Source organism: Bufo gargarizans, chromosome 9 (genome assembly GCF_014858855.1).
Source record: "Bufo gargarizans isolate SCDJY-AF-19 chromosome 9, ASM1485885v1, whole genome shotgun sequence".
Classification (NCBI taxonomy): Eukaryota; Metazoa; Chordata; class Amphibia; order Anura; family Bufonidae; genus Bufo; species Bufo gargarizans.
Window position 1 is genome coordinate 80,904,247 of NC_058088.1, and position 72,089 is coordinate 80,976,335.

Below are 72,089 nucleotides of genomic sequence, written 5' to 3' on the forward strand. Positions count from 1 at the left end.
ACACATTGCTGCCACCTGCTAGTGTAAATGGAGATCACAGCAATTATATGAAACAGGCATAGAAAATGCACATAAAGGAGAATGCAGTGTTAGATTACACAAGATGATAATACATACACACCTAACATATGGTAGCAGGGAGACAGAGTTCAGTGACATACTCTGGGTCGTTACAGAATGTTTCCTAACAATTTGTCCTCTAAAATCTATTTTATCATCGGTTTTGTGCGGATTTTTGTCAGTCTGTAAAAGTGGCGTACTACTCGGACAAGATCGTTCCCAGCAGTGACCTGGGAGTCCAAGATACATCCAGACATCCTCCCCATGCTGTTCCCGAACCAGTTCAGTGGTGTTTCCATCAATTTCTGACCTTTTCCTGTGAAACAGACACCCTTCCTCTCTTCAGAGCTGGGGGGTTTCTGGTTTAATGCTCGGGTTTTCCCATTGACTTCCATTGTGCATCCCGGGGTGTTCTACTCGAGCACCCGAGCACTCTGGTGCTCGATCAACACTATTTATATCCCTTTGAACTTCCACCAATAAGGTTTCCACATCCTCACCCACAATTGCCTCTTTCACACTTGTCTTCAGATCACTTCTCACATACAGGCACACATCACAGCCTTTTCTATTGACTAGCTACACTTCGGGCATTTGTGAAAATACATTTTAAATTTCTATTACCTGTAAAGTGAATATCTGGGATTTTTGGGTTACCTTGGTTTATGTTTGTATGTAACAGGTTCTTCTTACCAGCAGTTCTATTTTTTTATCGGTGTATAGTTCTGCCCAGTCTTCTCCCTACTTTCCTCACTAACCCCAGCCCCCACTAAATCCCCACTGTCCACTCCTATATCCCACTCTTTATCTACATTATCCACCCCCTTATTAGTATGACTCCCCCCCCCCCACCCTCCGCCCAGATCCTAGTTTAAAAGCTCCTCGAGCCATCTAACCATTTTTTCCCCCAGGGCAGTTGAACCTGTAACGCCCCCGAGTGGCATTACCATTCTTACGCCCTGCTTCTATCTGCGTATGCTTGTACAATGTCATCCTGTGTATTTATTGCCATGTCCTGCATAATGTGAATCTATATTTCTGATTTTGCAATTGTTAAAGTGTAAGGTGCCTGGTTCACCAGCAGATGGCGGCAATCTTGGCAGAGCTAGTTTGCCTAGGATGGAACCTTCTGTCGATTCTAGCCCCCTCACTAGAGAGGGAGGAGTTCAGCTAGTTAGAGTTTAGTTTAGAGTACCTCCTGCAAAGGGAAGAGTGTGTGCAAGCCAAGAGAGCACACTTTCAGCTCTGCTGGGCATAGAGGCCCAAGCTGCAAGCTTCAGAAGCCAGGAGGAGAAGTTCCCTGGATATTGATAAAGATACAGATCAAGATAAAGACAGAGTCAGACTATCAAGCTAAATACACAGAAAGGAACAGTTTCTATTTAATCTGACAGCACAGCAGAGCTAAAGAGGTTCCGATGTAGCAGAGACATATGTGTTTGCCTGCAAAAACTTATGCCAAAGCTTGCTGGTGACCAAGATAAAGTTGGAAAATTGTTCTCTGATGCAAGTTTATTCAAGTAAAGCTGTTTTCAACGTTAATACAAAATCTGGACTCAATAATTTCTTCAAATCCCTCAACTATTCCCCCTGTTTGCACTGCTTCGGAACGACAATGCCTGGGATTCCAGGATATCCAGGTAGGAGCACTGTGACACGTGAACAGCCACAACACCTAAAGGGACATTATAGGCTACCCTTGCCCCACTCTGGCATTCCTACGCCTGGGTACCACCTATCACCAACAACATCTACTTAGGGGGACTCCGTTCCCCGTTGCTGAAATGCAACTGCATCACGACAAAACTCTTTCACTTTAAGGGACCCCTGGTAGCACCCCGTCTGTTGCACACCCTCCTCATTAGGGTGCAGCCCATCCCTACTGTAGAGCCTGTAACCGACCGAGAAGTCGGCCCAGTTCTCCATGAACCCAAACGCTTCCTTCCTGCACCAGCTTTTGAGCCACTTATTTAACTCTCTAAGTTCCCGTTGTCTCTTTGGTGACGCTTGTGGCACCGGTAGCATTTCTGAAAACACTATCTTGGAGGTCCTGGACTTGAGCTTCTCTCCTAGTTCCCTAAAATTATTTTTAAGGACCTTCCATCTCCCATTGGCTTTGTCATTGGTGCCAATGTGTACCATGACCGCCGGTCTTCCCCAGCCCCACCCAGCAATTTGTCAATCCGATCCGCAATATGCCGAACCCGAGCATCCGGCAGACAACACACCGTTCGGCATTCACGGTCTCGGCGACAGGTGACCCTGTCTGTCCTCCTAATAGAGTCCCCTAGCACCAGCATCTGTCTAACCTTTGCTGCACTCCTTTTCCCATCCTTCCTGCAGCGGTCATCCTCCTGGTTGCTAGGAAAAACACCCTGCTGCAGTGTTGCTGGCCCTGGGATTTCATCCCTAATATCAGTCAAACAGGCATATTTACTAGGGCATTACTAGTATGGGTGTTTTCGTATTCAGCTATGTCCATTATGTCATTTATTTTTATTGTTTATTTTTTATTTTGGGGAAAGAGGGGTATACAGTACAGACCAAAAGTTTGGACACACCTTCTCATTCAAAGAGTTTTCTTTATTTTTATGACTATGAAAATTGTAGATTCACACTGAAGGCATCAAAACTACGAATTAACACATGTGGAATTATATACATAGCAAAAAAGTGTGAAACAACTGAAATATGTCATATTCTAGGTTCTTCAAAGTAGCCAAAGTTCTTCAAAGTAGCTTTGATTACTGCTTTGCACACTCTTGGCATTCTCTTGAGTGTGCAAATATTTAAATTTTTTTACTTTTTGTTAGGTCCCCAAATGGACCACCACTTGCAATCATGAGATTGCGCCATGTACAGAATATTGCAAAATGGTCCATTATTCTATAATGAAATCACTATATCACAGTTCAGTGCTGGCACTTGGGAGCCTCAACTGGGATTAACTAAATGCTCATGCACACGACTGTATGTATTTTGCAGTCCAAAAAAAACACGGATCCGCATAAATATAACGCATGACATCAATGTCATGTCCGTGTTGCATCTATTTGTGTATTTCAAAATCTGCATTATGTCAATTATGTTTGCGGTTTTAGCTGTGGATTTCACCCTTTTCAATGGTAGGCGAGATCTGCGGCAAAACCGCATCAAATTTGCACCAAAAAACGCTGTTAGACATTGCGGATATGCTGGAGAAACACAAATAAATCCACACAATTTCATGAGCATCTTATGTGCATTCACCCGCAGTCATGTGCAGGTGGCTTAAAGGTACCTGCATAAGGTGCAGGTGTGTGCACAGAAAATCTGCCCCAAATCCGCACTATTTATCATGTTTTTGGTGTGGATTTTCCACAGATCTCCCCCTTCCATTGAAAACAGTAAAATCCACACAAGAAACCCACAATTAACATGCTGCAGTATTCTGAAATGACTGTAGTTCTGATCCGCATCAGAGCCACAGTTTTGGCGGCTCGGATGCGGACCCATTCACTTCAATGGGGCCGCAAAAGATCTGGTCCGCAAATTGCAGAACACACACGCGCGGCTTCTGTTTTTTTGCAGATCCGCGGACCGCAAAAAAAACGGAATGGTCGTGTGCATGAGGCCTAAGAAAAAAAAAAAGCTAAGCATCCACAAGATTTGTCTAATCTCATACACTTTGCTGGTGGCGTATTAGGCCTCACGCACACGTACTGCTGGCCATGTGTATCACGCAGCCGTTTTTAGATTTTGCACCCTTGTTCCATTCCAGTGAGTGAACAAGGGTGCAACACCCAGACCGTAGACCTTTTCTTACATTCATTCTCGGCAATTACCGCCATTGCTTGGAAATGAGTAAATCGTGACAATAATTGTCCAAAATGTATGAACCTTCTCGTCAGCACACAAATGGACCGATCCCACATTCATTTGTAGCAAACCTTAAAAGAGTTAACCTACAACCAGCATTTATAACACATCCACCAGATATGTGATTAATGTCGAAGTGCTGCGGGTCCAGACTGTTGGAACTGTTTGAATGGAGCGGTCGTGAATGTCGGGTCAGTGCTCCATTCACTTCTATGGGACTGATGCAGACAACACTCCACCTGTACCATAGAACTGAATGGAGCACTGGACCAGCATGAACACTACAGCTCTATTCAAACGGGGGGAAACCAAGGAGGTCACAGCGGTCGGACCCCCAACGATCCAACATGTATTGCTTATCCTGTGGATAGATGATAAATGCCATTTGAGGGATAACTTGCATCATGCAGATAAGGAAAAAACACAGATTCAATGAATGATTTTTGAAAAACAGTATTTATTAAGCTGCAATTTTATTCTTCTACTGAAAGATCGCCGTAAACTAAATGATCAGAAACCATAACCTACTGAAACAATATCAATGGAAGTGCATTCAGATTGTGTACACAGAAAAATTCCAGAAAGATACAGAATTGCGGCTACAACATATATTGTATTTTCATGACCACAGACAAAATGGATGCACAATTGTTTCCAAGCAAAAAATAAAATAAAATCTATATCTGTCTGAGCGATACCCACAGTCTGAACAGGATATCCAGCGTCTGTACATATAAACATCCTTTATCTATCATTTTAAATTAATTTATTATAAGAATTGCAAAGTGAATGATTATCAATTACAGCAGCCACGAGCCCCAGGAATATTTACAGGCAGCCATTTTTCTTCCCCATATCAACTGGAGTCATATTTAGCCGACAGGTCATTAGCACTGCCAGAACGTAAAGCCGTATAAATACACAGACATGTATCCTGTCCACTAGGAACGGGGGCCATAGATCTAGAGCCGGAGAAGTGTGTCTTAGGCCTTATTCACACAGTGTTTGATCGGTGATTGCGAGCCAGAACCAGGTGTGGGTCTAAACACAGAACAGGTGCAGATCTTTACCTTAGGCCTCATGCACACGACCGTATGTGTCCGCTAAAAAATAAATAAAAATGATGACGTTCCGTATGGCATCCGTTTTTTTTTGTGGATCCATTGTAATAATGCCTATCCTTGTCCACAATCTAGAAAAAAAATAAAAATAGGACATGCACTATTTTTTGGGCGGAGCAACGGAATGGACATACTGATGCGGACAGCACACGGTGTGCTGTCCTTCGTTTTTTTGCAGACCCATTGAAATGAGTCCACATCCTATCTGGAAACAAAAATTGAATGGACACTGAAAAAAATGCGGTCGTGTGCCTGAGGCCTTATAACTTATGTCTGTGGAGGCCCCAATCCTGGTTTTGGCTAACATCACTGATTGAAATCACTGACCGAACACTGATGTGTGAACTAGGCCTCAGGATTTTTGGTGTGGATTTCACACAAAAGACCCACACAGAAGTTCCCCAGTGATTTCAATAGCAGGGAATCCGCATGTTAAAAAAATAAATAAAATTGTGTTTTCTACTTGCGGTTTTTAAGTGTTCTGTCCATTTTTGACACACATTCCGCCTCCCGAATTTCCATTAAAAAAAAATAGGCAAGAATGATGATAAAAAAAAATAAAAAATCTGATGCAGATTCCGTACCCTTAGGGTACATGCACACGGTGCAGATTTGTATGCAGAAAATCCAGACCAAAACCACATATAAATACACAATATTTATTGAAATTTTGGAGCATTTTTTAAATCTTTATGTATTTTTGGTTGCTGATCTTGGTGGAGATTTTCTGTTTATGTTGACAACCCAATTGAAGAAGTTTTTGGGGAAAACCACTATACCTAAAAGGTGCGGAATCACACAAACAATTGGTATGCTGCGGATTTCAAAATTCACATGGCAGGTCAATTTACAATTAAAAAGCAAAGTGTACATGAGATTTATCAAATCTCATCCACTTTGCTGGTCCTGTATTACGATGCGTTTTTTCCGCCACATGTGCAGGTAGCCTAAGTTAGGCTAGTTTCACATTTGCGGCACAGTTCTGCAGCAGAGAACAGCCTACTAGAGTTCTCTGGACCGGCATTGCCGGAATGCCCGCCAGCCCCATTGACTAATGGGTTCCGGAGAAGATCCGGTTGCTACCCGGAAACTATGCCAGGATTCAGCCAGACAACAACTGCTGCTGCATGCAACGGTTTGTCCGGCTGATTGCCGGCATTCTATGCCGATACAGTCTGACGGAGAGTTGTGCCGCAAATGTGAAAGTAGCCTTATCCTTGTCAGAACTGTCTTTGTGAAAAAAAAGGTCATTGATGCCGTTAAAGTACATTGTCGACATTTCATTTTTCCAATTAAATTAAATTAATGGTTGCCCCGGGCAATATGGATCTCAGACTATTTGGATATGATACCGTAGTTGCCCATAGTAAGCTAAAAAATAACGGTTTTCATTTTCTAGCCAGGACTCTCTCATCATAAAGTTTTCCCCATAAAGGCAGAGTCACTTTCTAATGCTGTAAAACCTGTCACTTAATGAAAAGAGAAAAAAAAATAAAAAATGCTGGTGCCATTTGTCATACATGTATGTTTTATATATGTGCACAGTAGCTCATGCCAAGGTACGGTTTACGATGACAGTCTCATTTTTAAGCAAGAGAAAAAAAATATATACTTATTTTTGATGGACACAATTTAGTAGAAAACCCACCAAAACGACTTCTGACAATCTATGCAATTTTAAGCAAAGCCAAGTTCTGACAACCTAGCACTGTAGCAAGAAAAAGTGCTTAAATGGGGGTTTCAGGATTTTAATATTGATGACCTATCCTCAGGATAGGTTATGAATATGACATTAGCGGGGGGTCCGAAACTCGGCACCCCTGCCAATCAGCTGTTTGAAGAGAAGGCTGCACTAGTTGCACTCGTGCCAGTGCTGCTTTACCTGCTCGCCATCGACATCACAGCAGGGAGCAGTGTAATTACAAGACATCCCATTCACTTCTGTGGGACAGCTCGCTCCTATACACTTGAGTGGGACGGCTAGATGGGCCAAATGGTTCTTATCCGTCGACACATTCTATGTTTTCTATGGCTTGTAATAACACCTGTGCACCGCTGCGACGGCGAACAGGTAAACAATGAAGGGAAAGCAGCGCCAGCACAAAGTGCAGCCATCTCACCAGACCGCCACTGATCTGATATTACCTATGCTCAGGATAGGTTATCAATATTAAAATCCTGGAAAACCCTTTAATGCTTATGATAACAGCGAATTCCACATATTTCTTAAGTAGCAGAATATACACAGTAATGATACAGTAACAGTGCCACAGGCCCTTTTAATCACCAGCAGGTTGTACAAAGATGGAGTGCAGAAATATTGGCATATACACATGTACAAGTACAAGCAGGTTGGTAGAAGCTTTCATCTCATCACCGGGTGCGGTTAGCCGCGGAGAGAGTTACAGTGTTCTTCTCAGGTCTGAAGTAGACACGTAGCCATCAGAGTGGTTGAAGGGGGAAAAATAAATAAATAAAAATCACAAAGAATTGAGAAGTTAGGAAAAAAATGGTTAGGGTGGCAATTCTAGTGGAGACTACAAAGTTGTAGTCTGAATAACAGAGAACATGGGAGTAGATTTCAATGTTGGTTGTCCTCTGTCTAGGTGAACCCCATAGTGTTTACCATGATGTACTGAAAATAAACATAATATGGTCACTAACTTTTTACACGACTTTGCATATATCAATAGTACAAGCAACCATAAGAAACTTTGTAATATATCTCATCAGAGAGAAAGGTCTAGTTCTCCTGTTATCAGCTGTTTACCTCACTTCCCCCCTGCTGAATGCTTTTCTCATTGAAATTGACATCAGTCCATACAAGTCTATGGTGAAGTGAGGGGAAAGGAGTGAGCAGGAGCTCAGAGAGACGGAACCAAATCAACATTTCTGTCTTAGCCCAAGTGCTTCATTCGCATACATACAGCTCAGTACTTCTCTGTAATGTCCTTCACAGTCTTGGGGTTGCTTTTGAACCAGAGAAAGTTAGGAAGCAGATTCCACTGCATTTTCTGTGTGCAGTGGGTGGAAGCTAGTCTCTGCTACCATATCTGGGAGAACCGCAAACTAATAATCTAACATACAGGGGAGAAATCTGCTAAAAATGCCAGATACAAGCCATATAATGACCATATTACTCCTTATGTACAGATGCTGTACTACTGATTAATGCAAAATGCGTTGAAAGGTTAGGTACGTGTCCATATTATGGTCCTCAAACAACAAATCCGCAAAATACGGATAGTTTGTGTGCATTTCATATTTTTCTCACTCCAATCAACAGACGGACAAAAATAGGACATTTTCTATCATTTGTGGAATGGAAAAATGGATCTGCAAAAACAAAAACCACTGATGTGTGCATGGCCCCGCTGAGCCTATCCGCAAAAATGCAGATGAAAGATACAGTTGTGTGCATGAAGACTTGCACAGCAATTCCCCCAAAGCCATCAGGGGCTCCCAGCAGTGGGATCTATAGATATACAAGATTGCCATTTTCACTTGCCAGTTTCTGCATAAATACTATGTAGTATAAGGTTATAGTATTGAGTCATATTCCAGATTTTTCTATACAATTGCTAGGGTATCATGCAGGTTCACCATAATAAATTGACAGGCAAAATTGTAATGGCACTTTCAGCTATAATACAATTTTCAGAATATATATATATTTATATAAAAATTGTTTTTTTTTTGTTTTGTTTTTTAACCATGGCCTACTTTCTAGCAATAGATTCAAGTAAGGCCTTTGGCACACGACCATATGTATTTTGCGGTCCGTTTTTCACAGATCAGTTTTTTTCCCGTTCCGTATTTCTGCAAAAACATGCGTATGGCTTCCGTACGCGATACTTTTTTGCGGATCGCAAACGGAAACATATGTTTGTAATTATTACTGTAATGTATGTAAACACATGGGCAAAGTGGGCATGGATCTGCAAAATACGAATGACATACATATGTGTTCCGTATGCATTCCGTATTTTTTTTGCGGACCCATTAACTTGAATAGAGCGATGGAACGTTATTTGCGGACAATAATAGGACAAGTTCTATCATTTAGCGGAACGGATATACGGAATGAATGTGGTCCGTATGCGGAACCAAACGGAAACCGCAAAAACGGAACGAAAAAAATATATATATACGCTCGTGTGCAAGAGACCTAAGAAACAGGAGACAATGCTGCACGGTCGCCTGCAAAAATACATACTGAAGACCCATAACTAGCACTTTGTAATCAAGTATTCAGGACTACAGTCAGGAATAGGATGCACGTTTGGAAATGTGAATGACATATGCATAACTAGTGTTCTAACAAATACACAGAACCACAGGCTCTGCTACTGACAGGTTAGAGAAACCTTGTTGGCTTCTCCGTGTAGAACTGGTTTCAAACCAAAATTTGTCTTTATGTACTTGAAGAATTTACTTTAACTTCAATGTGGCGGTATCACCAAATAAGGGACCAGTGATTGCTGAAATATGATATTTTGTCCACCAAAGACACAAAAATGTCAAATTTTCATAAGGATAACCTCCTAGTGGTTAGTGGTGCTACAAGAGGGCGGGAGATCTACGTTCTGAGATGGTCTCCGATAACGTAGCCTTGTTAAGGCTTATGAAGAACACTGCAAGTTTCACCCTCGTCATATCAATACATCCACGTCGGCTTCGTGCTCTTCTTCGTTCACTTTTAAAGATAGGACTTCTTCGTTTAGAAATAAGCCACTGAGTCTTTCCTTCCGCGCTTGCCTCTGTTCCTTCAGCTGTCTCTTCCGCAAGGCTTTCTGCTGCAGTTTCCTTTGCTTTGACCTTTTCTAAATTGAATAAACCACATTACATTTAGGTAAGGAAAACCACACGTTCTACAAGCTACAAGCACAACGCTTTTTATTCTTCTATCGTCTTAAACATGTACTAAAGGGAAATTCAACCCCAAAAATGTTTAGAAGCACATGTATTGCCTAGTGGTTACACTAAAAGGGGTTGTCCACTTTCCCAACAAATTTCAGAAAGCCCATACACTATTGCCGGGATGGCTAACCTGTGGCCCTCCAGCTGTTGCAAAACTACAACTCCCAGCATGCCTAGACTGCCTACAGTTATCATCCTACAGCAGGGCATGGTCAGAATTGTAGTTTTACAACAGCTGGAGAGCCGCAGGTTGGCCATCCCTGCACTATTATATAATGGCATGGCAAATGATTCATGACTTAGTATTGCCTGTGAAGGTCCCCAGTGTCCATAGGCATCACCTCTAAACAAGACATGGGTGGGATTTATCATAAGGAGAATATTTGACGTCAGTATGCTTGGGTCTGTGTTGGCATACTTTATGCAACATCAATCAAATATCTCATGTTGTTTGATAAATGTGTCCTTTCCTTAAAGGGGTTTCCTGAGATTTTTATACCAATGACCTATGCTCTGGAAAGGTCATCAGTATCTGATCGGTGAGGGTCCAACACCCGCCAATCAGCTGTTCGAGAAGGCAGCAGTTGCGCCACGGCCTTCTCTCTGCTTTTCCTAGGCCGAGTGACAACACGTTCATTGTTCACGCCGCCTAGGAGCAGCTCAGCCCCATTGAAGTGAATGGGGCTGCGCTGCGATACCATGCACAGCCGCTATAAAATGTACGGTGCTGTGCTTGGTGAGCAAGGAGAAGGCCTTCTTAAAACAGCTGATCAGAGGGCGTCCCGCATCTCGTACCCCCACAGGTCATCAGTAGTAAACTCCTGGATAACCCTTTTAAACTTAACACTATTGTCTAGAACAGCTCCTCCAGTTTTCCTACTCCACCCTCCTACTGGAGCGAGATTGAGACTTTAAAAAAAAAAAAATAAGTCTCAATGATAAATCTGGAGTGAAACTCATTAACATAGCAAACCACGACCACTTTCCCACCAACATTTGAAAACTGTAGCCTGTGGTGTAAAAATGCAAAGAGACACAAAATTCTTCCACATGTAAGTGCAAAAAGTCATAAAAGCCCTATTTTCCAACTTTTTGAAGCCAGAATTCTGGAGTGAGGGCATAATAAATCTGCCCCGTGGTGACCAAAGGTTCCCAAGGTGGCAGCTGCATCCTCTACGGCATAGGAGCAGATACAGATAACAGAATCTCCTGGATCTGCGCCTGCACTGAATACTTTCAGCGCCTGCAATAGTAGAGGTGGAGACTCTGCCATGTTGAGAACCGATGGACACCACAGAGGACTTGCCTGGGAAAAGGCGAAAAATACTGAAAATCGAGTAAGAGCGTACTTCTAGCAGTGGAGGTGGTTAGGCTCACTGTAAGCTAAAAGGGGACCACCTGCCTCATTTGCTTCCCATAGTTCATTTTTTGCATCCGACTCACTGCTTGGATATAACGTATTACTAAGGCCTCATGAACACAGCGAATCGCGGATCCCAGCTGTGAGAAAGCTGCCAAAAACACCCCATCTACAGAAAAGTCCTATTCTTGCAAAACGGATAATAGGAAATGTTCTAATTTTTGCGGGGGCAGCGGAATGAACTTACATATGTGGACAGCACACAGGTGTGCTGTCCGCATCTTTTGAGATGAACGGCCTTGTGCATGCGGCTACACATTTATTACTTGATGGGTCTGTTATCTCAACGTATAGGCAGGCTTGAGGAGTAAGAAGACTGTCTCAAGACGTCTTACAGAGGTCCCATCACTTCTCTGTCTCTCCATTTATCTGATTCCGAGGCAGACACCGGCAGGGAGGAAGCCAAGGGCTGCAGCAGAATTTGGTTCCTCTGCTTTCCCCAAACTCAAAGAATGGAAAGTGTAGCCTAGTGTATGAAGCCATCAAACTGCATACAGCACTTATGTTTAATGAGATTAGATACTAGATTACCAGAGGCGTTTTAAAAAATTACCATAAGAGTAATGTCTATAACTTACTGTATACCTTTCAAGAGAACATACACTTTACACGTGTACATTTAATGTACAGCCACACATTTACCTTTGAATCCCTAATCCTTTCTGCTGCGCTTGCAGACAGATTGCTGTCACTGTGAGTTCGACTCATGTTTGCACTCGAGTTGGAGGCAGAGTTGCCCCCACTAGAGCCGCTGCTGCTGGCTGTGCTGACCATACTGGCGCTGCTGCTGCTCACGCTGGCTCCGCTCACTCCACTTGTACTAGCCGTGCTGTAACTGGTCCTTTTCCAGTTCTCGCGTGTGGATCGCTGACGTGGACTATGCTCCTTGATATAGCTTCTGACCTGAGAGTTAGAGAAAAAGGAGGCAGGCGTTATTGAAAAGAGAAAATGGACTCCTTGCACACAGAGGAGCATTGTAAGTTGTATGGAAAACGTACAGTCTGGTAACTGGAATGTAATACTGGCATGTAGTGTCTATTCCGCATAACACTGCATGTCCCTGCATAGTAGGCATGACCATTTCAGTGATTCTGGGCCTGCTTCTGTCAGTACTAGGCCCATGCTAAGTTTAGCAGCAACTCCTCCTCCGCCTCTTCAATCCCGCCTAGGTGATCTGCACCCAGACAAACCTGTTTGAGCTTTTCATCAGTTAGGCAGTTCAGTTCAATGATAAACTCGCTGTCCGTAGGGGAAATCTGCGCCGTCGGATCAATGATTTTTATGATGTCAAGCTGTTCCCGAAGTCCCATTTCTGTGCTGACCTTTCGACTTAGGTACTCTATGTATTCCACCTAAAAGGTAAAAGAAAATCATGTAAAATGATTTGTCCAAGTATAAAGCACAACATACAATACCTATCAAGGTATAAAGACTGGTGAACACGTCCACTAAATGGGGTGGCCACTTTGGTCAAGTACAATCAGTTGAGGTGGCATCCTTGTTCCTTGCCAGTTGCTGCTGGATTCCCTAGCATTCAACTGTTGTGGGAGGCAGTCAACATTACTGTCAATGAGGGACATACATACAGGAGGCGCCCCCGCCCGATCCACAACAGGGGTCTGGCAGTCACTGATAGCCAGACCCCTGCTGCATGTGCCGCGGTCAGCGCTGACCGTAGCATGTGCGGGGGATCAAAGCTTCCATCAGATCCCCCTTGCTGCTGTGACGGGGACCCGATGGCAGGGAAGGCAGCCCGATGCCTTCCTTAGGCATCGTGTCTGCCTTCTGGGAGAGCCTGCGAGATCCAGCCCCCTGGATCTCACAGGCAAGCAGGCTGTAAGCGTATTACACTTACAGCCAATGTATCACAATACAGAAGTATTGTGATGCATTGTAAAGGGGATCACACCCCCAAAAGTTGAAGTGTAAAAAAAGTTAAAAATATTGACCAGCTCTATAAAAAAAATATCACATGATCTAACCCCTCAGGTGAACAGTCAAATTTTTTATAAAAACTGTGCTAAACAAAAACTTTTTGTCACCTTACATCAAAGTGCAACACCAAGTGATCAAAAAGGTGTATACTGTATATTGCTTCTAAACTTCTAGTGTGCCCAAAAAATAAAGTGACATTCACAAAATGATCCAAACATGAAGTAGACATATAGGGAATGTAAAGCAATAACTATAATTAGAGGTATTACTATTATACAAGAGAAATTGAAATGTGCTAATTTTTCACAATTTTTGGCAAATTTGGTCTTTTTATAAATAAAAATAAAATATTTTGACTCAAATTTACCACTGTCATGAAGTACAATATGTGACGAGAAAAGAATCTCAGAATAGCTTGGAAAAGTAAAAGTTTGAAAGTTATCAACACAAAGTGACATGTCAGATTTGCAAAAAATGGCCTGGGCAGGAAGGTGAAAAATGGCAGGGTCCTGAAGGGGTTAATACAACCATCTGTTTAGTTCTATGCAACACCAGATAACTGAGTGTCCTCCAATTTACTCGCACTTTTTAATTATTCACACAATCGACATCAGGTGTGCCGAGGAGAGTGCACATATACCATAGATCTAGGCTAGTTCAGCCACCAGTATCCTAAAAGTGTGGATCTAGCCCAAATCAACTGTGATGAAGTCTACTAACATATGCTCTGCGTTCCAGAATGGCACAGATTTACCATTAAAAAGGTCTGGATGGACCGAAATGTTTGTCATCTGTGAAACAAGTTACGTAACATATTTTTGGGACTATAAGATGAGGTTTGGACAGGAGAAAAACCATTTCTTCTTATTAAACCTTCCCTGGTGGTTTACTGAACTGGAGGGGTCAAGATCACTAACTTTGGGGTCTTGCATAGAGGGGGTTAATAGCTTTGGTTAGTTCCCAGTAAGCTTAGTGTATCATCTGCTGACCATTGGAATAAACTGCAGTGGTGCATGTGGCCACCTCATTACATGCACCTATCCAGGTAAATGTGTCTCCTGTCACTGTCCCACCATTATTAGAAATAGATGAATAGTCCAGAGTATGGCCACCTTCACAGACTACTCATCCAGTCCATCAGCACAGCAACATTACCTGCTCATCGTTGGTCATGGCACTCCAAGGGAGCTCATCCAGATTCCTGTTTTTGTTCTTTTTCTTGGAGGGAAGGCAAGGAGAGCTAGGGATGCTGGGAATGACGTCTGATAGCACATCACTGCCGCTTGCAATATCACTTCCGGGCAACTAGAGAGGCATTAAACACATGAGGCAAGTCCATTACAAATGTGATATATCATTTATAACAGATGATGTACAGATATACACCCAAATGGTTCAAGGGGGTACAAGCAGGCAATAAATATCAGATCTCAGTGAGAGGGTCCCCTGACTGACTGGAGCATTGGTGCGCACGTCGTTCCATTGATCCATTCCATAGACTGCAGTGAATCGGATTGTGCACTGCTGCTGCACTCAGCGACCTTCAGGGTGGGTGAGAGTCCCAGCAGTCAGACACCAAGCAATCTGATATTTATCACCTATCCTCAGAATAGGCTGTCAATATCTGATCATAGGGGGTTCTGGCACCCCACATCCCTACCCATCAGCTGTCTCAGAACTACATAGCTCTGTTCATTGTGTAGTGGACGGCGCTGGTTTAACTGCATCGCTGCTCCCATTGAAGTGGATGGGAGGCGAACTGCAATTAGTAGCTCCATCACCTAAACAATGAACGGAGCTGTGTAGTTCCGGCAGAGTCCACAGCTGTTTAGCAGGTGGTGCGGGGTGTCAGTACCCCACCGATCAGATATTGATGACCTATCCTGAGGAAAGGCCATCAATATTAAATAGGTTTTTTAGAAATTTTTATCAGTATATGATTGATGGGGGTCCAACACCCAAGATCCCGGCGGCCTTCTCTCAGCTCACCAAGCGCCGTACATTGTACGATGGCCGTGCTTGGCAGCTCGGCCTCATTCACCTCCATGCGACCGATGAACTTGACATCATATGGCCTAGGCAAAGCTGCGAGAAAGCGGCAGTGTCAAGAGCGCCGGTGCCTTCTCAAAAAACAGATCGGCGGGGATCCCAGGTGTCAGACCCCACCAAAGAGATACTAATGACCTATGCAAAGGATAGATCATCAAATCTCATAAAACACCTTTAAATCTGTAAATTCTGTACTATATTTCTTTTCATAGTATAGTTACAAGTCACACATGAGAAGCACATGAAACCTATATAAAATATTCTATAGTGAATAGACACAAAATAACTTAAAATATATATATATATATATATATATATATATATATTTTTTTTTTTTTTTTTTTTAAAGGGATGGTTTAACAAAATGTCACACTAGCCAGAAAGATCTATTGTTATTATCAAGCTTATTAATTGTATAATGAAAAGTGATGAGTATTGTACAAGGATCCCTGTAAATCTGCTTGTACAAGATGCATTTGACATCACTATACAACCGGCATTAGAAGAAAATTTTAATCTGTCCAAACTCTAACCCTTACCTGCCACTCAAACTCGCTGTCAGACCAGTCCCAGTAAGTGCTGATAGATGAGGAAACATCACTGCAGACGCTTCCCTCCGGAAACAGGTCAAAGGAGGTGAAGTCCTGGTCGTCCAGGAGGGAATAGCAGTCGTCCTGGTCTCCGACAGAGACAGAAGAGAACAATTCCTCACTGCATTCAGAGCTTGCAACGCTGGTGCCACAGGACGTTAGATTCCACCTAGAATTACATTAGAACAAAGGGAATTACCCATTTTTATAGATGTTATTTGGCGTATATATTTCCCAGATTCTGATTAATCCCACTGAAGTCTTAGGAGGCTGAATATGGATCAGTCCCCCGGGCGGTAGGCTTGGAAAACTGTGATTTCTTCAGCTATGTGTGCGCACAAGAGCCGAGTACACCATGGCAAAGTGGGAATGAGTTCAAGAATCTGTACAACTATAAGAAAGATATTAGTAGAGGTCCAGACATGGGGTTAAAGGGCTTTTCACACTAACCAAACCTATCATTATCTACTAGGTGAATGTATGAACACTGGGGTCCAACTGCTGGGACACTGGAGCTCCCGTGTGACCACCACTCCATTCATTTCTATGGGACAGACCGAGACAGTCAAGCCCTGCACACAACAGTCCCACAGAGATGAACAGAGCAGTGATCATAATCACAAGGGTACTTAGGTACCCCCAGTCTGATGGTTGGTGGGGGACCCAGTGGTGGCACACATTTCTCACTTATCTTAATAGGTGATATATGTTAAAGGGGTTATCCAAGACTATAAAAATGTCTCCCATATGCCGGGCCCCTCACAGTGAATATACTTACCTGGCTCCCTGCTCCTGGTTCACCGCCACTGCTTCTCCCCGTGCGTTGAAGACATCCGGTGACAGGGGGATATTTGTGTCGGGGAGCAGCCAATGGCAGGCAGTGACGAGCCTCCGTAGTGTCACCTGCAATGCTAGGGAGGCTCGTCCCCATCCCTGCCTGCTCCCCCCAACACCGGATGTTTTTTCACCCGCTCACGGGGAGAAGCTTCAGCAGCGGTGCGGGGAGCCAGGAAAGTATATCATCGTGAGGGGCCCGGCATATGGGGAACATTTTTATAGTCTTGGATAACCCCTTTAATTGGGAAAACTTTTAAAGTGGACCTGTCACCTCTCCTCACATATGTCTATTAGTAACTACTTCCGTTCACCATGAAATAATTGTGGGTCATCACTTCTTATATATCCATTACGGATGAGCGAATCGACTTCGGATGAAACATCCGAAGTCGATTCACATAAACGCTCTGCATTGCACAAATCACTCCCTGATGAACCATCTAATCATGGTGAAACACATCAGATGGTGCTTGTGGGGAGGAGAGGGAATACTAGACCAGGCCCGAGGGTCCAGCGGCTGGGGTCACTCTTTTAAGGGCGAGTACTCCGACTACAGCCTGTCAGTTTATCCCCACTCTAGTCCAGATGGTGAGGGACAGAAAAACCTGACGAATTGAAGCCGAGATCAGAGAGCACTCCAAGCAAGTTACACCCTACCAAGCTACCCCCACCGCAACCTAACTACCAGATAAATAGGGTCACTTGTCAAGGATCCCCCCTCCCCTGATAAAAGAAATGCGTACAGAAGTTTATTATTATTTGTCTCACTTATTTTAACCAAAAAAAAAAAAAGTATTATTTTTCATTAAAGGGGTTGTCCGGGATCAAGCTTTTTATTTAAAACCAGTTAAATCACTATTAATAGCGGTTTGAAGGTCCCCCCAGATGTTTTTAGGTATTTTTACAGTCCCCCACTGATTGTTTACCTTTCTGTTTATGTGTGCGGTAACTTCCTGCCTCAATGCTTTCTGGGTCCCAGCGCAGCTAAACGCCTCCTTCCTTACTAAGAATGCGCCCAGCTAGACGATGGGAGTGGCTTCGCGCCATGAGGGGGCGTGGCTTAGCGCTTCTGTTGCCGCATAGTTACTGCCCCTCCATGCGCTTGGAATAATTAGAGGCTGATGGTGACGTCACCGGGCTCCTTGTGAAGCGGAAGGAGAGGCTTCGCTATGCAGAAAGGGACCCGATACGTCACTGACTGTGATAGAAACTGCACTTCCGGCTGAAAATTTGTGAAGTGAAAAAGGGCCATCAGAAAATGTCTGGTAAGGGAAGGACAGGCATGAATGTAATATTTAGGGGACCATTGTACATGTAGACCCATGTCCCCCAATCCCGGACAACCCTTTTAAGGCTCACTCAGTTTAGTATAGTTCGCATAAAACTTTGAATACTGTACGGAGCGGGGGGGGGGTCATCTCATTTACACTACATTTTTTGTGGTTTTTGTGTAGAGCGTTAGCCCCCTAGAATAAGGCTACTTTCACATCTACGTTGGCTCTCAAAACCCAGCGCACAACGCCTCCGTTTTGCCCCCATTTATTGTCAATGGGGACAAAACTGAACAGACCGGGACGGAGTGCGCCAGAATGCATTCCGTTCTGGTTTGTTGCGTTCCCATGCCGGACACAAAACCGATGTAAGCACCGTTTTCGTGTTTAACATGGGAAACTGAAGAATCCGGCACCAAAAACCACGCAAGTCATTGGTGCCGGGTCCGGTCTCTTCATTTTAGATATAATACAACAGGATCCGTTCTGAACGGATGCAGCCGATTGTATTATTATTATTATTATTATAAGTGTTTTGCTGCGGCGCTGAGACCCCATGCCGGATCTAAAAACCAGCGAGCAAAAGCGCAGATGTGAAAGCAGCCTAATGGATACAAGACGTCCCCTTCCGATTTCTGTCCGGTGAGAATTATCATTAAGAAATTTGGATACAAATCAGCAAATACAGCATCTACGTCCTGCCCGGTGTGGATACTGGCAGTTATGTATATGGTTATTAAAGAGGGTTTTCCGAGATTTTGATACTGATGACTTATCCTCCAGACAGATCATCAGTATCTGATCGGTGCAGGTCTGAGTGCGATACTCTGAGTGCGATACCAAGCACAGCCGCTATACAATGTACGGCTCTGTGCTTGGTGAGCTGCAGTGAAGGCCGCGGTGCTCATTGTCAAACAGCTGACCATCGGGGTCCTGGGTGTCGGACACCCACCGATCAGACACTGATGACCTATCCTGAGGAAACCAGCTTTAATCACCATATACATAAGTGTCACTATGTATGCCAGTAATCACAACCGCAAATACGCTTTTAGCCCATAATACGGCCAAGACAATAAAAAAAATAAAAAAGGATTGCCCTAAAGGGCTCCACAGCCTTTCCAGTTACCAGTGAGGCCAAGACAAGACATGGATCATATATCTGGAGTGTGGGACCCCACCGGCCTGTCCTTGCTGGATCTGGAGCCGTGACCCGCAGCCTCAGGGACCAGGCTGCAGGTGACCGCAGATTAGATGGACATTAACAACTGCCCACTATGAAGACACTTTCTAATGGCATCTGAGTATCAGATCGGTAACTCGGCAATCGCTTATGTGTCCTGGGGAAACAGCCCACCGCAGCCATGGACAGGTAAGTCCATCCACGTTAAGTGCTGTACTATGAGGGCGCGGCCACCTACCTGTTGGAGTGGAATCGGTGGAGGGGATCGGTGCGGTGGCAGGAGGAAAGCTGACAGCCGAAGTCACTGACGTCTAGGCAGCCCTCCTCACTGATGCTGCCCCGCTGGGAGAGGAGCGGGAAGGGCTCGTCCGGGGCCAGGAACTTCTCGTACAGGCCTTCGGACATGATGCAGGTCGCTAGGTTCAGGCGGCGGAGCCCTATGTGTCACCGCTCCCCCATACCACAAGCGCCACCGCGAACGACCGAGCAGAACCGAAGCCGCCAGCTGTCGCAGCCTGTTCCCGGAATTAGGCCCTTCTTCTTCTACTACTACAGGATGTGCTCTCCAAAAGTCCAGCGCCACCTACAGGGAAGGAGAGCAATAACAGCGATACTTCCCATTCGTACACGTGACGCGGTGTGCAGAGCGCCGCAGCGCCTCACCGTGCAGCCTGCTCAGCTGAGCGCCCTCTACAGCAGTGGAGGATAATGGCAGGGAGACTGCCAGCTGTATACGGACATCCGGAGAAATAATGGCGGTGATTGTACCTTGCTGATCACTGCAAATCATATTATGTTTGTATTCTATGAGAACTTATTAAAGGGGATGTTTGGTTTAAATAAGGCATATTTAAGTACTATACGGAGGGGGGTGGGGTTGGCAAGGGCATAGGCGCCAACAAGCCGCTAGCCTTTGCCAGGGTATTTAGATCTAGGGCTAGAGCAGTCAACTGAATCTGTCCGGGGTGAAGGAAAACTTGGCTACACCTCTGGGCCATTCTGCCCTTCCCAGCCGCCCTGCAAATTTTTCTGCATCTTAGACAACCCCTTTAATATTTCATTTACCATATGCCCTGGCATATCCATTAAACGGACCCACCTCCGTCCCCCCAAAAACATATTGTGCAGTATGCATTTTTTACACACTGCGGGTCAATTACTATGACTCCCCACACCAATTATTGGTGTAAAAAAGTCACCTGGCCCAATTTTGCAACTTTTTGAATGCTTGTGTGCCTAAACTTAAACCCATATGGCGTATTTACACTGCCCCCGACACTCGGCAGTGGTGGGGGCATTAGCCCCAGCAAATCAACTAACATCTATTCCAGATTCCTGACATAAATGACTAGTAGATGTGAGCAGAGGATGCGCCTAATTTATGACGAGAGCTGCATCTTCCAGTAGCACAGGGAATATCAGAGTAAACTAAAAACCAACCAAGTGGAATATTGTATCAAAAAATATCATTTATTATAAAATATAAAAAATGGAGAACAACGGGATGTTGTAATACAGTACACGGAGAAGCACAGGGTAAGTACATTCAAAAGGAGCACCATGGAACTGTACAGGATAATGTGCAGTAAGATACGGTCAAAAAGTAGGGCAAAAGCTAAGGCTCTGGGAACCCAAAGGGATATCACATATATAGTAGTCACCCCAATAGGGGTATGGTACACACGGCACCACAGACAATAGGTGAACCCAAATTCGTAGCTGACATACCCTGATAGTATAGGCGTCACTGTCAGTCTAATATAATAGTTGGATAATAACTAGGCTAGAGAAATACAATTAGTTGGCGCCTGAGTGTATGGGATCTGGTAAGAACACATACAGGGGAACCCCACATTAAGTCTAACACATGCTAATGCGGACCGTACCTGAAGACATGGTGGCAATTGGAATGACAGACCCTGGGCGCGGGACCTCGACGCGCGTTTCACCTCACGGCTTCGTCAGAGCCTGGTGTAAAATGCCGCCCTTTGATATATGTCCCCCATTGCCTCTACATGAAATAGAGCAGTCTGCAGCGCTACACCATACAGCTAACAGAACAGAAACCCTACTGGATGACTGCGAACAGAGGCCAAAAGGGTGCTCTTTGGGTGTCCATTGGTGAATGGTTTCTATAGGTCCAGTTATCAGATGTACCGAGACCTTTTCTGGTGTATACAATAAATGGACTATTAAAGGCTATGTACACCTTTGGTGACAATTTTTTTAATTACTGTATTGTACTCATTTTGAGCTAAAATCATGTTTTTCATTGGTCTTTATTAAAAATGATGAGCCATTTTCCCTGTATTGCTTTGAGTTTATCTACTAGCAGGATCTGTATTTTCTCTCTGTTCAGTCAGGCAGGGAGCTGACGGGCTCCTGATCTCTGATCTTATAAACACTCATTAAAGCTCAATCCTTATCTTACTGATGAGAATGTGGCTTAAATAAGTGTTTATGATCTCTTAGTAGTTTAGAGATAAGGTTTATTAGATCAGCGGTCCCCAACTGCCGGGCCGCGGCCCAGGACCGGGCCGTGAAAGATTGTTGGCCAAGCCACGGCGATCAGGGCCGTCTTTATCGCGGTACTAATGAAGCGCTTCCATTATGGAAGCACTTCATTAGTACAGGAGGACCAGGAAGCAGTGAAGGATCTGCACTCACCGCTTCCTTGTCCTCGGCTATCGACTGTGCAGGGCTGCGCACAGCGTGAGGTCACACTGTGCACCGCGATACACAGCAGGAAGAAGAGGATCGCAATGGTGACCAGGAACAGGAAAGGTAAGTGTTTTTTTTTTTTGTTTTTTGTTTTTGCGCTGACATGGGGGGCTGACACATATTGCTGACATGGGGGCTCATGGCTGACATAAGGGCTGGGGGCTGGCATGGGAGGCATAAGGGCTGGGGGCTAACATATGGCTGATGGCTGACATAAGGGGCTGATGGTTGACACAAGGGCTGGGGGCTGACATGGGGGCTTATGGCTGACATAAGGGCTGGGGGCTGACATGGTAGCTTATGGCTGACATGGGGGCTTGAGGCTTACATGGGGGGCTGGGGGCTAACATAAGGGGCTGACGACTGACATGGGGGCTTGAGGCTGACATAAGGGGCTGATGGCTGACACAAGGGCTCGGGGCTGACATGTGGGGGCTTATGGCTGACATAGGGGCTGACATAAGGGGCTGATGGCTGATATAAGGGCTGATGGCTGACATGGGGGGCTGATAAATGGCTAAAGGTTGGAGGTCTGATCTGAGGTCTGATTAACATTGGGGGTCTGATTGCTGGTCTGACCTGAGGTGTAATGAAAAATTTTTTTTTCTTATTGTTCTACTCTAAAACCTAGGTGCATCTTATAGGGCGAAAAATACGGTACAGTGCAGCAGAGACCATAGTCAGTTTATATAGTGTTATATATTTTAATATGCACCTTGTGCTTTGTTATGCGCGAGTCAGTCAGCGCCAACTAGCACCCCTAGCGCCCGTGTAGTAGAATAGTCACTGCACGGGCCCCGCTGTCATTATAAAAGCAGATGCCGGCCCCTAGCCCGTGTATTGAGGGTCATTCACTACTACAGGGACACTTATGGAGGGGATCTGTGGATGACACATTGCATAAGATGCTATATACAGTATGTGTCATCCACAGATCCCCCCCATAACTGTCATACACAGAGCCCCCATAAGAGCCACCCACAGATCCCCCATAAGTGTCACCCACAGATCCCCCATAAGTGTCACCCACAGATCCCCCATAAGTGTCACCCACAGATCCCCCATAACAGTGCGTCACTCACAGATCCCCCATAACAGTGCGTCACCCACAGATCCCCCATAACAGTGCCATCCACAGATCCCCCATAACAGTGCCATCCACAGACCACAATTAGTTCAAAACCCACCAAAAGCACACCTTTTGGTTAAAAATATTTTTTTTCTTATTTTCCTCCTCAAAAACCTAGGTGCGTCTTATGGGCCGGTGCGTCTTATAGGGCGAAAAATACGGTAACCCTTACAGTTCTGGAATGTGTTGGATAACACTGACAGCATTATGTCAGTGTTATCCAACACATTCCAGAACTGTAAGGCCTCTTTCACACGGGCGTCAGTTTTTTTGCCCGGATAAGAGCCGGGTGCAGTGCGGGAAAATGCGCGATTTTCCCGCGCGAGTGCAAAACATTGTCATGCGTTGCACTCGCGTGAGAAAAATCGCGCATGTTTGGTACCCAAACCCGAACTTCTTCATAGAAGTTCGGGCTTGGGATTGATGTTCTGAAGATTGTATTATTTTCCCTTATAACATGGTTATAAGGGAAAATAATAGCATTCTGACTACAGAATGCATAGTAAAACAGCGCTAGAGGGGTTAAAAAAATAAAAAAAATTAAAAAAATAATTAAACTCACCTGAGGCTACTTTCACACTAGCGTTCGTCGGTCCGCTCGTGAGCTCCGTTTGAAGGAGCTCACGAGCGGACCCAAACGCCTCCGTCCAGCCCTGACGCAGTCTGAATGGAGCGGATCCGCTCAGACTGCATCAGTCTGGCGGCGTTCAGCCTCCGCTCCGCTCGCCTCCGCACGGACAGGCGGACAGCTGAACGCTGCTTGCAGCGTTCGGGTGTCCGCCTGGCCGTGCGGAGGCGTGCGGATCCGTTCAGACTTACAATGTAAGTCAATGGGAACGGATCCGCTTGAAGATGTCACCATATGGCTCAATCTTCAAGCGGATCCGTCCCCCATTGACTTTACATTGAAAGTCTGAATGGATCCGCGCAGGCTACTTGCGCACTTGCGAAATTTTTTTAAGTTATTAATGCAGACGGATCCGTACTGAACGGAGCCTCCGTCTGCATTAATATGATCGGATCCGTTCAGAACGGATCCGATCAAGCGCAAGTGTGAAAGTAGCCTTAGTCCACTTGCTCGCGAAGCTGGCATCTCCTTGTGTCTCCGCTGCTGATGAACAGGACCTGGGGTGAGCTGCTCCATTAAATACAGGTTAAGGACCTTCGATGACGTCAATCCGGTCATCACATGGTACGTCACATGATCTTTTACCATGGTGATTCACCATGGTAAAAGACCATGTGATGACCGGAGTGACGTCATCGAAGGTCCTTAAGCTCTATTTAATGGAGCAGCTCACCCCAAGTCCTGTTCATCAGCAGCGGAGACACAAGGAGATGCCAGCTTCGCGAGCAAGTGGACTAAGGTGAGTTAAATTATTTTTTTATTTTTTTAACCCCTCTAGCGCTGTTTTACTATGCATTCTGTATTCAGAATGCTATTATTTTCCCTTATAACCATGTTATAAGGGAAAATAATAATGATCGGGTCTCCATCCCGATGGTCTCCTAGCAACCATGCGTGCAAATCGCACGGCATCCGTACTTGCTTGCGGATGCCATCCGATTTTCACACACCCCATTCACTTCTATGGGGCCTGCGTCACGTCAAAATCGGACAATATAGAGCATGCTGCGATTTCAACTGAACACACAAGTGATGCGTTAAAAACATCGCTCATGTGCACAGCCCCATAGAAATGAATGGGTCAGGATTTAGTGCGGGTGCCATACGTTCGCCGCACGGAAAACTCGCCCGTGTGAAAGGGGCCTAAGGGTTACATAGCATCATAAATCAGTATAATGCTATGTGACCCCAGTCAGCGCTTGCAGGTCAAGCTTTCAGAGCTAGTTATTACTTCCATTATTACAAAAAAACAGTAATAATTGAATGCAGTGACAATAATTTATGATAATAAAGAGTGGACACATAGTCCTACAGATACAACCGGCCCTTTGAGGGTAACCAAACTGCTGATGCGGCCCCCGATGAATTTGAGTTTGACACCCCTGTCTTAAAGTATTGACATGATTGGTTTACAAATATTTCAACAATAACTTCTGATTGGTCAGAACTGAGTCCATCTATTGATTGTATCTGTAAAGAATAAATCAAGGCAACTGGACGTACTGTAGATTTCTTGAAAACGTTTCACTCGTTCTTCCAACGAGCTTTCTCAATTCTGAAACGAGTGAAACGTTTTCAAGAAATCTACAGTAAGTCCAGTTGCCTTGATTTATTCTTTACAGATATATACCATGACCTGGATAAAGGAGAACCTTCACAGACATCTATTGATTGGTTACTATTTTATGAGCTTTCTATATTCTACTAACGGGTTAATTGCTAAGACTGTGGTTTTTTTTCTTACAAAATGCATACTTGGTTATTAGCACGTACACACGGCTGATCTTATCTTAACACACAGATGCCAACATTGCTACTATCCATCGCCGTTTTCTCGTTGCGCACACAGAAATTAAAACACTAAAAGTCTCTTTATGATATTAAAGTCCCAGGAAACGGATTACTTCTTTAACACATTTATTATGTAAAGAAAGTTAATACAAGGCACTTACTAATGTATTGTAATTGTCCATATTGTCTCCTTTGCTTCATTTTTCCATCACATTATACACTGCTTACAGGGGTTATTATGGCCATCTATAATCCTGGCACGATAGCATTGAAAAAATGAATCCAGCCTGGAAATAGGGTGGCCACTGGCATCACCCAAGAAAGCCGGACCTCACCGGCCACGCCCCCAAATCGATAAACCACGCCTGCCTCCATGAAGCCACACCCTAATCGCCGCTGGGAAAAAAAACGGGGGGAGGGGAGGGAAGAAGTTTCCGAGGGGAAAGTGAGCTGGGGGTAGTCGGGGTGTTTCTCTCCCCCTCAGTCAGCCACAGGGAGCCATGTCTGCGGCTCTAGTGACTGACTGGGGGTGAGATTGGGGGTCAGTTGCTGCAGCTCACACTCAGACAGCGCAGTGCTGCTGTCTGAGCGTGAGCTTCTGAAAGGGTGGACATCCCTGTGTCAGACGGAGGACATGGAGCCTGAAAACCGGACTGGAAAGGAGGCAATATGGACAATCACAATACATTAGTAAGTGCCTTGTAGTAACTTTCTCTACATGACAAATGCCATTTGCTGACGTGACACAACCCCTTCAATCCTGTATATCCTTCTAGTATTTACCAGTTGCTACAATTAAAATAATTTTCCTGTGAGCTGTGTGCTCCATGGAAGCCTCATTATGATTTAATGAAGACCCTGCCCAGCGTAATGAATTATATTCACAAAGCTCAGTATAACAATCCCACTGCTATGTCCCCAGATAGGAATTCTACCTGCCATAATCCCGTTGGCCTCCAGATGGCGCTGACATCGACAAACGTCTCTGTCAGCGCCGTCAGCGGTCACGTGAATACTTCTTTAACACGTGACAGGGAACAGGGAGGCTGCCAGCTGGAGGATGACTTCTGTCAGGACCGTCCACCCGTATCCGTCCTCCTCCGTCCTCAGTAATGACCGGACCGGCTACCTGGGGGCCCGGACTCCCCCGGAGGTGGAGGGCATGGCGAAACATCTCAAGGACTTGGACAAGGATGTCTTTAGGAAGATTCTGAAGGGTGAGTGATGCCTCCTGCCAGTCCCAGCACACTGATGCCTCCTGCCAGTCCCAGCACACTGATGCCTCCTGCCAGTCCCAGCACACTGATGCCTCCTGCCAGTCCCAGCACGCTGATGCCTCCTGCCAGTCCCAGCACGCTGATGCCTCCTGCCAGTCCCAGCACGCTGATGCCCCTGCCAGTCCCAGCACGCTGATGCCTCCTGCCAGTCCCAGCACGCTGATGCCCCTGCCAGTCCCAGCACGCTGATGCCCCCTGCCAGTCCCAGCACGCTGATGCCCCCTGCCAGTCCCAGCACGCTGATGCCCCCTGCCAGTCCCAGCACGCTGGTGCCCCCTGCCAGTCCCAGCACGCTGGTGCCCCCTTCCAGTCCCAGCACGCTGGTGCCCCCTGCCAGTCCCAGCACGCTGGTGCCCCCTGCCAGTCCCAGCACGCTGGTGCCCCCTGCCAGTCCCAGCACGCTGGTGCCCCCTGCCAGTCCCAGCACGCTGGTGCCCCCTGCCAGTCCCAGCACGCTGGTGTCCCCTGCCAGTCCCAGGACGCTGGTGCCCCCTGCCAGTCCCAGGACGCTGGTGCCCCCTGCCAGTCCCAGGACGCTGGTGCCCCCTGCCAGTCCCAGGACGCTGGTGCCCCCTGCCAGTCCCAGGACGCTGGTGCCCCCTGCCAGTCCCAGGACGCTGGTGCCCCCTGCCAGTCCCAGCACGCTGGTGCCCCCAGCCAGTCCCAGCACGCTGGTGGAATTTTCCAAGGCATGTAGCGCCACTTTGACCCAACAAGCGATTCATAGAATTTAGCAATATTTGGCTGTGAAAATGAAAAATAGTCAATGGGGACGGAGCGGCGGCACGGCGAAATAGCCGCAGGACGGATCCGACATGGTGAACAGCCTGTCGGATCCGTCCTGCCGCAAGTGTGAAAGTAGCCTTACTCTCCATTCAGAATGCATGGGGATAAAACTGCGGTATAGAGCCCCTGTGACGGAACTCTATGCCGGAAAAGAAAAACGCTAGTGTGAAAGTACCCTAATAGAGTAAATTAGCCCCACAATTTGTTATCCGTTTTCTCCTGAATATGGCAACAGTTCACATGTGGTTGTGAACTGCTGTATGCTCACACTGTAAAGTGCAGTGTACAAATCAGAAGAAGAGCTATACATAAGAAAAGGTTCTTCTTCTCCACTGTCAGTCAGACTCTGAGGCTAGTATGGCATAAGCCTCCTCGGCACTGTGTAACTTTAACAACTAATACTAACTTGGAAAGTACATTACTTTTTTTTTTTTATTTATTTTTTTTAAAATTTTTACTAATAGATTAGATAGACTAACATTTATCTTAAAAATAGAGCGCTAACCCTCATGAATTCCTAATACTAAGATAAGGACCCGAACACGCTTTCTCCCCAATATGCTAAATAAGCCCCAATTTTTATTTTATTTTTTATTCAGAAAAAAAAAAAGTGCTCCAAAAGCAGTGGAGAAATTTGTCACTGCTGGCAAAATCTGTGACAATGACTGGTCACAGATAGAAGATAGAGGTTCGAAGGTATGGGGGGGTTTGAAACGCAGAGTATTTATAATCTGAGACGAGTACTGAGGTCCCCCAATAATAGCTTTTTTCCTTCTAAAACTAGAGCTCTAACCCTGATCAATTACTAACTAACCCTAATAAATTCCCCATAAGCTTTCTGACAGGTTACTGACTGGAACAAGTCATTGATATGGATGACAGGGACTGGGGGGTTTATTGAAGGCTAATTGGGGGTGCTGATGTACTATCACTATTGGTAAATCCCTGACAGAACACAGTGACTGGTCATATACTGTAGTAGGGACAAATGAAAGGTGATGGGCAGTGTTCCCTCTAAGCTGCGCGGGTGGGCGGCCGCGCAGCAATTATTGTGGCCCCGCTCACAATTTTATAATGCCCGCTCACTCAGCCTAGTTCGCTAACGCTGCTGGCAAAATGCCAGCTCTTGTCGTCACTCGTCAGACTTATGTGCGTGACAGCGCCGACGTCCTCCTTGTAGTCTTGTGCGGCTCAGCACAGCGGGGCGCCGCCTACATAACGTCAGTCGTCACTGTGTTCTTTAACGTCAGACGTCACACACACACCGCTGTTCGCGCACTTATTGGCGCTGCAGGATTCGTGGGAGAAGGAAGGGAACTCTGAGGAGCGTGGGCACAGAGTTCGCTGAGGTAGTGGCCGTGTCTGGTCTGAAAGAAATTGAAAGACTGTGCTGGGCTGGCGGCGCTGCTGTTGCTGTGTGCTGTGGCAGGGCCGGGGGTGAAAAGGGGAGAAAAATACCTTATAAAAAAGTCTGATAAATACCAGTGTGAATGAAGGACTGTTAAAAGGGGTTAATAACTACTGAAGGCCCTTCACAGTAGTTATTAACCCCTTTAAGCAGTCCCCCAGTCACAGTATTTATTAACCACTTCAGCAGTCCCCCATTCACAGTATTTATTAACCACTTCAGCAGTCCCCCATTCACAGTATTTATTAACCACTTCAGCAGTCCCCCATTCACAGTATTTATTAACCCCTTTCACTAGTCCCCTCTTCAGTGAAGGGGGGACTGCTGAAGGGGTTAATAAATACTGTGAATACGGGACTGCTGAAGTGGTTAATAAATACTGTGAATGGGGGACTGCTGAAGTGGTTAATAAATACTGTGACTGGGGGACTGCTTAAAGGGGTTAATAACTACTTTGAAGGGCCTTCAGTAGTTATTAACCCCTTTTAACAGTCCTTCATTCACACTGGTATTTATCAGACTTTTTTTATAATGTATTTTTCTCCCCTTTTCACCCCGGCCCTGCCACAGCCCACAGCAACAGCAGCGCCGCCAGCCCAGCACGGTCTTTCTTTTTCCCCCCTTTAGGTGTTTAGGTGTTAGAGCAATCTAATTAAAGTTCTATTTTAACACCTAAAGAGAAAGGAAAAAAATAAAACCTACTGTTTCTCTAGATGACCTTATGTTGATAGTAGTGTTAATAGAGTCTCAATGATTTGTAAAAATAGTGTAGATGCTTTTATAGACCCTTGGGACTCTATTACCACTACTATCAACATAAGGTCATCTAGAGAAACAGCAGCTTTTTAAAATTATTTTTTTCCTTTAGGTGTTTAGGTATTAGAGCAATAAAATGAAAGTTATGTTTTAACATAAGGGTCAGAAACTGGGTTTTGTTTAGCCTCTTGGTTATTAGTTTTTCTATGTAAGTTCTCTGGATCAAAGATTTTTTTTGAGTGACGTTATTAAATGTATTCCTTCTGAAAATAAGAGGGGTATGGATGAAGCAATGACACACGGCCTAGTGTAATAGCTGTGTAGTTGATGGCAGGCTCCCTTTTAAAGGGTTTTCCGGGAGTTCAGTATTGTCCCATCTTCAGGATGTGATTGTGGGGTCCGACACCCAGCACCCCCGCCAAACAGCTGTTTGAAGAGGCAGAGGCGTTTCTATATACGCTCCAGCTTCCTCACAGCTTATCCAGCACAGCTCCATACCTTGTATAGCAGTTCAGGTCCATTCACTGGAATGGGAAAGAGCTGCAAATAGTCCATGTGACCAATGAGTGTGACATCACTGGCCAAGGAAGAGTTCATAGTGCAGGCTGGAGCGCCATGGCCTCTTCAAACAGCTGATCATTGGGGGTGTTGGGAATCGGACCCCCACAATCAGATATTGATAACCCATCTTGTGGATAGGCAGTTAGTATTAAACTCCCGGAAAACCCCTTTAATAACATATTATGTACTCACATAGATATTGTTCCTCTCCGGCTCCTTTTCTGGAGGGGGCAGCCTGGCACTGGCGAATTAGGTCACCAGCTGTGCCCACCTCCTCCATTTGTTTTCAGGCCACTGGAGGGAAGTGCCAGTCTGACATCACCATGGCTGCCTCAGGAATACATGTCAGTGCTCTATAAACCTGCTGATCATCAGTCTGGTCAGCGTCTTGGAAGAGGTCTCCATGACCGCTCCTCGTTCCTTTATGCATCTCGGTGGCTCTTGATTTGGGTAATGGAGTGGCATAGTGGCAGGACATAAAATTGATGCTCTGCTTCTTTCTTCTAGCTGTGGTGGGTGCTCTTGAGGGCAAAGACAGCTCCGAATCTGTGAAGGCCATACAGGAAACGACCTTGGTATCCGAAGAGCTGCTCAGTTTTGTCATCTCTGGCTCATATACACTCCTACGTGTGGCCTTCAGACTCTCGGCTCTTAAACAGGAGGTGAGGACAGATTACTTATGTACTGTGTTCCCTATCCACAGGACAGAGGAGACTTTTCTGATGGTGGTCTGAGCACTGGGACCTATGTTGTGCCGTGTGAATGGAGCGGCAGTCAAGCATGCATGCTGCACAGTACAGCGTGCCTATCTTCGGCATGTGTATGTGCGCCTCTCCATTTAAACAAGGGCACACAAGCCCCCATTGTACTGATCGGCAGGCGTCCAGCCGGCGCAATCCCTTTGAGCAGACACTTATCCCTTATCCTAATAGGGGATAAGTAGTTGTAATGGGACAACCCCTTTAATGACTGAATCTACATTGGAACTTGCAATCCCCAATGCACTTTTTAAAGGGGTTTTCCGAGATTTAAATATTGATGACCTATCCTCTGGATAGTAGAAACAATTGTGCAGGAGCAGCACTCAACAGCCCCGCACCAGACCACAACAGCCCCGCACCAGATCCAATCAGCCAGAGAATAGGTGAAAATCAAACAGCGGTGGCAGCATCTCCCATCATTCCATCTTTATTAGGACTTCACAGCATACAAAAAATCTGCAAAATCGACAACGTTTCGGCTGTACAACAGCCTTTGTCAAGCATGCTTGACAAAGGCTGTTGTACAGCCGAAACGTTGCTGATTTTGCTGATTTTTTTTGTATGCTGTGAGGTCCTAATAAAGATGGAATGATGGGAGATGCTGCCTCTGCTGTTTGATTTTCACCTATTCTCTCGATAGGTCATCAGTATCTGATCAGTGGGGGTCCGATATCCTGGACCCACGCCCATCAGCTGTTTCAGAAGGCACTGGCGCTCCCGTAAGTGCCACGGCCTTCTCTCAGCTTACCAAGCACAGTGCCATACATTGTACGAGAAGGCCCCTGCGCTGCTGCAAGCGCCTCTGCATTCTTGAACAGCTGATCGTCAGGTGTCCCATGTGTCGAACTCCCACCGATCAGATACTCTGTTATTAATCTCTGTCTTGTCTCATTTATAGGTTTTTAAAGAAGATTTGAAGGAGCTCAGGTACGTCTCTCTGTGTGATCTGTCATGGGTGCAGTTCCCATTCACGGGTGCTAGAGATTGAGCTCTTCTTGGCTGACCAGTCAGGATCGGATGGCTGTAACTGTAGTAGATCCTCTTTATAGTTGAAAAGTTGCTGCCTTCTGGCTCCTACTCCAAAACTGGTCTGGAAGGGTGTATTTATAATTGCCACTCGATGCAGTGAACATACAGATTGTGCATAGCCCAGATTTTGTCTACTACATAGTGAATGGCAGATCCGAAGGATTACTTGAAGGGAATCTTTCGACTAGGGCATCTGTTAAAGAGGTCTGTTGTGGTGACCAATTAGCTCAGTCTGTATTATTCACTGTTTGCTCATTCGGATCCTAAGTAAGGGTAGGTTCACATTTGCATTTGATAGATCTGACAGGCAGTTCCAGCAGTAACCCTGGGTTCACACCAGAGCGTTTTATAGCGCGTTCCTACGCGCTGTAAAACGCTTAACAAGGAGAAACCAATGATTCCCTATGTGCATGGTCCTCACCTGGGCGTTTTACAGCGCGTACGATCGCGCTGTAAAACGCCCGACGCCCCAAGAAGTACATGAGCTTCTTTGGGGCGTCTTGTCGCGCGTTCCCGTACATAGACTTTTGGGAACGCGCGACAATGGGCGTTCGCTTGTCTCTGTATGCGTGATTGCAAACGCCGGTACAATCGCGCATACAGAGCGCTCCATCGCGAACGCTCAGGTGTGAACCCAGGGTTACAGCTTGCCAGAGTTTACCAGATCCAGGCTAGCCAGATACTGCTGTTCAACACCGGACCCTATTGACTATAGTGGGATCTGGCAGCTTTCCGGCAAAATGCTGGGTTTCAGCCGCACAAAAACAAATGGATTCCATTAAAGCCAATGGCGTCCAGAGGTAAACGGCAGTATCCAGTGAAAATCCGGTAGGCTGTTCTCTGCCGTAACAGCCTGCGGCATCCGTTAAATGGAAATGTGAACCTACCCTTACACATATAGTGTATGTATATATTGAACTATTGGGGAAATTTATGAAAGGGGTTCTGCAGTATTTAACATTTCTCTAGAATAGGACATTAATATCAGATCAGTTGTGGTCTGACACCCCATACCACCACTAATCAGCTGTTCAAGAATAGATTTGGCTCCAGGAACAGGTTCTGAAACTACAGACCTCTGCCCATTGTGTAGATGGATCATGTTAATACAGTGCTTCTCCCAATCAGCGCTACAGCTCTGTCCACTACACAATGAATGGAGCTGTGTAGTTCTGGACCTACTCCTGAAAGCTGACCGGCTGGGGTGCGGGCTGTCCGAATCCTGCTGATCTGATATATCGATGACCTATCCTGAGGATAATCTATTGTTAAATCTTAGAGAACTTCCTTCAAGACTAACGTATTTTCTTTGTGTTGTAGAATTCCAGATGATTTTATAGAGGACTATGCTAATATCGTATATGGAAACAGGTCAGTGTCCTCCTATGTGAGTATGTACATATCATATCACTATATATTAGAATTATTGAAAATGAATCTTCATTTCATTCATTTCTACAAATGACCACACAGCTGCATTATACAGTACCGGAAAATGTAGAAATAATATGTGGAAAACTTAAAGGGGTTGTCCGGGCTTTTACGATTGGTGACCTATCCTCAGGATAGGTCTTCTATATCAAATCGGCAGTGGTCCGACTCCCAGCACCTGTATTAGGAGACGGCGTGCGCAGTGCGCACCGAACGTCTCCCTTCTCTTTTCCTGCTCTGCTGCTGCTTTGCCATAGACATAGAAGCAGGAAGAGAGAGACTGGAGACGGCACGTGCACACAGCGCGTGCCGTCTCCTCATACACCTGATTGGCACCCCCGCCGATCAGAAATTGCTGACCTATCCTGAGTGTAGATTATCAATATTAAAAGCCCGGACAACCTCTTTAATGTGAATTTGCTGAGATTGACGAAAGTATAAACCACTAGTGGTGCTTGGTCAATGATCACAAAACCAGGGTGGTGCACCCTTTATTTGGGGTTCAGTGGAGTATAGATTGAGGCAGGGTCACATTAATATTGAGTGGTATCTCCCCTTGCTGCGATATAGGCTGACACTCGGGCATGATAACGTCGTACAGATGCTGAATATCCTCCTGTGGTATGTCAGTCCAAGCTTTTATACAATGGACCTGCAGTTCAGCCAAGGCGGTTGTTGGCTGCAATGCATGGGAGATCCATCGCCACATCCAGCCCCAGACATTCTCAATGGGGCAGAGATCTGGCTATCAGGGTGGCCAGTCACTCTTTTATGTGACTGTGGGCAGAAAGGGGAGTTGGAGCCCAAATTTTATGTGTAATCTTATTTTATTCATTTTTTGATTTCATAAGCAAATGACTCATTACATCGCAGACATTGATATAAGTAATATGGACATAGTCCAACACAGGGACACGCAGGACCCTCGAAAAACAGTTGAAATATCACAGACATATTAACCTTTAGTGGGACTCGAACATCCCAGTCATAACAGGGAACCCCAATCAAGGAGGGCTATCATTATGGAGGCGAGTAAGCTTTATTATGAACCCTCGAATGCCCAAGTGAGCACGCTGAGTGAGTAATCCTAAACAGAGGATCCTACATCACAGTAAACATAAAAGACACAAAAGGAAAGAGGAATAGGAAGAGGGGAGGGATACTAAGGAGAGGGTACATATGTCAAGAACCCTGCTGAGGAAAAATTCGGGAACACACCAGATCTCCAAATCTCTGAGAGTCTCGAAAGAGAGTTAGAGAGTTGTATCTGTTCTGGTAAATACCGCTTCTCTCCTGACTGTCGGCTATCAACTCTTCCATCCTAAGAATATGTTTCAATTCCTTGGCCCTCTCAGACAATGTAGGGGGGGCAGTGGTTTTCCAGTGCCTTGGAATCGCCATGCGCGCCGCTGCTAAGAAGAGACGTAGTGCCCCTTTCTTAACTTGTGAGATAGAGCCCGGAATGAGAGACAGCAGTGTAACCTGAGTATTAGATATTGACTGGTTCGAATAGCTGGTATAAATATCCAAAACCTTCTCCCAGAAAGGCTTTATCAGCTGGCAGTCCCACCAGATATGCAACATAGAACCTTGCTCTCGTTCACACCGCCAGCAATATGATCGGGAACATCTGGTGTAGAGTAGTAGGACAATAGTACCACCTAGAGACAATTTTATCATTCTCTTCTTTAATTTGAGATGCCATGGACATCCCATGGGAGAGTGTACAAATCTTCTCTACTTCATCCGCTGAGAAGGTAATTTGCAGGTCCCTTTCCCATTTTGCGAAGAAGGGGGCTCTGTCTTCATTCTGAATTTGTAGCAAAACCTGATACATGGATGATATTGTACCGCGACCATCAGTGAAGGCCAGGTAAAGTTTGTCAAAGTCTGTCAACTGACCTATCGCTCCACCAAGGGAACGTGTGACCCATGAAAGACCTGACTTGAGCGTACCCCAACTATGAAACTTGTGAGAAAGCTACGTTCTGTCTGAGGCTCTCGATGGAGGATAAAAGCCCCGAGGTGACTAAATCCTTAACCCTCAGGATACCATCCCCTACGGTTTTATTAAGAAAAGCGGCGGGTCGAAGGCCCGGTGAAAATGCCGGATTGCCATGCAATGGGGTCATGGGACCCGGCCTAGCTGACACTTGTGACATGGAGATCCACTTATCCCAAATAGATAGAGCATGCCTTACCAGGTATGGCCATTCTTCAGAGGCCGGCCGTTTATCCAATTCAAGCCAGGGCAGCGCTTGAAGAGGCAGGGGAGACAAAGACTGCTCCAAACTTACCCACAACTTCTGAGCACCCTTATGAAGCCAGTCCCGAATTCTGGTTAGCACCGAAGCGCTATGATAGATTAACATGTCTGGGAGGCCAAAACCGCCCAAGAATTTCTGTTTAGTCAGGACTTGTCTCCGTAGTCTGGGTTTACTAGCTTGCCATATGAACTTGTTCAGCCCTTTCTGAAGCTCTTGGAAGTACGACCGCGGGGAGCCCAAATTTTAAACACAGAATTAGTAAGTAACTTGTTTTTTGCCAACATAAGCATATCTGTATAGTTTTATGTGAATGCACCAACCTTATGGTTTGCTCTCCCTGTAGACGACCACTACTTGAAGAAGCCGCTTTGAAACAAAGCATTAGATTGCCAACAGTGGAGGATATGAGATGGAGAGTTGATGTTGCGATTTCCACCAGGTAATAATGTATTTAGACTATGCATTATATTATAGCATTATTTAGAAGTCGTGGCCAAAAGTTTTGAGAATTACATAAATATTGGAAATTGGAAAAGTTGCTGATTTAAGTTTTTATAATAGCAATTTGCATATACTCCAGAATGTTATGAAGAGATGAAGAGTGATCAGATGAATTGCATAGTCCTTCTTTGCCATGAAAATTAACTTAATCCCCAAAAAAACTTTCCACTGCATTTCATTGCTGTCATTAACCGCCTCCGGACCGCCTAACGCAGATGTGCGGTCCGGAGGCGGCAGCCCTGCGCACGACGACGCATATACGCGTCATCTCGCGAGGGCCGGGATTTCCTGTGAACGCGCGCACACAGGCGCGCGCGCTCACAGGAACGGAAGGTAAGCGAGTGGATCTCCAGCCCGCCAGCGGCGATCGCTCGCTGGCAGGCTGGAGATCCGAATTTTTTAACCCCTAACAGGTATATTAGACGCTGTTTTGATAACAGCGTCTAATATACCTCCTACCTGGTCCTCTGGTGGTCCCTTTTGTTAGGATCGACCACCAGAGGACTCAGGTAGCTCAGTACAGTCGCACCAAACACCACACTACACTACACCCCCCCCCCCCCGTCACTTAATAACCCCTTATAAACCCATGATCACCCCATATAAACTCCCTGATCACCCCCTGTCATTGATCACCCCCCTGTAAGGCTCCATTCAGACGTCCGCATGATTTTTACGGATCCATGGATACATGGATCGGATCCGCAAAACACATGCGGACGTCTGAATGGAGCCTTACAGGGGGTGATCAATGACAGGCGGGTGATCACCCATATACACTCCCTGATCACCCCCTGTCATTGATAACCCCCCTGTAAGGCTCCATTCAGACGTCCGCATGTGTTTTGTGGATCCGATCCATGTATCCATGGATCCGTAAAAATCATGCGGACGTCTGAATGGAGCCTTACAGGGGGGGTGATCAGTGACAGGGGGGTGATCACCCTGATCACCCCCTGTCATTGATAACCCCCCTGTAAGGCTCCATTCAGACGTCCGCATGTGTTTTGTGGATCCGATCCATGGATCCGTAAAAATCATGCGGACGTCTGAATGGAGCCTTACAGGGGGGGTGATCAGTGACAGGGGGGTGATCACCCTGATCACCCCCTGTCATTGATAACCCCCCTGTAAGGCTCCATTCAGACGTCCGTCCGCATGTGTTTTGCGGATCCGATCCATGTATCCATGGATCCGTAAAAATCATGCGGACGTCTGAATGGAGCCTTACAGGGGGGGTGATCAGTGACAGGGGGGTGATCACTCTGATCACCCCCTGTCATTGATAACCCCCCTGTAAGGCTCCATTCAGACGTCCGCATGTGTTTTGCATGTGTTTTGCGGATCCGTCTGAATGGAGCCTTACCAGGGGGGTGATCAATGACAGGGGGGTGATCAGGGAGTCTATATGGGTGATCACCCCCCTGTCATTGATCACCCCCCTGTAAGGCTCCATTCAGACATTTTTTTTTGGTACAAGTTAGCGGAAATTTTTTGTTTGTTTTTGTTTTTTCTTACTAAGTGTCATATTCTACTAACTTGTGTCAAAAAATAAAATCTCACATGGACGCACCATACCCCTCACGGAATCCAAATGCGTAAACATTTTTAGACATTTATATTCCAGACTTCTTCTCACGCTTTAGGGCCCCTAAAAAGCCAGGGCAGTATAAATACCCCACATGTGACCCCATTTCGGAAAGAAGACACCCCAAGGTATTCCGTGAGGGGCATATTGAGTCCATGAAAGATTGAAATTTTTGTCCTAATTTAGCGGAAAGTGAGACTTTGTGAGAAAAAAACAAAAAAAAATCAATATCCGCTAACTTATGCAAAAAAAATAAAAATTCTAGGAACTCGCCATGCCCCTCATTGAATACCTTGGGGTGTCTTCTTTCCAAAGTGGGGTCACATGTGGGGTATTTATACTGCCCTGGCTTTTTAGGGGCCCGAAAGTGTGAGAAGAAGTCTGGGATCCAAATGTCTAAAAATGCCCTCCTAAAAGGAATTTGGGCCCCTTTGCGCATCTAGGCTGCAAAAAAGTGTCACACATCTGGTATCGCCGTACTCAGGAGAAGTTGGGGAATGTGTTTTGGGGTGTCATTTTACATATACCCATGCTGGGTGAGAAAAATATCTTGGTCAAATGCCAACTTTGTATAAATAAAATGGGAAAAGTTATCTTTTGCCAAGATATTTCTCTCACCCAGCATGGGTATATGTAAAATGACACCCCAAAACACATTCCCCAACTTCTCCTGAGTACGGCGATACCAGATGTGTGACACTTTTTTGCAGCCAAGGTGGGCAAAGGGGCACATATTCCAAAGTGCACCTTTCGGATTTCGCAGGCCATTTTTTACACATTTTGATTGCAAGGTACTTCTTACACATTTGGGCCCCTAAATTGCCAGGGCAGTATAACTACGCCACAAGTGACCCCATTTTGGAAAGAAGACACCCCAAGGTATTCCGTGAGGAGCACGGCGAGTTCCTAGAATTTTTTATTTTTTGTCACAAGTTAGCGGAAAATGATGATTTTTCTTTTTTTTTCTTTTTTCCTTACAAAGTCTCATATTCCACTAACTTGCGACAAAAAATAAAAAATTCTAGGAACTCGCCATGCCCCTCACGGAATACCTTGGGGTGTCTTCTTTCCAAAATGGGGTCACTTGTGGGGTAGTTATACTGCCCTGGCAATTTAGGGGCCCAAATGTGTAAGAAGTACCTTGCAATCAAAATGTGTAAAAAATGGCCTGCGAAATCCGAAAGGTGCACTTTGGAATATGTGCCCCTTTGCCCACCTTGGCTACAAAAAAGTGTCACACATGTGGTATCGCCGTACTCAGGAGAAGTTGGGCAATGTGTTTTGGGGTGTCATTTTACATATACCCATGCTGGGTGAGAAAAATATCTTGGTCAAATGCCAACTTTGTATAAAAAAATTGGAAAAGTTGTCTTTTGCCAAGATATTTATCTCACCCAGCATGGGTATATGTAAAATGACACCCCAAAACACATTCCCCAACTTCTCCTGAGTACGGCGATACCAGATGTGTGATACTTTTTTGCAGCCAAGGTGGGCAAAGGGGCACATATTCCAAAGTGCACCTTTCGGATTTCGCAGGCCATTTTTTACACATTTCGATTGCAAAGTTCTTCTCACACATTTGGGCCCCTAAATTGCCAGGGCAGTATAACTACCCCACAAGTGACCCCATTTTGGAAAGAAGACACCCCAAGGTATTCCGTGAGGGGCATGGTGAGTTCCTAGAATTTTTTGTCGCAAGTTAGTGGAATATGAGACTTTGTAAGAAAAAAAGAAAAATAAAAAATCATCATCATTTTCCGCTAACTTGTGACAAAAAATAAAAAGTTCTATGAACTCACTATGCCCATCAGCGAATACCTTAGGGTGTCTACTTTCCGAAATGGGGTCATTTGTGGGGTTTTTCTACTGTCTGGACATTGTAGAACCTCAGGAATCATGACAAATGCTCAGAAAGTCAGAGCTGCTTCAAAAAGCGGAAATTCACATTTTTGTACCATAGTTTGTAAACGCTATAACTTTTACCCAAACCATTTTTTTTTTTTTGCCCAAACATTTTTTTTTTATCAAAGACATGTAGAACTATAAATTTAGCGAAAAATTTATATATGGATGTCGTTTTTTTTGCAAAATTTTACAGCTGAAAGTGAAAAATGTCATTTTTTTGCAAAAAAATCGTTACATTTCAATTAATAACAAAAAAAGTAAAAATGTCAGCAGCAATAAAATACCACCAAATGAAAGCTCCATTAGTGAGAAGAAAAGGAGGTAAAATTCATTTGGGTGGTAAGTTGCATGACCGAGCGATAAACGGTGAAAGGAGTGTAGTGCCGAAGTGTAAAAAGTGCTCTGGTCATGAAGGGGGTTTCAGCTAGCGGGGCTGAAGTGGTTAAAGGACCTGCTGAGATCATTTCAGTAATCGTCTTGTTAACTCAGGTGAGAATGTTGACGAGCACAAGGCTGGAGATCATTATGTCAGCCTGATTGGGTTAAAATGGCAGACTTGACCTGTTAAAAGGAGGGTGATGCTTTAAATCATTGTTCTTCCATTGTTAACCATGGTGACCTGCAAAGAAACGCGTGCAGCCATCATTGCGTTGCATAAAAATGGCTTCACAGGCAAGGATATTGTGGCTACTAAGATTGCACCTCAATCAACAATTTATAGGATCATCAAGAACTTCAAGGAAAGAGGTTCAATTCTTGTTAAGAAGGCTTCAGGACATCCAAGAAAGTCCAGCAAGCACTAGGATCGTCTCCTAAAGAGGATTCAGCTGCGGGATCGGAGTGCCACCAGTGCAAAGCTTGCTCAGGAATGGCAGCACGCAGGTGTGAGCGCATCTGCACGCACAGTGAGGCGAAGACTTTTGGAAGATGGCCTGGTGTCAAGAAGGGCAGCAAAGAAGCCACTTCTCTCCTAAAAAAAACATCAGGGACAGATTGATCTTCTGCAGAAAAAATGGTGAATGGACTACTGAGGACTGGGGCAAAGTCATATTCTCCGATGAAGCCTCTTTCCGATTGTTTGGGGCATCAGGAAAAAGACTTGTCCGGAAAAGAAAAGGTGAGCGCTACCATTAGTCCTGTGTCATGCCAACAGTAAAGCATCCTGAGACCATTCATGTGTGGGGTTGCTTCTCATCCAAGGGAGTGGGCTCACTCACAATTCTGCCCAAAACACAGCCATGAAAACAATGCATTTTCCAGCACGATGGAGCACCGTGCCATAAGGCAAAAGTGATAACTAAGTGGCTCGGGGACCAAAACGTTGACATTTTGGGTCTATGGCCTGGAAACTCCCCAGATCTTAATCCCATTGAGAACTTTGTGGTCAATCCTCAAGAGGCGGGTGGATAAACAAAAACCCACTAATTCTGACAAACTCCAAGAAGTGATTATGAAAGAATGGGTTGCTATCAGTTAGGAATTGGCCCTGAAGTTGATTGAGAGCATGCCCAGTCGAATTGCAGAGGTCTTGAAAAAGAAGGGCCAACACTGCAAATACTGACTCTTTGCATAAATGTCCTGTAATTGTCGATAAAAGCCTTTGAAACGTATGAAGTGCGTGTAATTATATTTCACTACATCACAGAAACAACTGAAACAAAGATCTAAAAGCAGTTTAGCAGCAAACTTTGTGAAAACTAATATTTGTGTTATTCTCAAAACGTTTGACCACGACTGTACATACTGAAGAACGTCATTGCTGGTATAGAGTAGATGCCGTACCTGGTGCTGACAGAACTTAAAGAGGTAATCCCATCTTGGACATTAGGGACATATCGCTAGGATACGCCCCCCAATGTTTGATAGGTGCAGGTCCCACTTCTGGGGCCTGCACCGTTACTTTGAACGGACCCAACAGCCAGTTATTGGCAATATATTTAACGTCCGCCTGAAGTTTATTTCAATCCAGTCGTCGTCCGAAGCTTTACTACCAGCGCACAGGCAGTTGACTTCCTCCTATGTGTCATTGTGAAATTGGTTTGTGTGACTGTATTATAAATTATTAAAATGTTGTCTTCTTTAAAATAAATAAAAATATATATATATGTTTTTGTTGTTTTTGCATCAAGTGTTTAAACAGTTTTTAAAATTATGTTAAAAATGTCCAATATTCTCAGCTCTCTTTCTCGGGCGCTGCAGCCGTCCATTCTAATGCAGATGAAGCTTTCTAATGGAGAGTCCCATCGTTTTGAAGTAAGTTTTTTGTTTTTTAATAAAATTCCTCTATGTGATTTTTGGATTATGGGTATGGAAACTTCCTGCCGGTTATATTTGTTATTTTGTTTTATAGAATTATTTTTATTAGCTAGGTCATGGTGACGACCTGGTCATGAAAAGAAACTGAAGAAATAATTTACTTTGTCACTACAGTCGCAAAAATGTTAATAAGAATTAATTACCCCCCCCCCCCCCCCCCCATAAAAAGAGCATCCCCTCATGCAGAATTGTTTCCAAAACCCACAAAAAGTAATATCCCAACTTTAATATGTGCAGCCCTGCTCTTATCCATTCTTATACTTCACAGAAAAACTTTAGTGCAAGGATTCTTTGAGTGCAAGATTAGGGAGAGAGACCAGATCAACCCATATATATGCCTTTGGGGCATTTTGCTTGGTTGGTTTGTGTTTATTATTATTATTATTATACTTTTTTTTTTTTTTTTTTTTTTTTTTTTACTGAATCGGTTGTATTATGGGATAAAAATAAATTTGCCATTGCAAGTTTGCTCAGTTTTTTTTACAGCATTTTTTTTGTGGTACGTGGACAGATCTTATATGCTGGCCGTAAGAAATTATAACCTAACAGTTTTTTTAAATTGCAGCATATTCTGGGATTAACAGTTTTCAGACATATTCCAATAGACTTCTGTATATGAAAAAAATGCATGAAAAACAAGTGATTAACCCTTTCATGACCAAGGGTCATTGATGCACCAGTGTCCAGGTCAAAATTTACAAATCTGAAATGCGTCACTTTATGTGGTAATAGCTTTGGAACACTTTTACTTATCCACGCCATTCTGAGATTGTTTTCTCGTGACACATTGTACTTCATGATAGTCATATATTTAAGTCAATATATTTCACCTTTATTTATGAAAAAATCCAAAATGTACCCAAAATTTTGAAAAATTCAGTTTCCAAATTTCTATTTCTCTGCTTCTAAAACAGAAAGTTATACCTAATAAAATATTTACTACTTAACATTCCTCATATGTATACTTTATGTTGGCATCATTTTGGAAATGTCATTTTATTTTTTTAGGACGTTAGAAGGCTTAGAAGTTTAGAAGCAATTCTTAAAATTTTTAAGAAAATTGCCAAAACCCACTTTTTAAGGACCAGTTCAGGTCTGAAGTCACTTTGTGGGGCCTACATAGTGGATACCCCCATAAATGACCCCACTGTAGAAACTACACCCTCAAGTTACTCAAAACTGATTTTACAAATTTTGTTAACCCATTAGGTGTTCCACAAGAATTAAAGGAAAATGGAGATGAAATTTCTACATTTCACTTTTTGGGCAGATTTTCCATGTTATAGCATTTTATTTCTTTTACACATTGAGGGTTAACAGCCAAACAAAACTCTATTTATTACCCTGATTCCACGGTTTACAGAAACACCCCACATGTGGTCGTAAACTGCTGTACGGGCACATGGCAGGGCGCAGAAGGAAAGGAATGCCATACGGTTTTTGGAAGGCAGATTTTGCTGGATTGGTTTTCTGAACGCCATATGTTTTTTATTTTTCTGCCGATCGTCTTGTGCAGGGGCTAGTTTTTTATTGGTACCATTTTGGGGTACATAGGATTTTTTGATCATTCATTATTACACTTTACAGGGCAAGGTGACCAAAAAATTGGCTGTTTTGGAACAGTTTTCATTTATTTATTTTTACAGCGTTCATCTGAGGAGTTAAGTCATGTGATAGTTTTATAGAGCAGATCGTTACGGACGTGGCAATACCTAATATGTTGATACTGCAATGGTCAATGAGACCTAGAATCCCTTTAGGGGTCTCTAACTGATATTAAAATTATATCTTTATTAGTTAATTTTAAAACAGTTGAAAAATCACACAAAATAAAGAGGGAAAAAACTTTAAAATTATCAGTATATAGTGACGTGTGGGATGGTTCCTGTTGCGGTTACTACCACAACCACTTTTTATTCCTAAATGTCTGTGAAAGGCATAGGGAATATTTATTCCAATTGGAGTTGTGTTTTTCAATTCACAGTTGCTCTGTGAGGGTCCCTTGGTTGATTTGTCTCATCCACCTTTATTCCCTTGGGGTGGTATTCACACTAATGTTGTGATCCTATTGATGCGTTATGGTGTTCTCTCATACTGAGCTACACCATCTAAATAGTGTGAGCGTCAACCTGCAGGAAGCCTCCACTGTCTGTCCCCTGTACAGAGGGTTACAATTCTGGTGACAGTGTTGCTGCCCCTTAGAGGTTGCCACTATTTGTATCAACTGCAGGTCGGCCCTCAACTCACTAAACTTGATCCCTAATCTGGCTATGCTGGATCCTCTATTACTATTGATAGAGGTCTGGATGGCTCTGTCAATACCTAATGCCTCACTCTGTCACACTCCAAATCCTATGCTGCTATTAAAGCGTACACTAGACTATTCCTCACTGCCACTGAGACTGTCTAAAATATAACGGCAATATAGTGTAAAAGATATAATTGTAATATCAGTTAGAGACCCCCTAAAGAGATTCTAGGTCTCATTGACCATTGCAGTATCAATATATTAATATCCCGAGGGTCTCTAAAAGAGACTTTGTATATTACAATACCTTATATGTATACTTTTTCTTATTTTAGTTTTACACAATAATAGCATTTCTGAAACCAAAAAAATGATGTTTTAGTGTCTCCATAGTCTGAAAGCCATAGCTTTTTTATTTTTTGGGCGATTGTCTTAAATAGGGTATCATTTTTTTTGTGGGATGAGGTGACGGTTTGATTGGTACTATGTTGGGGGTCATAAGCCTTTTTGATCGCTTGGTGTTGCACTTTTTGTGATGTAAGGTGACAAAAATAGGTTTTTGGAACAGTGTTTTTATGTTTTGTTTTTATGGTGTTTATCGGACGGGGTCTATCATGTGATATATTTAACCACCTCCGGACCGCCTAACGCAGATGTGCGGTCCGGAGGTGGCGGCCCTGCGCAGAGTCACGCATATATGCGTCATCTCGCGAGGGCCGGGATTTCCTGTGAACGCGCGCACACAGGCGCGCGCGCTCACAGGAACGGAAGGTAAGCGAGTGGATCTCCAGCCTGCCAGCGGCGATCCGAATTTTTTAACCCCTAACAGGTATATTAGATGCTGTTTTCATAACAGCGTCTAATATACCTCCTACCTGGTCCTCTGGTGGTCCCTTTTGTTAGGATCGACCACCAGAGGACTCAGGTAGGTCAGTACAGTCGCACCAAACACCACACTACACTACACCCCCCCACCCCCCGTCACTTATTAACCCCTTATAAACCCCTGATCACCCATGATCACCCCATATAAACTCCCTGATCACCGCCCTGTCATTGATCACCGCCCTGTCAGGCTCCGTTCAGACGTCCGTATGATTTTTACGGATCCACGGATACATGGATCGGATCCACAAAACGCATACGGACGTCTAAATGGAGCCTTACAGGGGGGTGATCAACGACAGGCGGGTGATCACCCATATACACTCCCTGATCACCCCCTGTCATTGATCACCCCCCTGTCATTGATCACCCCCCTGTAAGGCTCCATTCACACGTCCGCATGATTTTTACAGATCCATGGATCGGATCCGCAAAACACATGCGGACGTCTGAATGGAGCCTTACAGGGGGTGATCAATGACAGGCGGGTGATCACCCATATACACTCCCTGATCACCCCCCTGTCATTGATCACCCCCCTGTAAGGCTCCATTCAGACGTCCGCATGTGTTTTGTGGATCCGATCCATGGATCCGTAAAAAATCATGCGGATGTCTGAATGGAGCCTTACAGGGGGGTGATCACCCTGATCACCCCCTGTCATTGATAACCACCCTGTAAGGCTCCATTCAGACGTCCGCATGTGTTTTGTGGATCCGATCCATGTATCCATGGATCCGTAAAAATCATGCGGATGTCTGAATGGAGCCTTACAGGGGGGGGTGATCAGTGACAGGGGGGTGATCACCCTTATCACCCCCTGTCATTGATAACCCCCCTGTAAGGCTCCATTCAGACGTCCGCATGTGTTTTGCGGATCCGATCCATGGATCCGTAAAAATTATACGGACGTCTGAATGAAGCCTTACCAGGGGGGTGATCAATGACAGGGGGGTGATCCGGGAGTCTATATGGGTGATTACCCCCCTGTCATTGATCACCCCCCCTGTAAGGCTCCATTCAGACATTTTTTTGGCACAAGTTAGCGGAAATTTTTTGTTTGTTTTTGTTTTTTCTTACTAACTCTCATATTCTACTAACTTGTGTCAAAAAATAAAATCTCACATGAACTCACCATACCCCTCACGGAATCCAAATGCGTAAACATTTTTAGACATTTATATTCCAGACTTCTTCTCACGCTTTAGGGCCCCTAAAAAGCCAGGGCAGTATAAATACCCCACATGTGACCCCATTTCGGAAAGAAGACACCGCAAGGTATTCGCTGAGGGGCATATTGAGTCCATGAAAGATTGAAATTTTTGTCCTAAGTTAGCGGAAAGTGAGACTTTGTGAGAAAAAAACAAAAAAAATCAATTTCCGCTAACTTATGCAAAAAATTTAAAATTTCTAGGAACTCGCCAGGCCCCTCATTGAATACCTTGGGGTGTCTTCTTTCCAAAGTGGGGTCACATGTGGGGTATTTATACTGCCCTGGCTTTTTAGGGGCCCGAAAGTGTGAGAAGAAGTCTGGGATCCAAATGTCTAAAAATGCCCTCCTAAAAGGAATTTGGGCCCCTTTGCGCATCTACGCTGCAAAAAAGTGTCACACATCTGGTATCGCCGTACTCAGGAGAAGTTGGGGAATGTGTTTTGGGGTGTCATTTTACATATACCCATGCTGGGTGAGAAAAATATCTTGGTCAAATGCCAACTTTGTATAAAAAAATGGGAAAAGTTGTCTTTTGCCAAGATATTTCTCTCACCCAGCATGGGTATATGTAAAATGACACCCCAAAACACATTCCCCAACTTCTCCTGAGTACGGCGATACCTGATGTGTCACACTTTTTTGCTGCCAAGGTGGGCAAAGGGGCACATATTCCAAAGTGCACCTTTTGGATTTCACCGGTCATTTTTTACACATTTTGATTGCAAAGTTCTTCTCACACATTTGGGCCCCTAAATTGCCTGGGCACATTTTGATTAATAACAAAAAAAGTAAAAATGTCAGCAGCAATAAAATACCACCAAATGAAAGCTCCATTAGTGAGAAGAAAAGGAGGTAAAATTCATTTGGGTGGTAAGTTGCATGACCGAGCGATAAACGGTGAAAGGAGTGTAGTGCCGAAGTGTAAAAAGTGCTCTGGTCATGAAGGGGGTTTCACCTAGCGGGGCTGAAGTGGTTAAAGAGACGGTTGTTACGGACGCGGTACAAAGTATAATACTATTAGATGCCCTGTAGGTGGCAACAGCGGACGCTTTTGCAAAGCGTCCGGTTGCCATGGCAACCATCGGGTGCTGCAATCGCAGCAGCCCCGATGGTTGAGAGAGGGAGCTTCCTCCCTCTATTAACCCCATGGAGCGGCATCTATGGGGTTACAGCAGAGTGTCAGCATAGAGCTGACACTCTGTAGATGGCGGTGGCTCAGGAATGGAGCCGCCGCCATCACACACCGCAGGGGGACCGGGGGGGGGGGCGGGGGAGATGTACGGCTGATCTGGCAGCAACATTGAGGGAGGCTGGGGCAGGAGGGGCGGGGAGAATGAATGGGGCGGACCGTATCAGGGGCAGCCCGGGCAGACTACATGAATATGGATGGGACGGGGGAACTGCACTGCATCAGGGGCAGGCACGGACAGGGGGGTGTTGGAGGCGCACAGATCGGGGAGGCACAGAGATACTACCTGATTTCAGGCTCTGATCTGCAGAGCGCAGATCAGAGCCTGAAACCGGCATTTTTTTCACTGCCGCGATCCGATTGGTTAGTCTGCACAGACTAACCAATCGGATCCATTGCCGGCAAGGGACCACTCTGGACCCTTGCCGGCATTACTGCACTGTATGCTGTCCGTGACAGCACCAGGGCAGGGGCAGAAGGTTTAATCCAAGCGCTTTGCAGCGCTTGGATTAAAAAGCTGGTTTTACGTTTATAGACGTGATAGCTGCACGGGGTATGTGCAGCTATCACGTATATAAACGGATTGCAGTCGGGAAGGGGTTAAAAAGCTCTATCCCAGGAAGGGAAAAAAGCTTTAACCCCTTCAGTACCAAGCCACTTTTCACTTTAAAGGGATATTCCGGTAAAGTAAAATAATTTTTTAAAAACTGCATTAGGGCTGCAAGCTGTGACCCAACCAGAACCCATACCTATACATGCTACCAAAGCTTCATTTTACCTTGCAACCCATTTGTCTAGCTCCTGTGTGAGCCTGCAACACACTGAGAGCATCGTGGCGCCTGATCTTCCCTCACAAAACTACAATCTCCACAATCCCTAGCTTTCTTGCTGTGAGTGTTGATGTTTACTGATTGGCTGCCTGATATACAGTCGGTCACACCCTCTATATTCAGTAATCACCAGCTCATTAACAGCACAAGACATTTAGCTAGAGAATTGATAGCAGCACACTGAGCATGCTCGACCTAACAAAGGCTCAGAACTAAAGGTCGATGCCATGGAGGAAACACCGTGGGTAGCAGAGGAAGAAAACTATTTTATAACTACTGAACGGTAAATATGTGAAATTTACATTTTATTAGGTAATTATTGATGATGAATTGGTCTAAAATATAAGTTATATTTATGGTAACCGGAATACCCCTTTAAATCCCAGGCCTATTTTTGCTAATCTGACGTGTCACTTTACGTGGTAATAACTGGAACGCTTTTACTCATCCAAGCCATTCTGAGAATGTTTTCTCGTGACACATTGTACTTCATGTTAGTGGTAAATTTGAGTCAATATATTTTACCTTTTTATTTATAAAAAAAATAAATCCTAAATGTACCAAATTTAAATTTTTCTGCTTTTTAACCACCTCAGCTCCCCTAGCTTAAACCCCCTTAATGACCAGACCACTTTTTTCAATTCTGCACTACACTACTTTCACGGTTTATTGTTTGGTCATACAACTTACCACCCAAATTAATTTTACCTCCTTTTCTTCTCACTAATAGAGCTTTCATTTGGTGGTATTTCATTGCTGCTGACATTTTTACTTTTTTTGATATTAATCGAAATTTACCGAAATGTTTGCAAAATAATGACATTTTTCACTTTTGGTTGTAATTTTTATTTTTTTTAAACTACATTTCTATATACATTTTTCTCAAAATTTATTGTTCTACATGTCTTTGATAAAAAAAATGCAATAAGTGTATATTTATTGGTTTGCGCAAAAGTTATAGGGTTTACAAACTATGGTACAAAAATTTGAATTTCCGCATTTTGAAGCAGCTCTGACTTTCTGAGCACCTGTCATGTTTCCTGAGGTTCTACAATGCCCAGACAGTAGAAACACCCCACAAATGACCCCATTTAGGAAAGTAGACACCCTAAGGTATTCGCTGATGGGCATAGTGAGTTCATAGAACTTTTTATTTTTTGTCACAAGTTAACCGGAAAATGATGATTTTTTTTATTTATTTTTTTCTTACAAAGTCTCATATTCCACTAACTTGTGACAAAAAATAAAAACTTCCATGAACTCACTATGCCTATCACAAAATACCTTGGGGTGTCTTCTTTCCAAAATGGGGTCACTTGTGGGGTATTTATACTGCCCTGGCATTTTAGGGGCCCTAATGCGTGAGAAGTAGTTTGAAATCCAAATGTGTCAAAAATTCCCTGTGAAATCCTAAAGGTGCTCTTTAGAATTTTGGCCCCTTTGCCCACCTTGGCTGCAAAAAAGTGTCACACATGTGGTATCGCCGTACTCAGAAGAAGTAGGGCAATTTGTTTTGGGGTGTATTTTTACATATACCCATGCTGGGTGAGAGAAATGGCTCTCTAAAAGTCAACTTTTCCAATTTTTTTATACAAAGTTGTCATTTTATAGAGATATTTCTCTCACCCAGCATGGGTATATGTAAAAAGACACCCCAAAACACATTGCACAACTTCTCCTGAGTCCGGCGATACCACATGTGTGACAGTTTTTTGCAGACTAGGTGCGCAAAGGAGCCCAAATTCCATTGCCAGGGCAGTATAAATACCCCACATGTGACCCCATTTTGGAAAGAAGACACCCCAAGGTATTCCGTGAGGGGCATGGCGAGTTCCTAGAATATTTTTTATTTATTTTTTGGCACAAGTTAGCGGAAAATGATTTTGTAAGAATCATAAATTATAAGAAAAAATAATAATAATCATTTTCCGCTAACTTGTGCCCAAAAAAAATAATATTCTAGGAGCTCGCCATGCCCCTCACGGAATACCTTGGGGTGTCTTCTTTCCAAAATCGGGTCACATGTGGGATATACTGCCCTGGCATTTTAGAAGTCTGGAATATAAATGTCTAAAAATTTTTACGCATTTGGATTCCGTGAGGGTATGGTGAGTTCATGTGAGATTTTATTTTTTGTCACAAGTTAGTGGAATATGAGACTTTGTAAGAAAAAAATAATAAAAAATCTATTTCCGCAAACTTGTGCCCCAAAAAAAAATTATTCTATGAACTCCCCATGCCCCTCAAAAGTGATCTTTTTATAGCGTCGCAGCGATTTTTACGGTGTTTTTGCAGTGATCAGAAAAAAAAATTATGTCACTGCGGTGTGGCGGACTGAACGCAAGTGTGCGCACAAGATCAGGCCTGATCGGGCGAACACTGCGTTTTTTGTAGAGCCTATAGAACATGCCCTATTCTTGTCCGCAATTGCGGACAAGAAAAGGCATTTTCTATATAGTTCTGGCAATATGCGGATCCACAAAATGCGGAAAGCACATTGCCGCTGTCCGTGTTTTTCAGATCCGCACTGTCCGTGTTTTGCGGATCCGTGGATCCACAAAACACATACGGACGTCTGAATGGAGCCTTAGGTGGTGATCAATGACAAGGGGGTGATCAGGGAGTCTATATGGGTGATCACCCCCCTGTAAGGCTCCATTCAGACGTCCGTATGTGTTTTGCAGATCCGTGGATCCACGGATCCGCAAAACACATACGGACGTCTGAATGGAGCCTGACAGGGGGGTGATCAGGGAGTCTATATGGGGTGATCAGGGGTTAATAAGGGGTTAATAAGTGACAAGGGGGGGTGTAGTGTAGTGGTTTTCCGTGCTACTTACAGAGCTGCCTGTTTCCTCTGGTGGTCGATCCAAGCAAAAGAGACCACCAGAGGACCAGGTAGCAGGTATATCAGACGCTGTTATCAAAACAGCGTCTGATATACCTTTCAAGGGTTAAAAAAATCGCATCTACAACCTGCCAGCGAACGATCGCTGCTGGCAGGCTATAGATGCACTTGTTTACCTTCCAATCCTGTGAACGCGCGCGCCTGTGTGCGCGCGTTCAAAGGAAATCTCGCGTCCGCGAGATGACTCGTATATGCGTCCAGGAGGAATGAATTGACCACCTCCGGAACGCAATCCTGCGTTAGGCGGTCAAGGCAGGTAGTGATACCTCACAAAATACTTATTACTTTCCATTTGCCATATGTCTACTTTATGTTGGCATCATTTTGAAAATGACCTTTTATTTTTTTAGGACATTAGAAGGATTAGAATTTTTGAAGCAATTATTAAGATTTTTTTTAAAATTTCCAAAACCCATTGGTGACGAGAAAATGGTTTTGGCAGTTTATATTTTTTTTATGGCCTTCACCTGACTGGGTGGTTCATGTGATATTTTTTTAGAGCCGGTTGTTACGGACACAGCGATACCCAATATGTCTGGTTTTTGGGTTTTTTTTCCTATTTTTTACACTTTTATACATCTTTATTATGGGAAAGGTTTTTTTTTTCTACTTGATACTTTTTCAAAAAGTGTTTTTCATAATAAAAACTTTTTTTTTTTTGTTCCACTGTGGGACTTCAACTTTTGGGGGTCTGATCCCCTCTACAATGCATTACAATACATAGTGTATTGTAATGCATTGACTGTCAGCGTATTACCAGTGTAATCCACTGACAGCCTGCCTGCCTGCCTGTGAGACCCAGGGGTCTGGGTCTCACAGGCTTTCATAGAACCTGTGTTAGGCATCGGGCTGCCGTTCCTGGGACCCAATGTAGAGGGAGCCCCTACCCTCCGCAATCCCTGTGTATACTGTAGTCAGTGCTGTGTCAGTGTTAATAGGACAGCCAGACCCCTGCTGCTGATCGAGCGGGCGTCGCTCCTGCATCCTCCCGATTAGAGCACTGCACATGTATGGCGCTGGGATCCTATGGGTTAAAGCTCTTTTTTTTTTTTTAAGACAAAAACAGCAGCATCAAAAATATAGGAGGCTGGTGTAAAGGGAAAATTGGCTTAGTTGCCCATAGTAACCAATCAGATTCCGCTTTTTATTTTCCAGAGCTCCTTTTGAGCTAGTTTTCTAAGGCACCAGTTTTGATAAACCTTCCCCGTAGTGTGGCAGCACCCAAATGTGCATTTCAGATCCATCAGATATTGAAGTGCACACATCAAGTACACAAAAGAAAGATTTATTTTCTGGTGTAAATTTGGATTGGTCCAACCAACTAAAACATGAATCCACCAAGACAAGCCATATTTTATCACTTTCTAGGGAAATTCTGGGGGTGGAGGGATGTTTAATATGCAGAGCAGGATAAAACAATCCCTTCACCCTACTGAGATGTTGAATATTTATCACAAATTTCTTTATCTAAGATTTCTTCTATTGTACAGCATTTTTGATTTCATGTTTTCTATGCTGCTTGTTATCACACAGACTTGGGTATTAGTATTTTCTTTATATTCATAATGTGTGTACCTTTGTCATTTTCCAGGTTCCCGTTGCTAAATTCCAAGAGCTGCGGTATAATGTTGCTCTGCTGTTGAAGGAAATGAATGACCTTGAGAAGAAGAACATCCTAAAAATCCAGGACTGACCACATGTGAATTAAGGCCTCATGCACACAACTTTGTGTATTTTGCTGTCCTCAAAAACGGATCTGCAAAAAATACGGATGACGTCCGTGTGCATTCCGTATTTTGCGTAACGGAACAGCTGGCCCCTAATAGAACAGTACTATCTTTGTCCGTATTGCGAACAATAATAGGATATGTTCTATTTTTTTGAGGAACGGAAATACAGAAACGGAATGCACGCGGTGTAACTTCAGTTTTTTTTTTTTTTTTTGTCGACCCCCTTGAAATGAATGGTTTCGTATACGGTCCACAAAAAAACCGGAATGGACATGGAATGAAAATACGTTTGTGTGCATGAGGCCTAACATAAGATCTTGTCTGTGCCATTTCAGTCTCTCTGTGCCCACACAGGTCTCTGGCTGATTCTCTACCAGTACAACAAAAAAGATTTATAGCATGATCCAAATCATTCCATGTCTCTGGGCACCTGGTGGAGCATCATGCGTCTGTAATATGGAACTGCAGGGAAGACCTGGTGCAACCTTACAACAGGGCCTAGTGTGAGGATTCTCCTCATTCACTTCGCTCCAATAATATCTTTGCATACGAGGCCGCCCTCTGATGTCTCCTTTGGGCGCACATAAGGGTCAGACAGGTTGGAACTTGTCGATGGTTAGTTTTGACAGATAATCTTCATCGGAGACATCTGGCAGCTGCTTTTCCTCATAGACATTACATGCTTGTTTAGCTGAGCTGAACAGTCCTCTTTATGGAGTAGTTGAGGGATGATAGGCTGTCAGCCGAACAATCATTTGGCCTACAGGTATCTTATCTGGGAGGGTTTACACACAACTAGAAGTCATTTCTGTATTTTATTGATCTGTAATGATTGTTTCCAGTTGACAATTCGATGTAATCTAACGTTAAAGTATGTTGCCAGTTACACGCTGGATAATTACAGAATCGCAGCATGTAAACCCAGACGTTAAAGGGCATCTGTCAGAAGATTTGTACCTATGACACTGGCTGACCTGTTGCATGTGCGCTTGGCAGCTGAAAGGCATCTGTGTTGGCCCCGTGTTTATATGTGCCCGTATAGGTGAGAATTTTTTTATTTTAATATATGCAAATGAGCCTCTAGGAGCAACGGGGGCGCTGCCATTACACTTAGGCTCTGCTCTCTCTGCAACTGCCGCACCCTCTGTACTTTGACAGGGCCAGGTGTGATGATGTTTACACCGTCTGGACCTGCCGATCAAAGGGGAGAGGTTACGACAGTTGCAGAGAGTGTAATGGGAACGCCCACATTTCTAGAGGCTCATTTGCATATATTAAAACTTCATTTATCACAGCAATGTGGGCACATATGAACATTCGACCAACACGAATGCCTTCAGCTGACAAGGGCAAATGTAACAGGTCAGCCAGTTTTATAGGAACAAATCTGCTGACAAACACCCTTTAAGATGTATTATGTCTTTATAGTTGTGGTCCTGATGATTAATAAGGAAGGTTTGTTTTAAACCTTAAAGGGGTTGCCCAACTCTATATTGACTTTTAAAATTCCCCATCCGGTACAGACAGAAGTTACACGACCAGTGCTGTGCCGCTTTGGTAGACGCACCACAGCTGCAGCGGCCCATCTTCTCCCCTGCCCCTCCATACCGGATGTTGACACGTGACGCTAGAAGTCCAGAGAATACAACATTGGATCCCAGGAGCCAATGTACATTACTAGTCAGGAGGATATGATGTGCTTGTTTCAATTGACCATTTCTTATAGGCTGAGGACCCCTTTAAGCTCTCAATCTGTAAATATATTTTTGTTGCTATTGTTATCTTTATATAAAAAAAAATTTTAGATGCCGTTTTCATTCATTCCTCATTTTTACAAGATATTTTGTGTAGTATGAAATGCTGTTTGAAGATCTTTTAGTTAGCATCCTTGTATTTCACATGTAATATAGCCTGTCTATCTAATCTGCAAAAACATATAAGATGAAAGAAAACACAATCATCTGATAAAATGATGACCAGCAAAGCCTAGCTTTAGCCCACATCCTAATAAACACCAACATCTCACTAGTAAATAGAGAATTTAGAAATCTATCAGGCTGGACAGGAAGTTTTCATGTGATTTATTTCTCCTTTGTTCTTAATTTCTTGAAAAAATGTGGCTTATGGATTTACACGAAGTATAAAATGTCAGTACTGGGTCAACGCGACATCACCTGTGCCCTACGAAGAAAACCACACTATTCCACATTAGCCTTCAAAACCCAAAACGGAGCCTACACCCCCACCCCTTTTTTTTTTTATGTTGTTATACTGAGCAGAGTTAAAGGAGTTTACAAATTTTTTCTTATACTGATCTATCCTCAGGCTAGGTCGTCAGTATGTAGTCCAACATTTGGGAACCCCACCAATTAGCTGTTTAAGGCCTCTTTTAAACCGGTGCGTTCAGGGTGCATTGCGGGAAACCAGCGCGAGTAGGCACCCAATTTCAATTAGTTTTGTCTGCGATTGCATTCCGTTGTTCAGTTTTTTGCTGCGCGAGTGCAATGCATACCCAGACCCTGAACCCGGACTTCTTTACTGAAGTTTGGGTTTGGTGTCCCTTAGATTTTATTTTCCATTATAACATGGTTTAATGGAAAATAGTAGGATTCTTTAATACAACATGCAAAGCCCAATGTCAATTGAGGGTTAAAAAATAATAAAAACATTACTCGCCTCATCCACTTGATCGCGCAGCCCGGATCCTCTTCTTTGTTCTTCTTGAAGGACCTGCAAAAGGACCTTCGCTGACTTCATCGTGCTAACCACGTGGTGAGCGCGGTAAAGTCAGCGCAGGTCCTGCTGAATGAAGATAGAAGGTCCTTCTATCTTCATTCAGCAGGACCTGCACTGACGTAATGTTTTAATATATGCAAATGAGCCTCTAGGAGAAATGGGGGCGTTGCCATCCCTCCTAGAGGATCAGTAATTTGCAACTGCCACACTTTGATTGACTGGGCCAGACAATGGAAAGGTCATTACACTTGCCTCTGATTTCTCCTAAAGTCAATCAAAGTACAGAGGGTGCGGCAGTTCCAGAGAGCAGATCCTCTAAGTGTAATGACAAAGCCCCCGTTGCTCCTAGAGGCTCATTTGCATATATTAAAGCATCATTTTTCTCAGCAATGTGAACACATATGAACATAAGACAAAAACAGATGTCTTCAGCTGCCAAGCGCACATGTAACAGGTCAGCCAGTGTCATAGGTACAAACCTGCTGACAGATGCCCTTTTAAGTCAAACCAGTTGGTTGACGCAGTGGTTCCACACCCACTGATCATGATTAATGGAATGGATTTTTCAGTGCAGAAATTCTTTGCAACAAATCTGCTACATGTGAACATAGCTTTATGGCTATAGTTGGCTGTCAGTTGTGGTTGTGAACTGAGACTCAATATGCTCAATACCTGGCAGGTTTTCTGGGGCTCGATATGCTCAATACTTGGCTGTGTGTGTGTGTGTGTGTGTGTGTGTATATATATATATATATATATATATATATATATATATATATATAGATACACAGTACAGACCAAAAGTTTGGACACACCTTCTCATTCAAAGAGTTTTTTTTTATTTTCATGACTATGAAAATTGTAGATTCACACTGAAGGCATCAAAACTATGAATTAACACATGTGGAATTATATACATAACAAAAAAGTGTGAAACAACTGAAAATATGTCATATTCTAGGTTCTTCAAAGTAGCCACCTTTTGCTTTGATTACTGCTTTGCACACTCTTGGCATTCTCTTGATGAGCTTTAAGAGGTAGTCACCTGAAATGGTCTTCCAACAGTCTTGAAGGATTTCCCAGAGATGCTTAGCACTTGTTGGCCCTTTTGCCTTCACTCTGTGGTCCAGCTCACCCCCAAACCATCTCGATTGGGTTCAGGTCCGGTGACTGTGGAGGCCAGGTCATCTGTCGCAGCACCCCATAACTCTCGTTCATGGTCAAATAGCCCTTACACAGCCTGGAGGTGTGTTTGGGGTCATTGACCTGTTGAAAAATAAATGATGGTCCAACTAAACGCAAACCGGATGGAATAGCATGCCGCTGCAAGATGCTGTGGTAGCCATGCTGGTTCAGTATGCCTTCAATTTTGAATAAATCCCCAACAGTGTCACCAGCAAAGCACCCCCACACCATCACACCTCCTCCTCCATGCTTCACGGTGGGAACCAGGCATGTAGAGTCCATCCGTTCACCTTTTCTGCGTCGCACAAAGACACGGTGGTTGGAACCAAAGATCTCAAATTTGGACTCCTCAGACCAAAGCACAGATTTCCACTGGTCTAATGTCCATTCCTTGTGTTCTTTTTTTTTTTTTTCCATACTTCATGTGTATTTTATATTCTGTTGTTAGTTGCATCTTTATTTCAGAGCAGTTATGGGAACGTTTCCATTATCATGAAAACTCACTATTCTGCACTATAATCCACATGCAGTATTACCTTTTTCTTAAAATGCTTGGTTTTAATACATATACAGGTGAAACTCGAAAAATTACAATATCGTGCAAAGGTATATTTATTTTAGTAATGCAAATTAAAAGGAATTGCATTAATGCAGCTTAACGGGATTCGGTCACCAAGTTTTGGGCTATAGAGCTGCGGACATGCACGGCTAGCTCGCCGTTAGCATGTCCGCAGTATATCTGTCCTATAGGGCTGTGTGCTTTTAATTTAGTTAAAGGGAGTCTGTCACCAGCATTTCACTTTTTTAACCCTTCCCACAGCTCCCTAGCATGCTTACAGTTAATAAAAAGGTTACCTCTGGCATCAATCCTGGACTTATAGAACCAGCAAAAACGATCTTTATAAGATATGCAAATGAGGGCTTGCAAGTGCCATGGGGCGGGGTTACCCTCGTAGGTGCCCTGCTTGCTCAGCCTTTTCATTGCGTCCCCCCGCCCATCCTTTTTTTCTGACCGCCTTTCTACTAATTTGTAATTCTGCCGATATCCTACGCCTGTGCACTCATTCCTTTGGCCAGCGCATGCGCACTGCGATGCCCATTCCTTGTACGGCATAAATCACAGTAATTTATGCGCATGCGCCGATGGACCGCCTCAATTGTTGTTTTTTCGCGTCGTTAGCCGGCGCATGTGCAATAGTTACTGTGATAACGTACAAGGAATGGGTGCGCGGGATATTGGCAGAATTACAAGTTAGTAGAAAGGCAGTCAGAGGGAAAGGATGGGCGGGCGGAGGATAGGAAGGGGCAGGGGGACGCAATGAAAAGGCTGAGCAAGCAGGGTACCTAAGAGAGTAACGCCGCCTCATGGCACTTGCGAGCCCTCATTTGCATATCCTATAAAGATCGTTTTTGATGGTTCTAGAAGTCCAGGATTGATGCCAGAGGTAATGTTTGTATTAACTGTAAGCATGCTAGGGAGTTGTGGGAAGGGTTAAAAAAGTGAAATGCTGGTGACGGACTCCCTTTAAAGGATTTTATAGCTATGTAAATTAGTCTTGTATGTGTCCAAGGGGCTGTACTAACCTTCCTGGAGCCCAGCAGTGCCCAGCCACGCCCGCCTGTGAAGGAGACCAGCACCGCCTATGTCCTCCAAATCTCCTCCTTTCATCAACTATAGATTGCCGTAATCTCGAGATGCACAAGCTCGCGCATGCGCAGTTCTTTCCCTGAGGCTGATGCCAGCATAGGGAAGGAACACTATACCCGCACTGCGCATGCGCGGGCTCGCGTATCGTGAGATTATGGCAATCTATAGTTGATGAAAGGAGGAGATTCGGAGGACATAGGCGGTGCTGGGCTCCTTCACAGGCAGGCGTGACTGGGCACGGTTGGGCTCCAGGAAGGTTAGTACAGCCCCTTGGACACATACAAGACTAATTTACATATCTATCAAATAATTTTTTAACTAAATTAAAAGCACACAGCCCTATAGGACAGATATATTTCGGACATGCTAGCGGCGATCTAGCTGTACATGTCCGCAGCTCTATAGCCCAAAATTTGGTGACAGAATCCCTTTAAAATTAGAATTTAGTGAAAAGGTTTAATATTCTAGGCTCAAAGTGTCACACTCTAGTCAGCTAATTAATCCATACTCCTTGAGCAAAGGGTACCTCAAAATTGTGACTTTGGGGTTTCATAAACTGTAAGGGCTCTTTCACACCTGCGTTATTGTCTTCCGGCATAGAGTTCCGTCATCGGGCCTCTATGCCGGAAGAATCCTGATCAGGATTATCCTAATGCATTCTGAATGGAGAGAAATCCGTTCAGGATGCATCAGGATGTCTTCAGTTCCGGAACGGAACGTTATTTGGCGGAGAAAATACCGCAGCATGCTGCGCTTTTTGCTCCGGCCCAAAAAACTGAAGACTTGCCGTAAGGCCGGATCTGGAATGAATGCCCATTTAAAGGCATTGATCCGGATCCGGCCTTAAGCTAAACGTCGTTTCGGCGCATTGCCGGATACGACATTTAGCTTTTTTAGAGTGGTTACCATGGCTGCCGGGACGCTAAAGTCCCGGCAGCCATGGTAAAGTGTAGTGGGGAGCAGGGGAGCAGCATACTTACCGTCCGTGCGGCTCCCGGGGCGCTCCAGAGTGACGTCAGGGCGCCCCCAGGCGCATGGATGACGTGATCGCATGGCACGTCATCCATGCGCATGGGGCGCTCTGACGTCATTCTGGAGCGCCCCGGGAGCCGCACAGACTGTAAGTATACCGCTCCCCCGCTCCTACTATGGCAACCAGGACTTTAATAGCGTCATGGGTGCCATAGTAACACTGAAAGCATTTTGAAGACGGATCCCTCTTCAAATGCTTTCAGTACACTTGCGTTTTTCCGGATCCGGCGTGTAATTCCGGCAAGTGGAGTACACGCCGGATCCGGACAACGCAAGTGTGAAAGAGGCATAAGCCATAATCATCCAAATTATAACAAATAAAGGCTTGAAATATCTCGCTTTGCATGTAATGAGTCTATCTCATATATTAGTTTCACCTTTTTAAGTTGCATTACTGAAGTAAATGAACTTTGCCTGATATTCTAATTTTTCGAGTTTCACCTGTATTTGAATGCTATAGTTGATGATTTGCTGTTCTGGTTTGTTTAAATGGTTTGATTAATTAGCAAATCTGAATTTTAATAATAAATTGATAAATACATTCGTAAATGGCTTATTATTTCTAATGCATAGTTAAAAATAACAGGCCATCCCCTTTGGTAAAGTAGGATTGTATAATTACATTAAACTGATTGTATAAACCTATTGTATAAGTACATAATAATAATAATAACCTATCAGTGCACATGACTACATAAAGCAGGATGATCATGTAATAAGTCACCGCTCCTATGTAACCAGTCACCTAATTCTTTCTTAACCTGACAACAGATTGCATAAAGCTGCCCTAGTCTCAGCCTCAAATGAAACCAGAAACTCCTGCTCTGAAGTTCAAATCTCATTAAAAATGAGAAGATTAACTTTCAAAGGGGCGGGCCACCTTTTGCCAAAACCCCCCTCCTGACCAGACCTGCATAACGAAGCATACTTGCCTATGTCAGTGCTATAAGGGCTCATGCACACAAACGTACTTTCTTTCCGTGTCTGTTCCGGGGGGGTTTTGTGGACCGTATTTGGAACCATTCACTTCAATGGGTCCGCAAAAAAATGGAAGTTACTCCGTGTGCATTCCGTTTCCGTATGTCTGTATTTCCGTTCCACAAAAAAATAGAACATGTCCTATTATTGTCCGAATTATGGACAAAGATAGTACTGTTCTATGAAGGGCCAGCTGTTTTGTTCCGCAAAATACGGAATGCATACGGATGTCATCTGTATTTTTTGCAGATCCGGTTTTTATGGTTGTGTGCATGAGCCCTAAAAGTGAGTAAAGAAGGTCACCGTGTTAAAGCGGATGTTGACAACTAAGGACCCGAACGAGGCAGCCGAGGCCGGGAAGCAAAGAAGCCAGGACCCAGCGGTGAGGAGCAGGTAAGTATGCTTTCTTTGCAGGTCTTCCCAGGAGGTAGCATTCCCCAACCCCTTTTCGGTCACCAACTTTCACACCAGCGGTTTACCTTTCCGCTATTGAGATACGTCATATGATGTCTTGTCGTAATGTGTACAGGTGTGCTGGGGGTGTGTGTCTCGCCAGGTTTTTCAGTTTAACTGGGTGAGATAACTGAAATCCAGAAATGGTGCTGCTTCAGCAAGGCATAGCTTGCTGGAGATCGTTTTGTTTAAAGTTGTATGGGCTGGATTTCTTTGGACTGGGAGACAGGTTGGTAGTGGGAGTCTCTCAGCCCACACCCCCTAGTCCATTACAGGTTCCCTAGCCCCAGGTGAGACCAGCTGGGTTAATCAAGGAGGGATAAAACAACCCTCTGGGTAGGAGTCTGGGGAGAAAGAGGACTTGGAAGGAAGCGACCCTACAGAGAGGGAAGCCTGAGAGGCTTGTTGGGCAGCTAGACTGTACGGCTTAGTAAAGCCGGATCTCACCCCTGGACTTATGTTTGGTGAGCTGACCTGCTAAGGTTTGAAGCCTGAGACCTTGTGGATAAACTGCGCTTTAGAGGTTAGAGTCGGGGAGAAGACCTCTGTATTAGCTAGGGCCCAGATGGGCAGGTGTTTATTTTGGTTTGGATTTATTTACGATGATTTTTGATGGGTTTTTGTAAGGTTGATCGAATACAGAAATTCACTGTACATTTATGTCTTCCAAAAATCAGAACATTGTATCATATTTTGATAGTAACAATTCTGAATACCAATGTATAGGGAGTAATACATATGCACCGGACACAGTCCAACACTAAGGTACCACTCCTTTCATATGGAGCTATTTATGTATGTACCAATAAAACAAAAGGTAACCTCAACCATATAAAACAGAACATTCACGCTCAGCGTTTTAGTGAACTCTACTTGCTGCAAATGGGCGCAGAAGGAGAGGATAACCACACCTGCCATGCGGTTTCAAATCGAAGGTAAGTATGATTCATGTATGCAATAATTTTTCATAAACACAAGAGGTATTTACCATGTCCACGACTTCTTGTAGTTTTGGAATATTTGGGGTTTTCCAGTATCTTGTTAAGAATAGTTTCGTGGACAACAGGATGTGAGCTATAACGATACGGATATTGCTTGGGTAGCCTGCATATTGAGAAAAAGTAAGGCAATGTCTGGGGAGGGAGACATTTTGGATCGTTGTGCAGGACCAGAGAATGTAGAACAAAGTTCTTCTACCCCTACATCCTCTTCAACATAGATGGGGAGTTCCCGGCACCGCTCCGTTCTCCTGGTATAGGTTCCGGTATCTTCAGATTTTCGGCTCAACTGGGAGGAGCCTGCTCTAGCTCTCCTGCGCGTCTACTTCTCCGAGGCTGTAGCGCTGGCCAACTGCAGCGCTCAGATCATAGCCTGAGAGGTTTTTTTCTCCCTCAGGCTATGAGCTGAGCGCTGCGATTGGCCAGCGCTACAGCCTGGGAGAAGGAGACACCCAGGAGAACAAGAGCAGTCTCCTCCCAGTTGAGCCGAAAATCTGAAGATACCGGAGCCTATACCGGGAGAACGGAGCGGCGCCCAGGGATAATGGTAAGTGCAGGGAGATCCCTGGGCGCCGCTCTACATGTCTGTATACTTAGTTTAGATTTTTTATTGTAATGAAAGGTCCTCTTTAAGTCTGTAAAGAATTTAATCTTACTGATAACTTTTGTGCCTAAGTATTGGACACTCTCTTTTCGCAAATCTAAGTAAAATCTTGCTTGTAGATTCAGCAGTATATTAAAAGGCAAGGCTTGGGACTTTTTCTCATTCACTTTGTAGAGAGAGAAGTTGCCGAAGTATCACGTCATCCGCGTATAGTGATAGTTTATGTTCTCTGTCTCCAATTTTGATCCCTTTTACTTGGTCTGAGAGGTGAATGGCTTGGGCAAGGGGTTCAATTGACAGAACGAATATAAGAGAGGAAAGGGGACACCCTTGTCGGGTGCCATTAGTAATTGTGAATGCGGAGGATAGGGTGTTATTTATAAATACTTTTGCTGAGGGGTTACTATATAATGCTTTTATTGCTCCCAGGAAAGGACCGCATATTCCCATTTTCTGCATCACTGAGATGGCAAACGACCAATTAATACGGTCAAAAGCTTTTTCTGCGTCAAGAGTAACTAACACCGCCTCTACTTTGGACTTCTCTAGATAATCAACTACTGTATATTCATGACTCTACTAGTATTGCAAATGATTTGTCTTCCCTTGATAAAGCCTGATTGATCACAATCTATTAAAGTGGGTATGATGTGAGCTAAACGATTGGCCAATATTTTAGCATAAACTTTCAGGTCCGTATTAAGTAGCGAGATAGGCCTGAAATTTTGAGGAGAGTCTGGAGGTTTCCCTGGTTTTGGGATAGTGACAGTAATTGCTGAGAGCATCTCGGTTGGGACGGGAGGAGGATATTCTGAAATGTTCTAAAGTAGCAGTTTGATAGGCCGTTAGGTCCAAGAGCTTTGTGATTGGGAAGGGCTTTTATAATGTTTTGAAGTTCTATATTAGTGAGAGGGGCACTCAGTATCTGTAATTATTCTGCAGATATAGCCAGAAGGTGAAAGTTTCCTAGATATGAGTTGATTGCTTCTTTGGGATCGGGGGAGAGTCATGGGAAGGGTTTAAGTTATATAGTGAAGAATAATATTTCATGAAGCTATCTGCTATCCCTTGAGGGTCCATGATCTTGAAATTATCTTTAGATGATACAAACCGGATTCCAAAAAAGTTGGGACAAATCGTGAATAAAAACTGAATGCAATGATGTGGAGGTGCCAACTTCTAATATTTTATTCAGAATAGAACATAAATCATGGAACAAAAGTTTAAACTGAGACAATGTACCATTTTAAGGGGAAAATATGTTGAATCAGAATTTCATAGTGTCAACAAATCCCCAAAAAGTTGGGACAAGGCCATTTTCACCACTGTGTGGCATCTCCCCTTCTTCTTACAACACTCAACAGACGTCTGGGGACCGAGGAGACCAGTTTCTCAAGTTTAGAAATAGGAATGCTCTCCCATTCTTGTCTAATACAGGCCGCTAACTGTTCAATCGTCATGGGCCTTCTTTGTTGCACCTTCCTCTTTATGATGCGCCAAATGTTCTCTATAGGTGAAAGATCTGGACTGCAGACTGGCCATTTCAGTACCCGGATCCTTCTCCTACGCAGCCATGATGTTGTGATTGATGCAGAATGTGGTCTGGCATTATCTTGTTGAAAAATGCAGGGTCTTCCATGAAAGAGATGACGTCTGGATGGGAGCATATGTTGTTCTAGAACCTGAATATATTTTTCTGCATTGATGGTGCCTTTCCAGACATGCAAGCTGCCCATGCCACATGCACTCATGCAACCCCATACCATCAGAGATGCAGGCTTCTGAACTGAGCGTTGATAACAACTTGGGTTGTCCTTGTCCTCTTTGGTCCGGATGACATCGCGTCCCAGATTTCCAAAAAGAACTTTGAATCGTGACTCATCTGACCACAGAACAGTCTTCCATTTTGCCACACTCCATTTTAAATGATCCCTGGCCCAGTGAAAACGCCTGAGCTTGTGGATCTGGCTTAGAAATGGCTTCTTTGCACTGTAGAGTTTCAGCTGGCAACGGCGGATGGCACGGTGGATTGTGTTCACTGACAATGGTTTCTGGAAGTATTCCTGAGCCCATTCTGGGATTTCCTTTACAGTAGCATTCCTGTTTGTGGTGCAGTGTCGTTTAAGGGCCCGGAGATCACGGGCATCCAGTATGGTTTTACGGTCTTGACCCTTACGCACAGAGATTGTTCCAGATTCTCTGAATCTTCGGATGATGTTATGCACAGTTGATGATGATAGATGCAAAGTCTTTGCAATTTTTCACTGGGTAACACCTTTCTGATATTGCTCCACTATCTTTCTGCGCAACATTGTAGGAATTGGTGATCCTCTACCCATCTTGGCTTCTGAGAGACACTGCCACTCTGAGAAGCTCTTTTTATACCCAATCATGTTGCCAATTGACCTAATTAGTGTTAATTGGTCTTCCAGCTCTTCGTTATGCTCAAATTTACTTTTTCCAGCCTCTTATTGCTACTTGTCCCAACTTTTTTGGGATTTGTTGACACCGTGAAAATTTGAATGAACGTATTTTTCCATAAAAATTATACATTTACTCAGATTAAACGCTTGATCTGTCATCTACGTTCTATTACAAATAAAATATTGACATTTGCCATCTCCACATCATTGCATTCAGTTTTTATTCACAATTTGTTTAGTGTCCCAACTTTTTGGGAATCCGGTTTGTAGTATATAGGGTATTCTGGATTTTGTCCTCGGAGTCTTCACTCGTTGTTTCAGTAATTTGCCTACTTTATTGTTCTGGGAAAAATATTTTGCCTTAGTTTTTGGTAGATTTTGTTCATAGCTATAGAGAATGCAGTCTTTTAGTTGGAGCCTAAGGTCATTTGGTTGATCTGTATATAGAGGGGTAATCTTACCTATTGAGGCCAGCAGCTCTGAGATCCTCTTATCTCTTGCTTTCTGTGTCCCCATGTCCTAATTTTATTAAGATCCCCCCAATAAATGCTTTGTGGGCAGACCAAAGCGTGAATGGACAAGAAACTGATCCCTCATTCTGTTGGAAATATTCTCGAAGTGCTGATTCAAGCTCAGCTTTATATGTCGGGTGTAACATCAGGAAAGTATTGTTACGCCACAAGGAGGGCTGTGTGGGTGCATGGGATTGTTGAAATTATATTGTAATAGCTGCGTGGTCAGACCATTTAATCAAGCCTATGGTGGTTTCGGTAATTAAGGGAAGGAGGGACCTGGAGAGCAAAAACAGGTCTATACGGGAATAGGAGTGGTGTGCAGCGGATGGGGATGTTGAATTTGCCACACGTCAAACAACTCTTCCTCATGTGCCCATTTCCGAAGGGAGGGGACCGCATATCTAGGAGGGGATGAGGAGTCCAAGTCTGGGTTAGGGAGCAGGTTAAAGTCTTTGCTAAAAAACTGCTGGCCTTGTTTCACCTTATTAACCTTTTATTAGAAATTTTCTTCAAAAAGCTTAACTGGTGCGAGTTAGCAACATACAATGCCACAATGGTATAGTGAACATTATTAATAGAGTAAATCTGAATAATATACTTGCCTGTTACATCAACAATGCTCGATATAGAAGTAAAAGCAAGTGTGTCTCTGAATGCTAAAAGCACCCCTTTCTGTTTTTTTATTAAAATGTGATACAATAGCCGGGAATTTGGGGTGGTGAATTCTATGATTACCCTTTGCTAGTAAATTAGTTTCTTGTGCGCATACAATATCGCAATTGAGATCTAGAGCTTCTTTCCAAAGGAAAGCTCTTTTTTGAGGGCTTTTAAGTCCCCTCACATTCAGAGACACAAATTTAAGAATCATTGGAAACACAAAAGAGTGCTGAACGTTACTTAATCATTCTGCTTATAGCGAGCATTTTGTGACCACGTGCAGAAGTGAAGGATCATTTGGAGATTGCAAGTATTATCATACATTTGAGAGTTAGTGGGTATAAACTGAAAAGCAAAAAAAGGAACATAAAAGGAACTGGTAAAATCAGCAAAAACTGTAGAACCTAAGCAGCACACTGGGCTGCCGCAACCTATTGCGTAAAGTCAACTCTGAAATGCTAAGGAGCATGGCAGAATTTTCAATATTGCAGAATCTTCAATTACTACTACTACTAGCACCCTAGATGTGGGATTTGTAATCTTCAATGCTTAGTGCCTCTCCTAGATTCCATCAGATGCCAATCTTGGGAAAGGTGTTGTGGAATCAATTCCACCGAGCTAATGACATGCCTATTTCTATCTTAATTAATATATTCACCGGGAATCCCCAGCGGTAGGCAATTTTGTGATCTCGTAGAGCTAGAGTGACTGGAGCCATCTGGCGTTGTTGTTTCAGATTAGTAGCAGAGAGATCAGCGAATAACTTAATGGAATGGTATGGAGCTGGGAGAGTTCCCCTTTTTCTGGATGTCTCCAGAATTAGCTCTTTAACATGGAAGAAGTGTATCTGCGCCAGAACATCTCTTGAAACGGTGGTGGGAAAATGCAATGGCCTAGGATCTCTGAGCTCAATCAATGGTCCTATCTTGAGCTGTAAGAGATGGCAGCAGGGCTTGGAAAAGTGAACAGATATATTGCTTGAGGTCTCCATTAGGAATGTCTTCAGGAATACTCCTAAATTTAATATTATTCCCGCGGGATCTGTCCTCAAGGTCGTTTAGTTTAGCCTTCATTTTCTTTAGTTCTTCTAATTGAGCGTTGTGGGCATCATTATTGTGGGAAGATGCAAATTCTCCCATTTTTTTCTCTCAATGTGGGAGATCCTGTGAATAAGACCTTGTATGGTGGACTGTATAGGGGATATCATGGATTGTATGTCTGCATGGAAGGACTTGCTAACCTCTAGCCGCTTTTCTTTAAGTAAAGTACCTAAAGTAGGTTGACTAGATGTCTGAAACTGCTCCAGGTTTGGGGCTGGGTGAGGTGGTTTCGCGGAGACAGCATTTCCACTTACTATTATAAAAGGAACTGAGGATTCCTGAAGCCGCGGCCTCCATTTCTCCGGGCTATGGGTAGAGGGCAAAGATGGCGTCGACCACGTGGGTGAATTCGGTGACGCGGTACTTCTTTGCCTACCCGGACGAGATGCGCTGTGCTCGGGGAACCTTTGCTGTTGTCCTTATTTAGTCTGCGGGGAAGGCAGTAGGTCCGTCTCCGGTGTTGTAATCAGACTTCCAGCCATTGCCGGGGATCTGTTGTGTTACAGGGAGGCTGAGCTCTAGAAACTCGACATGGACGCCGGGGATAGAGGGTCCGAGACTTTGTTTTGCTTCTCCCTTTCAAAATAGAAATCCAGTTTGCTCTGCTGCTGCTGCTGGGATCTCTTCTCCCTGGTCATCATGTGGCTAGGTGGTTGTCTGTATCTTTGTATACTTCTCCTGAGAAGATTAGGGATAGTTTTAATGTCGCTGGGTGCTGGAGCTCTTACTTCAAGCAGCCATGCACCTCGGCTACCCTTGATTTGAATTTATGTTTGTGCTGGTGCTAAAGTGCCAAAATAAAGCACCATTTGGACTGTGGAGGAAGTCTGTGATTGTGACCCCCTGTGATAGAGCGATCCCTTACAGTCTTTAGAGGAGGAAAACGCTTCAGTTTTGTCCCCATTCATTGTCAATGGGAATAAAACTGAACTGAAGGGACCGGAGTGCACCAGAATGCATTGAATGAACGTTTCATTGTGTTCCCATGACGCACACAAAAGCACAGCAGGCAGCGTCCTGTGGGTCCTGGGATGCGGAGCAAGACGGATCTGTCATGACTCACAATGTAAGTCAATGGAGACAGATCAGTTTTCTCTTACACAAAAGAAAACTGATCTGTCCCCCATTGACGTACAATGGTTTTACAGGCGGATCTGTCATTGCTATGTTAAAGATAATAGAACCGGATCCGTTCATAACGGATGCAGACGGTTGTATTATCATGACTAAAGATAAGCGAAATTTGATTCGCAACTAATGCGAATTTCCTCGCCCTTGTAACAAATCACATTTTTCCTAAAATGGCGGCTGCACGTGTGAGGACTGAGGACATGGGGCAAGGAACTCTGGGAAGGCGAGATCACCCAGATTGATATGCATGCATGCAGCCACTATGTCATGTTTGTTTAATAACTGAATATGGCAGCAGTATATAACCCTGGAATTTCAAACGTCAAGATGCTGCAAGGCCTGAAATATTGTGTATTTTGCCCCAAAAAGGGTGTTTTATTAATAGAAGAATATAAGCCCTATATATACAGGGTGTATCTCACAAGGCCTGACCCACACTAGGCCTCAATTAAATTTGTTTGCCCAAAATGGCTGTATGGCTGTATTTCAAATACCTGAATAGAAGCCCTGTATTTACAGGGTGTATCTCGCATGCCCTGAAACAGACCAGACCTCAATTAAAGGGTTTCTACCACTTGCATATCACATATTTGGTGATCAGACACTAGCGATCCGCTAGTGTCTGATGTAGCTTACAAGCTAATTATTACCTTAATCCGTTCGGCCCATACCTCAAAAAAAGCACTTATATCTTTATGCAAATGAGCCTCTAGGTGCTATGCAGGCGTTTTTCCAGCACCTAGAGGCTCCGTCTACCTTGCAGTTTGCCGCCCATCGCCTCGCTCCAGCACGCCCATCTCTTACCGTATTCGATCCTCCCCCTGCTTCAGCCTTCAGAAATCCCGCGCCTGCGCCGTTCGTCGCGGCATTCGGAGGCATTCGGCGCAGGCGCAGTCAATGTCTGACCGCTCCGTGCTCAGACATTTCCACTGCGCCTGCGCCGATGTCATCGGCGCAGGCGCAGTGGAAAGTGTCTGAGCACGGAGCGGTCAGACATTGACTGCGCCTGCGCCGAATGCCGCGACGAACGGCGCAGGCGCGAGATTTCGGGAGGCAGAAGCAGGGGGAGGATCGAATAGAGTTGAAGATGGGCGTGCTGGAGCGAGGCGCTGGGCGGCAAACTGCAAGGTAGACGGAGCCTCTAGGTGCTGGAAAAACGCCTGCATAGCACCTAGAGGCTCATTTGCATAAAGATATAAGTGCTTTTTTTGAGGTATGGGCCGAACGGATTAAGGTAATAATTAGCTTGTAAGCTACATCAGACACTAGCGGATCGCTAGTGTCTGATCACCAAATATGTGATCTGCAAGTGGTAGAAACCCTTTAAAGATTTGTGCACCAAATGGCGGTATTTCAAATATCTGAATAAAACCCAAATATAAAGGGTATATCTTACAATGACATATGCAGCAAAGGCTGCTTAATAATTTTTTTTTGCCCAAACGGGTGTTTGTTTAATAACTTAATTTGACAGCAATATATAACCCAGGAATTTCACACGTGCTGATGCTGCAAGGCCAGAAAAATAGTGGAATCTGGCTAAAAAGTGTGTTTTTAAAAACACAGAAAATGATGGCTGTATTTCTAGCTTAAATTGCACACGGACTAAGCCTACAAATGCACCAGGTGTTGTAAATTGCAAAAAAAAAATATTTTCAATGTCACAAAAGCTCAGATGCAGTGCTGGTACACTGAGCTTGCATAAAATGGCCCACCTAACTGACTTATAAAAGTTTTTTTTTTTTCTGTCACCGGGCTCAGGGCAGGATAAAAAAATTGTGTCCTGCACCCACACAACACAATGTATGTAGATGCTGTGTTAGATTCACGTTTTGAGCAAAGATTCTCTCCCTGAAATCGCCAGCAGCATCCTCTCCCTATACTAAGCACAGCAGAGTGATGGGCAGCGCTACGTGACTCCAGCTTATATAGAGGCTGGGTCACGTGCTACACTGGCCAATCACAGCCATGCCATTAGTAGGCATGGCTGTGATGGCTTCTAATGGCACAGAGTTAAAGGGGTTCTGCACTTTCAATTAACTGATGATCTATCCTCTGGATAGATCATCAGCTTCTGATCGGCCGGGGTCCGACACCCGGGACCCCTGCCGATCAGCTGTTTGAGAAGGCAGCGGCGCTCCAGGAGCCTTCTCACTGTTTACCGCCGGACCGCCCGCCCACTGACGTCACGACTTGTATCAACTAGAGTGGGCGCGGCTAAGCTCTGTTCACTTGAATGGAGCTTAGCCGCGCCCACTCTAGTTGATACAAGTCGTGACGTCAGTGGGCGGGCGGTCCGGCGGTAAACAGTGAGAAGGCAGCGGCGCTGCTGGAGCGCCGCTGCCTTCTCAAACAGCTGATCGGCGGGGGTCCCGGGTGTCGGACCCCCGCCGATCAGAAGCTGATGATCTATCCAGAGGATAGATCATCAGTTAATTGAAAGTGCAGAACCCCTTTAAACGCTTGTTGATTGGCTGCTCTGCAGCCTTTCAAAAAGCGCCAAGATATCACCGAACCCGAACTTTTACTGAAATGTTCGGGTTCCAAAAATCCTAAAGTTCGGTACGAAGGAAGGCTGCTTAGGCACTCCTCACAGCCGGCCAGTGGAAGTTTTTGTGGATGTATTTTGTGCAGCTTTTTGTGATGAACTGTGGTATTTGGCTCTGTTGGGGTGGTATAATGTGCCACAATATGGTATTGCTGGCTCTGCCTTCCATCAATTTCTACCTGACTACAAAACGGGGTCACTTTTAGTATTTTTTTCCAGGGCCACTTTAAGTTCCCAGTCCGCCCCTGTTCCCACCACATTGTATGCTACTGTAAATGGTGCCATTAGAAAGTGCATCTTGTCCCACAAACAACAAGCCCTCATATGGCTATGTCAGTGATGACTAACCTCTGCCACTCCAGTTGTGGTGAAACTACGACTCCCAGTATATCTGCATCTTGGGAGTTGTAGTTTTACCCAGCTGAAGTGTGAGAGGTTAGCCATCACAGGGCTATGTGAATGAAAATATAAAAAAAAGTTACACTAAACAAGCTACTAACCGTCACACAGGCGTTTTGGCTTTCCGTTTGTGAGATCCGTTCAAGGCTGTCACAAGCGGTCCAGAACGGATCAGTTTGCATTCTAATGTACTGTATTCTGAATGGAAAAGGATCCGCTCTGACTGCATCAGTTTGCCTCAGTTCCGTATCCATTCCGCTTTGGAGGCGGACACCACAACGCTGCTTGGTGTCCGTCTGATGAAACTGACACAATAGAAAACGGATCCTGACTTTCAATGGTGTTCAAGACGGATCCATCTTGGCTATGTTACAGATAATACAAATGGATCAGTTCTGAATGGATGCAGATGGTTGTATTATCTGAACGGATCAGCACAAAACGAGTGTGAAAGTAGCTTTAGATGAGCTCTTATAATGAAGTGGAACTGTTTGTGGGATGCTGGAAGATTTCAGCTCTGGAGCCTACCTAATTGTTAAGGCTACTTTCGCATTCAAAAAAATTATGAATGGAGATC

General features: G+C 44.3%; 2 protein-coding genes across 2 annotated transcripts; one reads left to right on the forward strand and one right to left on the reverse strand.

Moving 5' to 3' along the window:
* Positions 1-9,083: 9,083 nt before the first annotated feature.
* On the reverse strand, positions 9,084-19,804 carry LOC122919322 (protein FAM199X). The gene is made up of 6 exons (XM_044268277.1): positions 19,483-19,804; positions 15,903-16,122; positions 14,470-14,619; positions 12,570-12,731; positions 12,022-12,282; positions 9,084-9,862 (listed from the first exon to the last, which is right to left on the reverse strand). Exons 1-6 carry the CDS (start codon positions 19,647-19,649, stop codon positions 9,692-9,694), a joined length of 1,131 nt encoding a protein of 376 aa, XP_044124212.1. The 5' UTR covers positions 19,650-19,804; the 3' UTR covers positions 9,084-9,691.
* A 6,746-nt stretch (positions 19,805-26,550) lies between these two features.
* LOC122946738 (COMM domain-containing protein 5-like) lies at positions 26,551-53,202 on the forward strand. The gene is made up of 7 exons (XM_044306524.1): positions 26,551-26,730; positions 30,809-30,963; positions 31,961-31,989; positions 33,412-33,462; positions 36,133-36,228; positions 41,964-42,039; positions 52,967-53,202. Exons 1-7 carry the CDS (start codon positions 26,574-26,576, stop codon positions 53,066-53,068), a joined length of 666 nt encoding a protein of 221 aa, XP_044162459.1. The 5' UTR covers positions 26,551-26,573; the 3' UTR covers positions 53,069-53,202.
* The last annotated feature ends 18,887 nt before the right edge of the window (positions 53,203-72,089 follow it).

Excerpts from the sequence above, each read along its gene's own strand:
- LOC122919322 (XM_044268277.1), bottom strand. The coding sequence starts at position 19,649 with ATGTCCGAAGGCCTGTACGAGAAGTTCCTGGCCCCGGACGAGCCCTTC. Across the intron at positions 12,732-14,469 it reads CCATGACCAACGATGAGCAG|GTGGAATACATAGAGTACCT; the intron begins GTAATGTTGCTG and ends TTTACCTTTTAG. Across the intron at positions 12,283-12,569 it reads CTGATGAAAAGCTCAAACAG|GTCAGAAGCTATATCAAGGA; the intron begins GTTTGTCTGGGT and ends TCTAACTCTCAG.
- LOC122946738 (XM_044306524.1), top strand. The coding sequence starts at position 26,574 with ATGACTTCTGTCAGGACCGTCCACCCGTATCCGTCCTCCTCCGTCCTC. Across the intron at positions 33,463-36,132 it reads AATATCGTATATGGAAACAG|ACGACCACTACTTGAAGAAG; the intron begins GTCAGTGTCCTC and ends CTCTCCCTGTAG. Across the intron at positions 42,040-52,966 it reads GAGAGTCCCATCGTTTTGAA|GTTCCCGTTGCTAAATTCCA; the intron begins GTAAGTTTTTTG and ends GTCATTTTCCAG.